At 42.1% G+C, this 72,089-nt stretch overlaps 1 non-coding gene and 5 pseudogenes across 1 annotated transcript; 4 read left to right on the forward strand and 2 right to left on the reverse strand.

Moving 5' to 3' along the window:
* Nucleotides 6,409-7,352, reverse strand: LOC102174412 (annotated as a pseudogene).
* Nucleotides 19,831-20,774, forward strand: LOC106501739 (annotated as a pseudogene).
* Nucleotides 20,927-35,237, reverse strand: LOC102178001 (annotated as a pseudogene).
* TRNAE-UUC lies at nt 31,915-31,987 on the forward strand. The gene has a single exon. It is a non-coding gene; the product is annotated as a tRNA-Glu (tRNA).
* On the forward strand, nt 35,256-42,393 carry LOC102186614 (annotated as a pseudogene).
* On the forward strand, nt 42,684-54,477 carry LOC108637595 (annotated as a pseudogene).

A 72,089-nucleotide genomic window follows, 5' to 3' on the forward strand; every position in this document is an offset into this window, starting at 1 on the left:
CAAGATGGTGGAGGAGTAGGTGGACGTGGAATATATCTCTCTCCACAGATACATCAGGAATACACCTTCAGACACAGAGGTGCATGCAGAACACCAGCTGAGAGCGGACAGGACCTGACCAACAGAAAAGAATATATAGACCCACGCAAAACTCGAGATCAAGCCTTGAAACTTTGGAGGAGGAGCATTGACTCCAAGACCCTAGACTACCAGAGAATTAACCCTAGGGTGTATCAAATAGTGAGAACTCACACAAAGGAAACCACTGGAATACAAGACCCAGCATCACCCAACCACCAATAACAGCCTGTGCAGGACACCTCATCTAAACAACAAACAAAACAAAAATACAAACCCAATCATCGGCAGACAGGATTACTACCTTACTGAGCCTTGCCCATCAGAGGAAAAACAAACAAATGAACAAACAAGAACTCGGCACAAATCTCACCCTATAAGAAGCTTACACAAACCACTGGACCAACTGGAGAGGGCAGAAACCAAAAGGAAAAAAGAATTCAGCCTTGAAGCATGGGAAAAGGAGACCTCAAATACAATAAGTTAAAAAAATAAGAAAAGGCAGAGAAATGCTACACAAATGAAGGAATAAACTAGAAACACAGAAGTCCAGATAAATGAAGAGGAAATCTTTTTCACACTGCCTGAAAAAGAATTCAGAATAATGATAGTAAACATGATCAAAAACCTTGAAAGCAAAATGGAGAAAATGCAAGAATCAATTAACAAAGACCTAGAAGAACTAAAGAGTAAACATTCAGAGAAACAACACAATTACTGAAATTAGAAAGTCCTCTAGAAGGGATCAATAGTAGAATATCTTAAGCAGAATGAATCAGTGAGCTGGAAGATAAAATGGTGGCAATAACTTCTGAAGAGCAGAATGAAGTAAAAAGAATGAAAAGAACTGAGGATGGTCTCAGAGACATCTGGGACAATATCAAACACACCAACGTTCGAATTACAGGGGTCCCAGGAGTAGAAGAGAAAAAGGAAGGGTATAAGGAAATTTTTGAAGAGATTATAGTTGAAAATTTCCCCAACACGGAAAAGGAAATAGTCAATCAAGTCCAAGAGGCACAAAGAGCCCCACACAGGATAAATCCAAGGAGAAACACACCAAGACACATACATAATCAAACTAACAAAAACTAGACAGAAAGAAAGAATATTAGAAGCAGCAAGGGAGAAGCAAAAAGTAACAAACAAGGGAAGCCCCATACACTTAACAGCTGATCTTTCAGCAGAAGCTCTGCAGGCCAAAAGGGAATGGCAGGATATATTTAAAGTACTGAAAAGAAAAATCTACAACCAAGATTACTGTACCTGGCAAGGGTCTCATTTAAAATTGATGGAGAAATAAAGATTTTCAGACAAGCAAAAGTTAATAGAATTCAGTACCACCAAACCAGCTTTACAATAAATGTTAAAAGGACTTATATAGTCAAAAAATACAAGAGAAGTAAAGAGATCTACAAAATTAACCCCAAACAATTAAGAAAATGGCATAAGAACATATATATCAATAACTACTTTAAAAGTAACTGGATTAAATGCCCCAACCACAACACACAGACTGGCTGGTGGATACAAAAACAAGGCCCATATATATGCTGTCTACAAGAAACCCACCTCAGACCTCAAGACACATATAGACTGAAAGTGAGAGGATAGAAAAATATATTCCATGCAAATGGGAAGCAAAAGAAAACTGGAGTAGCTATTCTCATATCAGACAAAATAGACCTTAAAATAAAGACTATAAGAGATAAGGAAGGACACTACATAATGATCAAGGGATCAATCTAAGAGGAAGACATAACAATTGTAAATATCTATGCACCCAACATAGGAATACGTCAATACATAAGACAAACACTAACAGACATAAAAGGAGAAACTGACAGTAACGCAATAATAGTAGGAGACTTTAACGCCCCACTCACACCATGGACAGATCATCAAAACAGAAAATTAATAGGGAAACACAAGTCTTAAATAATACATTAGATGAGATGGATCTCATTGATATCTTCAGGAGATTCCATCCAAATGCAGAAGAATAAACCTTCTTCTCAAGTGCACATGGAACATTCTCCAGGATAGACCACATCTAGGGTCACAAATCAAACCTAAGTAAATTTAAGAAAACTGAAATCATATCAAGCATCTTCTCCAACCACAAAGCTATGAGACTAGATATCAATTACAAAAATAAAAACTGTAAGAAACACAAACACATGGAGATTAAGCAACACATTTCTAAATAACCAACAGCTTACTGAAATCAGAAGGGAAATCAAAAAATTTCTAGAAACAAATGACAATGAAAACACTACAACTCAAAATTTATGGGATGCAGCAAAAGCAGTCCTAAGAGGGAAGTTTATAGCAATACAATCCGACCTCAAGAAACAAGAAAAACATCAAGTAGACAGCCTAATATTACACCTAAAACAACTGGAAAAAGAAGAACAAAAAAAAATTAATATAAGGAAAGAAACCATAAAGATCAGAGCAGAAATAAGTGAAAAAGAAATGAAAGAAACAATAGTAAAGATTAATAAAACTAAAAGCTGGTTCTTTGAGAAGGTAAACAAAATTGACAAACCTTTAGTCAGACTCATCAAGAGAAAAAGAGAGAAGAATCAAATCAACAAAATTAGAAATGAAAAAGGAGTGGTTACAACAGACAATGCAGAAATACAAAGGATTATGTGAGACTATTATGAACAACTCTATGGTAATAAAATGGATAATCTGGAAGAAATGGACAGATTCTAAAAAAATTAAGTCTTCCAAGACTGAACCAGGAAGAAATAGAAATTATGAACAACCCAATTACAAGCACTGAAATTGAAGCTGTGATCAAAAATCTCCCCAAAAAACAAAAGCCCAGAACCAGATGACTTCATAGGAGAATTCTATCAAACATTTAGAGAAGAGCTACTGCCTATCCTTCTAAAACTCTTTCAAAAAATTGCAGAGGAAGGAACACTTCCAAACTCATTCTACGAGGCCACCATCACCCTGATACTAAAACCAGACAAAGACAACACTAAAAAAGAAAACTACAGGCCAATATCACTGATGAACATAGATGCAAAAACCCTCAACAAAATTTTAGCAAACAGAATTCAGCAACACATCCAAAAGCTCATACACCATGATCAAGTTGGGTTTATTCCAGGAATGCAAGGATTCTTCAATATACAGAAATCAATCAATGTGATATACCATATCAACAAATTGAAAGAAAAAAACCATATGATCATCTCAATAGATGCAGAAAAAGCCTTTGACAAAACTCAGAACCCATTTATGACTAAAACTCTTCAAAAAATGGGCATAGAAGGAACCTACCTCAACACAGTAAAGGCCATATATGATAAGCCTACAGCAAACATTATTCTCAATGGTGAAAAACTGAAAGCATTCCCCCTAAGATCAGGAACAAGACAAGAGCATCCACTTTCACCACTATTATTCAACATAGTTCTGGAAGTCCTAACTACAGCAATCAGAGAAGAAAAAGAAATAAAAGGAATCCAGATTGGAAAAGAAGAAGTAAAGCTCTCACTGTTTGCAGATGACATGATACTGTGCACAGAAAACCCTAAAGATACTATCAGAAAATTACTAGAGCTAATCAGTGAATTTAGCAAAGTTGCAGGATACAGAAATCACTTGCATTTCTATATACTAACAATAAAAAATCAGAAAAAGAAATTAAGGAATCAATCCCATTCACCATTGCAACAAAAAGAATTATATATCTTGGAATAAACTCACCTAAGGAGACAAAAGAACTGTACACAGAAAATTATGACACTGATGAAAGAAATCAAAGATGACATAAACAGTTGGAGAGATATTCCATGTTCCATGTAGGAAGAATCAATATTGGGAAAATGACTATACTACCAAATGCAATCTACAGATTCAATGTGATCCCTATCAAATTACCAATGGCATTTTTCACAGATCTAAAACAAAAAAAGTTCACAATTTATGTGGAAACATTTCCTTCTCCAGAGGATATTCCTAACCCAGGGATCGAACCTGGGTCTCCTGCATTGCAAGCAGACGCTTTAAAGTCTGAGCCACCAGGGAAGTCTCATATGGAAACATAAAAGACACCAAATAGGCAAAGCAGTCTTGAGAAAGAAGAATGGAACTGAAGAAATCAACCTTCCTGACTTCAGATTACACTACAAAGCTACAGTCATCAAGACTGCATGGTACTGGCACAAAAACAGAAATATAGACCAAGGGAACATAGAAAGTCCAGAAATAAACCCATGCACCCATGGGTACCTTATTTTTGACAAAGGAGACAAGAATATACAATGGGGCAAAGATAACCTCTTCAATAAAAGGTGCTGGGAAAACTGGACAGCTACATGTAAAAGAATGAAATTAGAACACTTCCTAACACCATACACAAAGATAAACTCAAAATGAATTAAAGGCCTAAATGGAAGACCAGAAACTATAAAATCCTTAGAGAAAAACATAAGCAGAATTCTCAATGACATAAATCAAAGCAAGATCCTCTATGACCCACCTCCTAGAGTAATGGAAATAAAAACAAAAGTAAACAAGTGGGACGTGATTAAATTTTAAAACTTTTGCACAGTAAAGGAAACTACAAGCAAGGTAAAAAGACAACCCTCCGAATGGGAGAAAATGACAGCTAATGAAATAACTGACAAAGGATTAATTTCCAAAATATACAAGCAGCTCATACAACTCAATACCAGAAAAACAAACAACCCAATCAAAAAGTTGGGAAAAAACCTACACAGACATTTCTCCAAAGAAGACATACAGATGGCTAACAAACACTTGAAAAAATGCTCACCATTGCTCATTATTAGAGAAATGAAAATCAAAACCACAATGAGATATCACCTCACACCAGTCAGAACGGCCATCATCAAAAAGTCTACAAACAATAAATTCTGGAGAGGGTGTGGAGAAAAGGGAACACTCCTGTTAGTGGGAATGTAAACTGATATAGCCACTATGGAAGATGGTATGGAGATTTCTTTAAAACCTAGGAATAACACCACCACATCACCCAGCAATCCTACTCCTAGGCATATACCCTGAAGAAACGAGGGTTGAAAAAGACACATGTATTCCACTGTTCATTGCAGCACTATTTACAATAGCTAGAATATGGAAGCAACCTAGATGTCCATCAACACATGAATTGATAAAGATGTTGAGGTACATATACACAATGGAATGGTACTCAGCCATAAAAAGGAACACATGTGAGTCAGTTCTGATGAGGTGGGTGAGCCTAGAACCTATTATACCGAGTGAACTGAGTCAGAAAGAGAAAGATAAATATCGCATTACAATGCACATATATGGAATCTAGGAAAATGGTTCTGAAGAAATTATTTACAGGCCTGCAATGGAGAAACAGACATAGAGAATAGACTTACGGACATGGGGAGAGGGGAGGAGAGAGCGAGATGTATGGAAAGAGCAACATGGAAACTTACATTACCATATGTAAAATAGATAGGCAATTAGAATTTGCTGTATGGCTCAGGAAACTCAAACAGGGGCTCTGTATCAACCTAGAGGGGTGGAATGGGGAGAGAGATGGGAGGGAGGTTCAAAAGGGAGGGGATACATATATATACCTACGGCTGATTCACATTGAGGTTTGACAGAAAACAAAAAAATTCTGTAAAGCAATTATCCTTCAATAAAAATATAAATTAAAAAGAGAAATGTAATTTTATTAAACGCAAGAACAAACAAAAAGGCAATAAGAAACCAATACTCAGATCTTTGGAACTATTTTCATAAAAGTTAATTTTTTTAAATATAAAACCTGATGCATTTTCATAAATGAAAGGACAAGGTGAAATATAATTTTAAAAAACTAAATATATAATATTTATATACATTATATCACTAACACAGTCTATTTCCATAAGTCAAAATATTTATACTAACACTATATTCTCAGACACCAAAATATAGTTCTACATACTATAACGGTAGATCTATCTCATGTCTGTCTTAAGTTTTTCCATCTGTAGTTGTTTGGGTTTCATGAGTGTCTCATGAATGACATGCGTGTGCGCATATGCTAACATATGCATGTAAACATACATGTTCTTGTAAGAGTGTGGGTGAACATGCTTATTAAGAAGAATTTCTGTAATATGAACTCCATGTTCATGAGTGATTTTCTTTAACCTATTACTCCTAGGTCTTATTTTTTTTTAAGATTTTGCTTTGTAGACTTAACAGTTGGAGAAACTACCATAAGAAATTAGAAAATTGGAAATAAACAGTTAAAGATCTTTCTCAGATGAATCCAAAGTGGATGGACAGTGCCTTACTGTACATTCAAGGTTTTTAAAGTATGAATCCTATAGAAGACTTTGCCTTCCCCACAGCCGTCTTAAAGGCACTCTTGACCTCCTTGCTCCTCAGGCTGTGGACCAGTGGGTTCAGCATGGGGATGACCGTGGCGTGGAACACGGACGCCACTCTGTCTGAGCCCAGGGAGTGGCTGGAGCTGGGCTGTAAGTACGCGAAGATGCCGGTCCCGTAGAAGCCGGCGACAGCGGGGAGGTGGGAAGCGCAGGTGGAGAAGGCCTCCTGGCGTCCCTGAGAAGAGCGCAGCCTCAGGATGGCGATAAATATGAACAGGTAGGAGATGGAGATGACGAGGACAGAAAAAAGAGCGCTGAAACCCACCGCAAAGAAAATAACCCTCTCACTGGCGTAGCTGTCTGAGCACGAGCGAGCCCGCAGGGGAGGAGCGTCTCAAAAGAAGCGTTGGCCACGCTGGCCCCACAGAAGGAGAGCCTGAGAGCGTCCCGGGTGTGCACGGAGGCGGTCAGGAGGCCGCAGCGGCGGCAGCCTGTGAGCACACGCGCGCACGCCCTGGTCGGCACGGCGGTGGCGCAGTGCAGGGCTTTGCACACGGCTGCACGGCGGTCATAAGCCATGGCGGCCGAGAGGAAACTTTCTGCGGTGATAAAGGCTACGACGAAGAAGAACTGGGCTGCACACGCCTCGTAGGAAATGGTTTTGTCTCCTGTGAGGAGTCCAGCCGTCACTTTGGGAGTGACAGCTGAGGAGTAACCAAAGTCCACCAGCGAGAGCTGGCTGAGAAAGAAGCACATGGGCGTGTGGAGACGAGAGTCCAGCAGGATCGGCTCGGTCATCCCCAGGTTCCCAACCAGGGTGAGGAGGTAGATGAGAGAGAAAGTGGTGAGGAGCAGGATCTGCACTTCCGGGTCATCGGATAACCCCGCCAGGACGAACTCAGTCACCTCCGTCGTGCTTTCCATGGAGATCAGCTGGGAACTGTGTGGCTGCTCGGTAGCAATGGGAAAATAGAATAAAAATAATAAATGAAAGGAAGGCTCCATTGAAATCAATTAGCATGATCACTGTGCTTTATTTCAGTATTAAAATAACTTGTTTCCAGGACTGTTTAGATTTAAAGCCTGACCGCAGCAGCTAAAATTATAAGTTATTTAAAGGTCATAGAGTAGCCCAGTTAAGAGGATTTGGAGATCATGCATCCCAACCTCCTAACTTCATTTGTCACTTAGTTGTGTCCAACTCTTTGTGACCCCATGAACATTAGCCCACCAGGCTCCTCTGTCCATGGGATTCTCCAGGCAAGAATACTGGAGTGGGTTGCCATTTCCTTCTCCATCTTAACTTTATAGAAGACTGAATTAAGGTAAAGACAAGAAAAGAAAGAATTTATGCTATTTCATCACGTTGGTTGCTAACTAGAACAGCTCTGGCTCCCAATTCAAAGTTTCCAAAACAAAAACAAAAATTATTCTTTAAACTAAACTTAGTAAAATAAATATGAAATTGGATTAATTTTACTTCAACTCACTTTTTATGGCTTTCCATTGTGTCAAGAACAGTGTAGCATAGCCTAAAATGTTCTCACTATACTGTACAGTAAATATGGTATAGAATTTACCCCATAGTGGAAAACAGTAGAAATTCGTGCCCAAGGAATAAAGACATCTATAAAACTACAGTTTTTAACTTTTACCAAATTTATGCAGCTTTTAACTTCTGCGTTCAAATATTCCTGATCTGGACTCATGTTATAGCCATATTAAAAGATGCAGCTTCCAGCATCACCAAGTACAGAACTGATGAATTTCTTTTCTGGTGGCATGCAACATCACTTGGCTGTCAATTACCCCCATCAATTTTTCCCAGCAGCCAACTAGGTTGGTAACGCAAATTCAAACTATGTAAGTTGTTAGATATTATAATTCAAACAGCAGGTTTGATCTATCTGTATTGGAGAGGTGGATGACCTACGATATGACTTGCCAATAAGGGTGAAATCAAAGGACTGATAACATCATTCATGACATTTGTTTTCCCTACAAACTCCTTCTACTATTTAATTTTAAATATGGTGGTCTGGGATAGACTCATTCACAAAAATGAGAGTTTTTAGCAAATGCCTGAATGGAGTAGGGGAGCAAGCCTTGAGTATACTTGGGGGAAGGGCACAGCCCAGGCAGTGAAAATGAAAATGTTAGTCACTCAGTCCTGTCCCTGTCTTTGCAACCCCATGGACTGCAGTCTGTTAGGCTCCTCTGTCCCTGGAATTCTCCAGGCAAGAGTCCTGGAGTGGGTGCCATCCCTTTTCCAGGGGATTTTCCCAACCCAGGGATCAAACCCAGGTCTCCTGCATTGCAGGCAGATTCTTGACCCTCTGAGCCACAAAGGAAGCCTGTAACCCAGGCAGAGGAAACAGAAAAATACGTGGCTCTGGGATCTAAACATGCCAAGACTGTTCCAGGAACGGCAAGACAATCAATAAGGCTGCAGTTGGAAGGTGAAAGAAGTGCAGCAGTGTGAAGCTAAAGTCCCTTCACACACTACTTTGTTAAACTTTTATTCTGAAAGAGATTGGAAAGCATCATAGGATTTGAACCCAACATGACCTAATCTGAATTCTTTGAACAGAATCACTCTGGTAGGTCTGTAGGTACTTGTATTTAGCAAGATAAAGATGAAAGTTGCAAAAGAAATTATAGGCTATTATATTATTCCAGGTAAGAGAAGATGATGGCTTAGCCAAGGTCGTAGTGAGAGAGATAATAAAAAGTTGTTCAATTTTGGATATATTTCAAAAGTAGAGCTGACTGGATTTACTGATACATTGCATATTGACAGTAGAGAGAGGGATCAGTGCTGACTCCTGTTTTTGAATAGTGATACAAAGAATGGTGGGAAAGGAGCAATTACTTGGGACAAAGAGAAAAGGAAATCATCATTAAGTTTGAGATTCCTTTTGGCCATCCAAGTAAAAGTATTACATCAACAGCTCTGATACAGAAGTCTTGAGCTCAGAAGAGATGGCCAGATACCTCAGTTCAGTTCAGTTCAGTTCAGTTCAGTCAGTCAGTTGTGTCCGACTCTTTGTGACCCCATGGACTGCAGCACGTCAGGCTTCCCTGTCCACCACCAACTCCCAGAGTCTGCTCAAGCTCATATACATTGAGTCGGTGATGCCATCCAATAATCTCACCCTCTGTCATCCCCTCCTCCTCCTAGAGAGAGGATGTCTCAAATTAATTTTAACTTTCTTAGGCTTCCCTGGAGAAAGCAATGGCAACCCACTCCAGTACTCTTGCCTGGAAAATCCCATGGATGGAGCCTGGTAGGCTGCAGTTCATGGGGTCACGAAGTCAGACACGACTGAGCAACTTCACTTTCACTTTTCACTTTCACTTTTCACTTTCATGCATTGGAGAAGGAAATGGCAACCCACTCCAGTGTTCTTGCCTGGAAAATCCCAGGGACAGGGGAGCCTGGTGGGCTGCCATCTATGGGGTTGCACAGAGTCAGACACGACTGAAGCGACTTAGCAGCAGTAGCAGCAGGCTTCCCTAGTGGCTCAGTTGGTAAAGAATCCACCTGCAATGCAGGAAATCTCCTGCAATGCCAAAGACCTGGGTTTGATCCCTGGGTCAGGAAAATCCCCTGGAGAAGGAAATGGCAACCCAACTCCAGTATTCTTGCCTGGGAAATCCCTTGGACAGAGGAACCTGGTGGGCTACAAACCACAGTGTCACAAGAGTCAGACACAACTTAGCAGCTAAACCACCACCATGAAATCTCTTGGAAATTTCTGATGGCTCAGCATACATATGTAATATTAAATCCAACACATTAAAACACCAAAGGGCGCTTCCCTGGTGAGTCAGTGGTAAAAAAAAAAAAAAAAAAAAAAACTGCCTGTCAATGCAGGAGACACGAGTTTAATCCCTGATCCAGAAAGATCCCACATGTTGCTGAGCAGCTAAGCCCAAGTACCCCAACTGCAGAGCCTGTGCTCTAGAACTTAGGAGCCACAGTACCGAGCCCACATGCCACAGTACTGAAGCCAGAGCCCCCTAGAGCACACGCTCTGCAGCAAGAGACACCTTCTCAACAAGATGCCCTTGAACTGCAACTGGAGTAGCCCCTGCTCCTGCAGTAGAACTGCAGCTGGAGAAAGCCACACAGCAATGAAGACTCAGCACAGCCAAAGATAAATAGATACATAAAAGTTCTTAAAAGTATCAAAGAAAGCATTTAGACAGACTAATATTAGATTGCTTTAAGGTCTAAAAAATAAAGAGATTTAGTAACAAAGGAATATGGGAGAGGAGGTTACTGCCTCCTGAGATAGATAGCTGACCTGTCCCAGGACACAGAGAGATTTTGGTTACACAAGGGAAGTAGAGAACTTTTGAAGGAAAAGTTAAGTGTGTGTCGGGTTATGCTGATGGCTGACTGTAAATTCCAGAGTGGAATGACATCAGAAGTTGGGCAGGAGTGGAGCTGGGATCAGTAAAGGAGAGATACAGAGGTGTGTGGGCATGATTTCGTAGGAGCTGAGGGCTGGTATGGCAACCCTGAGCTTCGTGCTGAGTGACGGCAATGAATGTAACAATGAGGTGAGTCCTCCGGCCTCAAGGTGAAAATAGGGGTTGGAAGGTGATTAAACAGGCGAGGGTCATGACCGGAGCACGAAGATTTCTGGGCAAAGGTCACTCCTGCAGTTAGTGGTATGAGAGTCATTTACACAGAACAGGATGACTAGGATATCCTGTTGATTCCTTAAATACTGTTCACTTAAGTAATAGTGTAGATACAAATTTCCCAAATCCTGGAAACAAAATTTGTTCTAGGAATCAATATAAAATTCCCCACCCAGTTTCTCCTCCACCTGGAAAGTCTTAGGTTTTAGTACAACAATCTCCTGGAGGAAAAATAAAGCTAAAGCTTGTTAGTCAAGATAACTACTATGATCACATTCCCTAAAAGGGAAAATTGAGATTGGAACAGTTTAAATAACTTGTTCAAAGTCAAGCAAGCTTATACTCAGCCAAGCAGAGACTCACAGTCTTCCTATGCTTTTTCAGTGTCCCATGATAAATATACTTTGTAAATATATAGATATAAATATATTAAATATACAACATAAATATATAGAAGTTCTAATAGGACCTCTATAGTGTTTAGGCAAAAACTTTCAATTGTATAAAACAGATAAAAGAAATATTCAAAGAACTTAAGCCCCAGCTCTGAATAAATCAAGGATAAATGGCTTCCTTAATACATTTTCCTGACTATATCTATTTATGCAAATTTATGCATGCAGGAGATTTCATCCAGTTGATTTGTAGGCTTACCTGACTGCCTGAACAATACAACATGCAAATCCAGCACCTTCATACGTGAGTTGACCTCAAATCAGAAACTCAGCTAATGAAAGCAAGTAAACAGTCTGTTGTGATGCTTTTCTTTAGTGTTTGACCAAAAGGTTTAAAGTTCCCTAGCTGCAGGAAGAAATTGGAGGGAAAAAAGTGGTTTTCCAGCCTTGGAAGCAGTGAACAAGAGTTCTACTCCCGGGTCTGGTCCTCACTCTTCCTAAATAAGTCACTTAACCTCTTTGAGCTTCCGTATCTTTATCTATAAAATAGAAATAATAAAAAGGCAGTCCCAACAACATCTTGCCTGAAGACTACTGCTATGATAAGAAAATCCCTACAATACTTCATACTTGGTAAGGGGTGGTCATCACAATCACAGTCATTATCAGTGTTATTTAAGATTGTTTTTCCCTGGACATTGTTACTGCTCTTAGCAATACCACAATTGGGGGGAAGGTCATTGTTGCTACTGGACAACTATTAACAAATCAAAAGAAAAATAAATGGCCAAAGTAACTCTGATTCTTGGGCTGCACTTTCTAATATGAGGACAATTAGAATGATGTGGGAACCAGGAGGGAGTTGTGTAGACATGGAATTCTCAGAGGACAAATACCCTATGAGGGCTACAAACCTCATTATCTCACCTAACTAGGGAACAGGTGATTGACCTGTCTGCGGGGATCCAGCTCTGCCTGTTGAGGGAGATCGTGAGCGTGTGTTCACTATTTGCAATAATTCTCTTTGTTGTTGTTTATCAGTTGCAAAGCCGTGTCTGACACTTTATGACCCCATGGCTGCAGAATGCCAGGCTTTCCGGAGTTTGCTCAGACTCATGTCTATTGAGTCGGTGATGCCATCCAACCATCTCATCCTCTGGCATCCCCTTCTCCTCCTGCCCTCAATTTCTTCTGATGTTGCACTAATTCAACCACAGCATGACCTCCAGAGCTGCAATTTGACATAAATACTGGGGGACAGAGACACAGGCTCTGTCATTAAACAAGACATAGTGGACCCATGGACTTAACAGTTCACTTAATTCACCTTAAATGTTTGTACAATGAGAAGAAATATCAGCTCATTAATCCCAGATGGATATAAACTATAACTGTGAGACATGGGACTCTATACCCATGCAAAATTAAACCATTCTTGCATAGGCTTAAGCAATGCTTAAGCTTAGTGAAGAAGATAGGCAGCAAACAAGGAAATAACCTAAGCCTATGAATATATATAGAAAAACATATATTTATTTAGCTATATATATATATATATATATATATATATATATAAGCATCTGAATGCAGAGTTCCAAAGAATAGCAAGAAGAGATAAGAAAGCCTTCTTCAGCGATCAATGCAAAGAAATAGAGGAAAACAACAGAATGGGAAAGACTAGAGATCTCTTCAAGAAAATTAGAGATACCAAGGGAACATCTCATGCAAAGATGGGCTCGATAAAGGACAGAAATGGTATGGACCTAACAGAAGCTGAAGATATTAAGAAGAGGTGGCAAGAATACATGGAAGAACTGTACAAAAAAGATCTTCATGACCCAGATAATCATGATGATGTGATCACTAATCTAGAGCCAGACATCTTGGAATGTGAAGTCAAGTGGGCATTAGAAAGCATCACTACGAACAAAGCTAGTGGAGGTGATGGATTTCCAGTTGAGCTGTTTCAAATCCTGAAAGATGATGCTGTGAAAGTCCTGCACTCAATATGCCATCAAATTTGGAAAACTGAGCAGTGGCCACAGGACTGGAAAAGGTCAGTTTTCAATCCAATCCCAAAGAAAGGCAATGCCAAAGAATGCTCAAACTACCTCACAATTGCACTCATCTCACATGCTAGTAAAGTAATGCTCAAAATTCTCCAAGCCAGGCTTCAGCAATACGTGAACCATGAACTTCCTGATGTTCAAGCTGATTTTAGAAAAGGCAGAGGAACCAGAGATCAAATTGCCAACATCCGCTGGATCATCAAAAAAGCCAGAGAGTTCCAGAAAAACATCTATTTCTGCTTTATTGACTATGCCAAAGCCTTTGACTGTGTGGATCACAATAAACTCTGGAAAATTCTGAAAGAGATGGGAATACCAGACCACCTGACCTGCCTCTTGAGAAACCTATCTGCAGGTCAGGAAGCAACAGTCAGAACTGGACCTGGAACAACAGACTGGTTCCAAATAGGAAAAGGAGTACGTCAAGGCTGTATATTGTCACCCTGCTTATTTAACTTCTGTGCAGAGTACATCATGAGAAATGCTGGACTGGAAGAAACACAAGCTGGAATCAAGATTGCCGGGAGAAATATCAATAACCGCAGATATGCAGATGACACCACCCTTATGGCAGAAAGTGAAGAGGAGCTAAAAAGCCTCTTGATAAAAGTGAAAGAGGAGAGTGAAAAAGTTGGCTGAAAGCTCAACATTCAGAAAACGCAGATCATGGCATCTGGTCCCATCACTTCATGGGAAATAGATGGGGAAACAGTGGAAACAGTGTCAGACTTTATTTTGGGGGGCTCCAAAATCACTGCAGATGGTGACTGCAGCCATGAAATTAAAAGACGCTTACTCCTGGGAAGAAAAGTTATGACCAACCTTGATAGCATATTCAAAAGCAGAGACGTTACTTTGCCGCCTAAGGTCCGTCTAGTCAAGGCTATGGTTTTTCCTGTGGTCATGTATGGATGTGAGAGTTGGGCTGTGAAGAAGACTGAGCACTGAAGAATTGATGCTTTTGAACTGTGGTGTTGGAGACTCTTGAGAGTCCCTTGGACTGCAAGGAGATCCAACCAGTCCATTCTGAAGGAGATCAACCCTGAGATTTCTTTGGAAGGAATGATGCTAAAGCTGAAGCTCCAGTACTTTGGCCACCTCATGCGAAGAGTTGACTCATTGGAAAAGACTCTGATGCTGGGAGCGATTGAGGGCAGGAGAAGAAGGGGACGACCCAGGATGAGATGGCTGGATGGCATCACGGACTCGATGGACGTGAGTCTGAGGGAACTCCAGGAGATGGTGATAAACAAGGAGGCCTGGCGTGCTGCGATTCATGGGGTTGCAAAGAGTCGGACACGACTGAGCGACTGAACTGAACTGAACTGATAATTTTGTGTATGTGCATATATATGTAACATTATGTATAAGATAAACAAGTAGTTGTACATGGAAAAATAAGAGAGACAAGAAGAAATCTGACTGGACAGAATGTTTTCTAAGGGTAAGTTAACACATCACCCAGGCCTAAAAATGACAAAGAACCAGTGTGGGAAAAATCATCCCATAGAAAGCAAAAAACACGGGATCACAGCTCCAAATTTCAAGTAAATTGCTAGAATCTAAAAGAAGGCGATGTGGCTTCAGCATAGGTCGCAAGGCCCCTTCCTCAGCACTTTACATTTTCACATCCTCCCAGAATAAAACCCTAATAAGAGAAAATAAAAACACCCATTCCCTAAATCAAAACTGTCATCAGGATTATTGGTCTGCATCACTGTACTGTAATAGATGGGTTAAAAGGAAAGCACTAATATCATCCTGCCAGAAGCAATGAACTTTGGGATTCACAAATAGCTTGAAATTGGAAACTATTTGTTCTCACTAACTTGGGAATCTGTATCATTGGGAGAAAAGCCATCACTATGCATTAAAGAATATCCATCATGTCAAAAAATTATAGCAAGTGGTTTTAATGATGGTATTAGTGCTCTCTACTGTGTGAGCCGGGCATGAATGGGAAATCTCTCCGCTGCTAAGTCGCTTCAGTAGTGTCCGACTCTGTGCGACCCCATAGACAGCAGCCCACCAGGCTCCGCTGTCCCTGGGATTCTCCAGGCAAGAACACTGGAGTGGGTTGCCATTTCCTTCTCCAATGCATGAAAGTGAAAAGTGAAAGTGAAAGTCATGTCTGACCCTCAGCGATCCCATGGACTGCAGCCTTCCAGGCTCCTCTGTCCATGGGATTTTCCAGGCAAGAGCACTGGAGTGGGATGCCATTGCCTTCTCCGGGAAATCTCTCTACCTCCTGCTAAATACAGCTCTGAACCTAAAACTATTCTTTAAAACATCTATAAAAAAATTAAGCTATTGGTACATTACTAAAAGGGCTTCCCTGTTGGCTCAGTGGTAAAGAATTCAACTGCAAAGCAGAAGAAGCAAATTCAATCCTGGGTCAGGAAAACCCCGTCAAGAAGGAAATGGCAACCCACTCCAGTGTTTTTGCCTGGGAAATTTCATAGATAGAGGAGCCTAGCCGGCTACAGTCCATGGGGTTGCAAGAGTCAGACGCAGCTTAGCAACTTAACAACACATTGGTAAAAATCAAGTTACATCATTACATCTAGGGCACATATTGGACATAAACATGGGAGTATAGAGACACTGCCTACAACATTAAACAAGCAAAATGAATCCCAAACTTACTCCAACCCCTCATTCCTTAAATCTTTACACCACTGTTAAGAATTATCCATTCATTCAACTATTTCTTGATGCCAAGTGAGTATCAGCCACAGTCTGGAGTCTAGGAAGACATATTCATTCAAAACTCCAATATTAGTCTTACTAGTCTACTGTGCCTAAGTTGAGTGGAGAAGAGAAACATGAAAGAAACACATGAATAAGAATATAGTTATAAATAGAAAAGGGTCTCCATACGACTGTGAATAGTAAAAATCTACTGTGAATTGAATGGTCAGAACATTTTCTCAGGAGAATCAACATCTCAGCCAATGCCTGAAGCATAATTAAAAGCAGTGTGGCAAACATTGCCCAAGAGAAGAGAAAAGCTATGGTGAGGCCCCGAGTTGTCAAAGAAGTTGGCAGAATCTAAGGAAGGCAGAGTGACTGTTCCTTGGCAGGTTCTTTTCGTTGTTTTTTCCAGGACAAAATATGTATATGAAATTTTCTAATTTTGGTGTCAGGGTAATGCTGGAATGAGACAGAGATTAAGAATTATGTTGGAAGTATTTATTTCTCTTCAATTTTCTGGAGTCGTTAGAGAAAGTAGGCATTTAACTCTACTTAAATGTTTGGTAGAATTCATCTGTAAGGCTGTCTGGTCCTGGACTTCTGTCTGATGGGAATTTCTTTCTTTCAATTCATTCAATTTCATTACTAGTGATCCGTCTTTTCAGATTTTCTATTTCTTCTTGATTCAGTCTTGGCATATTGTATGTTTCTTGGAATTTTTCACTTCCTCCAGGCTGATGAATTGTTTGACATATAATTGTTGGTAGGAATCTTTTGTGGATCCTTGGGTCTTGTGTGTTGTCTGTTGTGACGTTCTCTCATTTCTGATTTCATTTATTTGGGCACTTTATTTTTCTTAATGAGTCCTGCTAATGCTTATCAATTTTGTTTTTCTTTTCAAAGAACCAGCTTTTATTTTCATTGATATTCTGTTATTTTTTAGTCTTTATTTACTCTTGCTCTGGTCTTATTTCCTCCCTTCTACTAATCTGGGCTTTATTTGTTCTTCTTTCTCCAGTTCCTTTAGGTATAAACTTAGATTATCTTTCTGAGATTTTTCTTTGTTTCCTGAGATAGGCCTGTATTGTTATAAATTTTCCTCTTAGAACTGCTTTTGCTGAATCCTGTTGATTTTAGAACATTGTGTTTCCATTTCCATTTCTCTCAAGGTATTTTTTTATGTCCTGTCTAGTTTTTTTGTTGGTTCACTGGTTATTTAGAAACACATTGCTTATCTTCTATGTGTTAATGTTTTTTTCTGGTTTCGTTCACGGCCACAATGGCATGACACTAGAAGCTACTTACAAGAAGAGGCTATGAGGGGAAATAGGTCAGAGATAGGGTTGACCACAAAGAAGTTTAGGAAAATGTATAATGAGTAATTGTGGGCACGACTTAGCAAATCAACAGCAACAGCAACAACAATTGTGGTAGTGGCTACATGACTCTACATTTGACCAAAGTCTTAAAACCATAAACTAAAAAGTATGCACATTACTGTTTGTAAGTTATTCGTCAATTTTAAATGGGGGCTATAACAAGAAATATAACAAGTAATACCAGCAAATGTATTGATCCTCAAAATATCCAGCATATTCCCATAGGAAGTCAAATTGCTTCCTCCTTGGAAAGTGGGATGCTGAGCTGTAGATGGCCTCATGCTCTCCCAGGAGGTCATCCCTGGAGAGACAGATGTCTCTGTAATTCCCTGCTGGTTCCCACGCATTTGTCTCTGAAATCCCATCATGACTCCGGTCAACATCATTTCGGGGGTGCAAACTGCATGCTGAGCCCCTGTTACCACCATCTGCATGTTAATAAGTGAGGGTTGTTAGTCTGGCAGGTCTTCAGCTGACCTAGGGATTGGTTGTGAGCCTTCAGTCATCAGAGAAAATACCCCAAGGTAAAAATTATACTAAACAACCTTAAAATAATAACCTCTTAGTATTTTATAGACCTTCCTTTATTTGCCATTTACAGAGGCAATTTTGTGAATTATGTGGGAGAAGTAATTTAACTGTATTTATTTTACAAATAGGGAGGACATATGTGGCTCTTCCAAGGGCACAGAAAGAATGTATGGTAGATTCAGAACCTGACCACATACTAGTGTTCTTTCCCTCATCTTCCCTCCCTTAGAGACCTTGGAACATTTCTACCACTGCCTGAGAGATGACTTCTCTAACAGCATTTATGCATTATTTCACGGCTAAATTTCTGACTTCAAACTTACTATTCAGGATTAACTGTCCTATTTTGTCAAGGAGTAAGGTAAGTATCTATAGTCCATATATACATTTAAATTTAAAATATTTAAAACAAAAAGCTTGCCACCAAAATAGATCTACAAGCTAAAGGTAACCCACAAACTATGAGCTTTCAACCCTCTACATCTGTGATTCAACTATTGGATAAACAGTAATAAGAAAAAAGAAGAAAAGGAGACCATTTAAACTTAAGCTGATATACAAGTTAAAAAAACATCAAGCAAAAGAATAGCTCACATGGACAGACCAGAGCGGACAATTATACAGCAGAGCATGAACAGAGGCTGATATATTGGAAAGCACCAAAACATTGAAAGGACCTAAGTGGTGTGTGAGCAAAAAGCAAAATGAAGAGGAGGTTACAAGGCCTCAAAACTCATCCTCATCTGGAGCCTTGCACACCATCATCCACCTTTCGCAAACCAGCATAGAAAACCACTATTCATGTTTAATAGTAATAGTATCTTCTTCAGACTGTGCTGAACACTCAGCTTTTTGCTCATTGCTTTTTATGTATTATCTAACTTAATTCTCAAAATAACACCTTGAGTTAGGTCTCCTTACTATCTTAATTTTTCAGTTGGAGAACAACTAGTTCAGAAATGCCAGTTGATGACCAAAGACTCAGGCTGTTAACTGAGGGCTCTTCTCAGAGTCCCAGCTCCCCACCCACTGCTAAGCCTTCCTTTGAGAACGGCCTCTGCTGGTGGTACCTGCCCCTACTCCTCCAGTTACCCCGCTGCATACCCTATGCGTGTAAGTCTCAGTTAATTCTCTGTGCGACCTCTGAGTTTGGACCAATGAAGACAATAAGTAATTTAAACAGAGCTAAATTCAGTTTAATTTAAATTTAGTAAAGACACATCAAACTTGAGAAATGCTTCATCTGAGAACAGAATTTGACTTGCCAATGAGTATTTGCGGAAATACAAATTACTCATCCTCTGTGTCTACAGCCAGTCTTGGCATATAAACACAACAAAGAAGTGTATGAATTTAATAGGCTAGGAAAATAACTGTCAGAGTTATTAATTCCAAAATGATCATGTTTTGACATATTCAAAATAATTAAAAACTGGAGAGATGATTCATTATGATCCCTCATTCAATACTTTAGAATTCTAGATGAATAATACACTAAATTTCGCTCTTAAGTCCACGCTTTAGAAGTGGAGAATCTTGAAGCACGTATCATTTCTGTAACAAAAAAGTGTTCATAAGATATAAACATTTCAGTTTCGCTGTTACTGCAATCTTAACTAAACTTGACGCTCTATTCCTTTGTCTCCCTTCGCTCTGGACATCCGATTCTTAAGTAACCCGGATGCAGAACATGACAGAAGTGGCACGGTTCATTCTCCTAGGACCAAGCAGCACCAAGAGTCTGCACGTCCCCCTCTCTATAACATTCGCTCTCATTTACTTGGTCGACGTGGTTGGAAACATGGGCACCATCCTGCTGGTGCTGCTGGACTCGCATCTCCACTCGCCCTTGTACTTTTTCCTCAGGAACCTGTCTCTGGCGGATGTTGGCTACTCTACAGCTGTCATCCCCACAGTCCTGGCTGGATTCCTGGAAGGCGAGGGGCCATCTCCTACGACGCCTGTGCTGCTCAGATGTTCTTCTTTGCAGCCCTTGCCACTATGGAAGACTTCCTCTTGGCAGCAATGGCCTATGACCGCTACGCAGCAGTGTGCACGCCCCTCCATTTCACCGCAACTATGAAGACAAGCGTGTGTGCTGGTCTGTCCGCAGGCCCCTGTGTCTGTGGCGTCCTGAATGCCTCCATCCATGTTGGAATCCCCTTCAGTCTCTCTTTCTGTAGGGCCAATGTGGCCCACCACTTTTTCTGTGATGTTCCAGCAGTCATGGTTCTCTCTTGCTCAGATAGGCATGTTGGTGAGATGGTTCTTTTTTATGTAGGCAGTTTCAACATCTTCTTTGCTCTCCTGGTTATCTTAATATCCTACATATTCATATTTATCACCGTTCTGGAGATGCACTCCTCTGCAGGATACCAGAAGGCTTTATCCACCTGTGCCTCCCACCTTGCAGCAGTCTCCATCCTCTATGGTGCGGTCATCACGATGTACTTACAGCCCAGCTCCAGTCATTCCATGGACACTGACAAAATTGCATCTGTGTTCTATACTATGATCATCCCCATGCTGAACCCTTTGGTCTATAGTCTGAGCAACAAGGAGGTCAAGAGTGCTTTCAAGAAGATGATTGCGAGGGCAAGATTGTCTCTAAGATTGTCATTTTAACATTTTAGAATACATAATGATCCAGTTTACTCTGCTCAGATTTTTCCCATGCACTGAGTCACATGCAGAAATTAAGTCCTGGATAACACCCTTATTTTTTTCTAAAGTATATTGTCTAGAATAAGGAAACGTTGTGTTCAGAAATGTAACAACTAAATGAAGATGGCCAAAGAGAAGCATAAAATATTTTGGTTCTGCTTGTCAAAGGGCTTGTTCAGGACCTTTCCATGTCCCACATGCGCTCCAGCATACAGGTAAAGCCGGAAAACAAGCAGCCCGTGGACAGACGTACATGCCCGTACCCTGTAGACCCACATACACGCAGGAGAAGAAAATGGCAGGAGACAGATGGCGAGGGCTTGTTTTTATTAAAAATAATGTGAATAGTGACTTAGTGGATTAAAATATCAATTTATATCTAATATTACTTTCTTTAGCTGAATATCTGTTCTAAAAGTCTTAGTCTGAGAAAAAATAATAAACTTTTGATGAAACTATGTACTTATTTTGTTGGTGTAGTTTACTGACAGATTTATAAACATACCATCTTAAGTGAATTAATAATTGTCTTGATTGAGTCATTTTATTAAGCTGAATTTTCACATCACAGTTTTCAAAAGGATACAATAGCCACAGTACAAGAAAAATGGAGGGAAAATAATACAATAATTTTTAAATTTTTTCATCCATGACTACCAACATTCACCTTTTTTAAAAAATGCACTGAGATAGCAATAACATTGTATATTTTTCTGTTTGCAGTTGCTTTAAAATAAGCTAATGCTGCTTACTAATTCCCTTTAAGTGGTTTATAGCATTATCTAAGTTTCATATCATTGTTGTTACTGTTTAGTCGCTAGGTCATGTCCAGCTCTTGCAACCCCATGGACTATATGGCCCACCAGGCTCCTCCGTCCATGGGATTTCCCAGGCAAGAATACTAGAGTTGGTTGCCATTTCCTTCTGGAGGGGCTCTTCCTGACCCAGGGATTGCACCCATATCTCGTGCACTGGCAGATGGGTTCTTTACCACTGGAACCACCAGGGAAATCCCAAGTCTCGTGTGTACAATGTTATATTTCCACTTCTGTATACAGTACAGTGCATTCATCCCTAAAAGTCTAGTTTCTACTCATCACCATACAGTTTACTTCCTTTAACCACTTCACCCAGCCCCTAGCCCTCTTCACCTCTAAAAGCCACTATTCTATTGTTTTATTTGTGTATTTGCTTTTATTTGGTTTGGTTTGTTCAGCTATAAAGAGAATTAAAACTTGCCATTTACTATAACATCGATAGGCCTAGAGGGTATTATGCCAAGTAAAATAAGTCAGAGAAAGAAAGACAAATGCTGCACATTTTCAATTACAAGTGGAATAAAACAATAAAACAAATAAATGAATGTAACAAAACTGAAACAGACTCACAAATGCGAGACCAAACTATTGGTTACTAGTGTGGAGAAGCCAAGGAAAAGGGGCAAGGGAGAGGAAGGAGATTAAGAAGCTGAACTAGGATATAACACAGAGCGCACGGAACAGAGCCCATATTTTATAACTTTAGATTGAGTATGATCTGGAGACCAACTGAATCACTGTTGTGTACCCCAAACTAATATAATATTGCAAATCAACTGTACTTCAATGTAAAAAAAGAAAATGAATAAAATAGAGTATTAACAGCCAAGCCATGCGTTGGACCCAAGACAACCCTTGAATCTACATTGCGTGGTTCCTAAGACTGTGACCTGCATTGCTGTTCAGCTCTCAGTCGTGTCTGACTGCAACACACCAGGCTTCCCTGTCCTTCACCGTCTCCCAGAGCTTGCTCAAACTCATGTCCATTGAGTCGGTGATGCCATCCAACCATCTCATCCTCTGTCGTCCCCTTCTCCCCCTGCCCATAATCTTTCCCAGCATCAGGGTCTTTTCAAATGAGTCAGCTCTCCGCATCAGGTGGCCAATGTATTGGAGCTTCAGCATCAGTCCTTCCAATGAATATTCAGGGTTAATTGGCTTTAAGTATATTTAGATCAAATTTAATTGAACAAAATTTTCAACTTCACCTTGTCAAGGGTTCACACTGAAGTAAAAGATACGTGCACAGAACATGTGTAGAGGAACTGGATCAACGAGGGCATGTCCATCAGCAGAGGCGACTCTGAGAGGACAGCGTAGCATTGTGCGTGGAGGACAGGCTCTGGGGTGAGGCACACACCAGGCTTCCATTATCTCCCCTAAGCCATTGTGAAAGAGAAAGTGAAAGTGAAGTCGCTCAGTCCTGCCCAGCTCTTTGCGACCCCATGGACTGTAGCCTACCAGGCTCCTCGGTCCATGGGATTCTCCAGGCAAGAATAGTGGACTGGGCTTCCATGCCCTCTCCAGAGAATCTTCCTGATCCAGGGATCGAACCCATGTCTCTTATATCTCCTGCATTGGCAGTCTGGTTCTTTAGAACTAGAGCCACCTAGAGCTTTCATTTGGACTAGGCATATGGAGAAGGAAACGGCAACCCACTCCAGTGTTCTTGCCTGGAGAATCCCAGGGACGGGGCAGCCTGGTAGGCTGCCGTCTACGGGGTCACACAGAGGCGGACATGACTGAAGTGACTTAGCAGTAGCAGTATATCCAAATCCACTAGAGAAAGAAATTGCAGCCCACTCCAGTATGCTTGCTGGAGAATCCTATGGACAGAGGAGAACTGGAGGGTTTTAGTCCATGGGGTAGCCAAGAGTCGGACACGACTGAGCAAATAAACAGCAAACAGCATGTCCAAACCCATAGCGTGTAGAACACACAGAGAGAACCAAGCTATAGAGTTTGGATGATTATTTTATCTTTTTAAAAATTATGATGGCAACATGTTGATTTAACAAAAATGACTCAGTCAAGACAGAAATACTGATTAAGATATGATATTTATGTATCTCTCAGCAAAATGTGCTGAAAGAGTAGATACTTTCATTTAAAAGACTATAATTTTTCCTTCTATTCAGAATATTAAAACAGTTATTTCACAAAAGAAATAACTGCTATTAGACACAATTTTATACTGAATATCTCAACTAACAATTTAAATTATTTTTATCAAAAACTAGCCATGCTCCATTTACCTCTGACAAATTTCCCATTTCAGTGTGTACGTGCCCATAATAGTGACAAATCAAATATAGCAGTACATAATTAGTACATTACCACACAATGAATCAAATATCAGAAGTAAGTTTTGACAAACAGGTCCCAAATTTTCTAATGCTTTTCCTTAGCTATCTTCATTCAGATATTGACTTTCTGAATATGTTTTCTTTTTACCAAAATCAGACTTTTGAAAAGATAAGGATGTCATCTCAGGAATTTAAATGCAGTGTGGTGCTTAAAAAAAGTAACTCATTGCATGGGGAAAATCTGAGAGGAATTAATAAAGGTTACTGTGCTTACTGGGCTTCCCAGGTGACACTAGTGATAAAGAACCCACCTGCCAATGCAAGAAACAGAGATGTGAGTTCCATCTCTGGGTTAGGAAGATCCCGTCTTAGGAAATGGCAACCCACTCCAGTATTCTTGCCTGGAAAATTCTGTGGGCAGAGGAGCCTGGTGGGCTGCAGCCCATGGGACCACAAAGAGCTGGACATGACTGAGCAACTGAGCACATACTGAACACACTGCAGTGTTAGAATCCGTAGAAAATGTTGCCTTCTCAGTGACTGTCTTGAACGCATCCTTGACCTCCATGCTCCCCAGACAATACCCCACGGAGGTCAGCACGGGGATGAGCACAGAGCAGAACACAGACGCCACTTTGTCTGGGTCCGTGGAGTGCCTGGAGCTGGGCTGTAAGTCCGTGAAGATGACGGTCCTGTAGAAGATGGAGGCAGAAGTGGGGTGGGAAGCGCAGGTGGACAAAGCCTTTTGATGCCCCTGAGCTGAGTGCATCTTCAAGATATTTACAAATAAATAGATAGGAAATCAATATAATCAGAAGAGCAAAAGAGACCTTAAAGCTCATGATGGAAACAAGAACCACTTCATTAATGTGCTTATCAGACCTAGAGAGAGCCAGGACAGCTGGAACATCACAGCCTGATGGGCTACGTGGGACTTGCATAAAGAAGGACCGATTATGTCCCCAGCATGGAAAGAGGCATTCAGAAACCTACAAACATGGGATCCCATGGACAGATGTGCACACACATGTGTTGTCGTGGCGGTGGTGTTATTCAAGGGCTTGCCTACTGCTGAGTAGCGGTCATAAACCGCTGAGGCCAGAAGGCAAGGTTCCACACTTGCAAAGGCTACAGAGAAGAACATTTGAGCAGCATGGGCGTTGTAGGAGATGATCTTGTCTCCAGTGAGTAATCCAGCCTTTACTATGGGAGTGGCAGCTGAGGAGGAAGCAAAGTTCGCCAGAGACAGGTTACAAGAAAAAGTGCCCAGGATTGCGCAGACGAGAGTCCAAGAGAGGCAATGTGACCATTCCCAGGTTTCCAATCACACTGATGAGGTAAATGAGAGCAAGCATGATAAACAGGAGGCTCTGCAGCTCTGGGACACTCTTAGTCAAAGGAGGAGGGTCTGTGTCACTTCCATCTTGGTCTCCATCGATGCTGTTTGGGAATTATGAGAGGTACTGCAGCAGTGAGAAATAAAGGGGGAAAGTGACACACAAAAAAGAAATTGCAATGAAATTTAAATGCATTATCATTAACAATTTCTACTTTCAAATTATCCTGATCTAATATTCAGAACTCTACATGTAAATGTGTGTGTGAGTATGTGTGTGCTGCTGGTTGTGTGTGTGTGTGTGTACAATGCGTAGTACTATTATTTTATTTTGCTATTAAAGGAGTTAGAGATTTGAGAGATTATATGATATTCTACAATTTTATTGCTAGTCTAAAAGATTCGAGACTGAAGCCTAATTTTCAAATAATCAAAATCCAGGAAGTTTTAGTCACCTCACTGTCAACACATATAAAAGTACCAATAAATATAAGGATGGTAAAAGGTTAAATTGCTGTTAGATCTTGCTAATTTATTTATTTCCTTTTGTTCTCTGTGTAGTTTAAAGAATAATCCCTTCACACATCCTTTTTTTAACTTTAATAAGAGACCAACTGTTAATGAACAAGAAAAAAATATCACTACCTGCTCAATCAGAGCACCATCTGTCTTATTTTTTATTCATCTTCTTTAGGGAAGCAACAGGAGGGTTCATAAGCACCACTAAATTTCTCACCAGTGGAAATTTTGATATTAAGACTCCAATCTCAAATCACTATCTTGGAAAAAAGGTTCAAAACATCATTGCTATGCTCAAAAAACTCATAGCATGTATAGGCTTCCCATTGTTTTTGCATGAATTACACTTTTCACTAATGGTGTTTATGGAATAATTCTCACTCCTTGAAGAGAAGGGACAGTCAGTCCTGAATAGTGAGTGTGAAATCAGAAATTCAGCCATGAAATAATGCCTAAATAATGATAAAGAAGCTGAACTGTAGGTAGTGGTCAAAAAATTCCAAGTACTTTAAGACAGTGAAAGATCAAGGATGAAACACTAACAAGGACCCAGGAACCAGGACTAACAGGGCCCCAAGAACCCAGATTCAAGTCCCAAATCCACCATTAATTCTTGCTGTGTTCTTGAAGGTATCACTTTCTCCTAGTCTGTAAAATAAACACTGTGAAATTACTCCTCCCGTAGCTAACAGAATTGTGTCTGTAAATAGCAAGTAAGGGAAGGTGTACTGAAAACCTCAGTAGAGAGGGTTACCATTTTAAAGTCATTCAACATAAATTTTATGTTGAGGTTATTTCCTTGGCAATAACGTCGGCTCATAGCAATTCCTCGGGTAGGAGGAAGACCAGTGCGCAAGGACAATGATTAACATTCGGTGAGTGTACGCTGACCAAGGAGCTTGGCATGCAGTCAAGTCCCTCTAAATTGAGGTTGCTTGGAGTGTTGTTGGTATTTCAGAGGCTGGTGTAAGGGAACCAGGAGTGAATTGTAGAGACATGGAGCTCTCCGGGGGTGCCCCCATGGGACCATCTACTGCTCCTCACCCCACTTCCCAGAGAAGAAGTAACTGAACACCCTGTGGGGACCTTATTGCATATGAGCATGCATGCATATTTTGGTATTACTTGCCGTTCTTTTTTTTTCTTTAAATGCATAATTGCAAAACTGCAAAATCCACAAATTTGTGTGTATTATTCCAATAATTTAAATATGTATAGCCATCTAACCATTTACAGAACACTTCTACCATGTAAATGAAACCCACGGTTCTTTGCAGTCCACTCCTCCTAGCCACTGCCCCTGGAAACTACGTACTTGTTTTCTGTGTATAATTTTTTAGCAGTACCCCATTCTTTTGACATTACAGATTGTTTGTTACTCAGTTGAGGAGGGTTATGTTGGTTTAGTGTTTGGTGATTATGAATAAAGCTGATCTACACATATAAAAGGCCCTATGGACGGAGGAGCCTGGTGGGCTGCAGTCCATGGGGTCACGGAGAGTCGGACATGACTGAGCAACTTCGCTTTCGCTTTTCATTTTTATGCATTGGAGAAGGAAATGGCAGCCCACTCCAGTGTTCTTGTCTGGAGAATCCCGGGGACGGGGGAGCCTGGAGAGCTGCCGTCTCTGGGGTCGCACAGAGTCGGACACGACAAGCGACTTAGCAGCAGCAGCAGCAGCAACACACATACCCTAAAGAGTTTTTCTGCAAATATAAGTTTTTATTTCATTTAAGTAAATATCTGTGAGAAAGATAGCTCAGCCATACAGTAAATATATGCTTAATTGAAAAAGAACGTCAAACAGTTTTCTGAATTTGTTCAACCAGCTGGTTCTCACCTGCAATGCATTCCACTGGTTTCATATCTTTCCCAGGGCTCGATGTTTTATTGTGTTTTAAAATTTAATTCTTGTCTCATATCTTTTCTTGCGCTTTCACAAAGATGTCTCAAAGAAATCTCAGAAAATCCTCTTTAAAATCCACATTTGCCTTACCACCACAGCTCTGTCTTAGGAATTTTTTTTCAACAAAGGAATTAGATCCACGATTTCATCTGTCCTTTTGCCTCTGATCTCACACTCCACCAAAAGACAGCACACTGATTTTAGTGCAGCAAAGCTAGTGGTCACGCATTTGTTGTATGCATGGAGATGGTGTCACCCTAAATTTTAATAATTTACTTAACTCCTCCAAACTCCAGTTTCTCATCTGTAAAGAGGGAGATAATAGCACATAAACGTCAAAGGATTGTTAGGAAGATCATGAGATGACATCTATACCAAGGAGGGTGCAATTTCCAGGAATATCAGGTGTTCCCTAAGGTTAAATATTACTCTTTTCTTATTCTCAAAAATCGGTATAGGAATTTTCACAGATATATTGGTGCTCAAACATCTGATTAGCTTTCCCTCACATGTGACTGCTCCATTGCAACTCAGCAGAGATATTTACTAATTGTAGAAAATGGACTTTGGAAAACTGCGTCATGTCAGGGTGGGTGAAAGCGTATGTATGATACACTAGCTGTCTCTTCTCCTGACGGACTGAGGAGGCTCAACTTTCTAGCTCAGTTTGCTGCTGTGGGTGATGACGCTTCCATTAACAGACGTCTTTCAGCGACCACGTTCAGAAGCGCTCTTTCTCACAAAGCAAACTGTGATGGACATAGCGGCGTACTGAGAAGCAGATCTGTGAGAGGCTGAATAGCGTCTCCAAAGAAGTGAGTCCCCAATATCTTGGACCTTTCTATGGCTGCTGTTATGGACTGAATCATGTCCGTCCTCCCCAAATTTAACATAGTGAAGATATAGCCCTTAATGTGACGGTTTCGGAGACACAGATGACAAAGAGGTAGTGAAATTATATAAGGTCATAACAACTGGGCCCTAATCCAATAGAACTTCTGCCTTATAAGCAGAGGGAAAAGTATCAGAGTTCTCTTTCTCTACCTGTGGGGGCGCAGTGAAAAGACTGGCATCTGCAAGCCACAGAGCGATTCCTCACCAGGAACTGAATTGCCCAGCACTTTGATCTTGCAGTTCCCAGCCTCCAGTAATGTAAGAAAAGCAGAGTCTGTTGTTAAGTCACCCAGTCTGTGGCACGCAGTTACAGAAGTCCACGCTGACTAATACAGTTATCTTCTGTGACAAACGCTTTGCAGTTGTGATTAAGTTAACAGCATTGATGTGGGAAATTAACCCAGATTATTCGGTGGGTCCTAAATGCAATAGCCAGTGTTCTTTAAAGAGATAAGGCAGGAAAACGGCAGATTAAGGAATTCCACAGAAACGCCAAGAGCAAGCAGAAATCTCCAGAATCAAATTTTCGTCATAACTCTGAAAAATGTTCAAAGGTTTCGAGCAATTAACAAACACTAAATCATAAAAATCATGACTTAACCATGGAGTTTCAGTCAGTTCACTCACTCAGTCATGTCCAGCTCTTTGCAACCCCATGAACTGCAGCACGCCAGGCTTCCCTGTCCATCACCAACTCCCAGAGCTTGCTCAAACTCATGTCCATCTAGTTGGTGATGCCATCCAACCAGTCTCATCCTCTGTCGTCCCCTTCTCCTCCCACTTTCAATCTTGCCCAGCATCAGGGTCTTTTCCAATGAGTCAGCTCTTCGCATCTGGTGGCCAAAGTATTGGAGTTTCAGCTTCAACATCAGTTCTTTCAATGAACATTCAGGACTGATCTCCTTTAGGATGGATTGGTTGGATCTCCCTTGGATCTCCAAGGGACTCTCAAGAGTCTTCTCCAACACCACAGTTCAAAAACATCAATTCTTCGGTGCTCAGCTTTCTTTATAGTCCAACTCTCACATCCATACATGACCACAGGAAAAACCATAGCTTTGACTAGGTACACCTTTGTCGGCAAAGTAATGTCTCTGCTTTTTTAATATGCTGTCTAGGTTGGTCATAGCTTTTCTTCCAAGAAGCAAGCGTCTTTTAATTTCATGACTGCGGTCACCATCTGCAGTGATTTTGGAGCCCCAGAAAATTAAATTTCTATATGTCAAACCCATAACTGACCTCACGCCAAAGGAACAGAGGCTTCTGAAACCTCATATAACAAAGTATACACTCTTAAAAAATAGTGTAGAAAACTCTCTGTGAAAGGATTACAACCCACAGCAAGCAGCAACAACAACATAACAACCCTGGGAGGAGAAAGATTCTGATCTTTGGAGTTAGCACACTATAATATTCTAAAAGTCCAGTTTTCAACCAAAAACTAAAAGACATTTAAAAAACACGAAAGTATGTTGCATTTACATAAAAATAGAAATTAACAGAAGCACAGACGTTGGACTTACTAGTGAAAGATTTTAAATCAATTGTCTTAAATATCCTTAAAGAATTTAATTAAATATAGAATAAAAGTTTAAATGAATATTGAGAATGCTTTTCCAACAAATAGAGAATATCAACAAGACATTATAAATGGAACCAATAGATTTGGAGTTGAAAAGTATAGTAAATGACAGTTAAATGTAGTCCTACAATAAATGTAGGATATGGATGTGTTAGTAATCTTGACTGCTATAATCATTTCACTATATGTAGAATAAATCTTTGTGTCTTATACTTTACATTTATTTAATTTTTACTTTTAAATTAAATTAAAAATAAGTACAAAGATCAAACTTTTTAGATGCTACAGAAAATATCTAGCTAAGATCACTATAATAAAATACCAAAGATTATACAATAAACACTTAGCTCTTGCACTTCAAAAAGCTGAGAAGTCCAAGATCGAGTAGCTGGTCAACTTATATCTGATAAGAACATCCTTTTAGTCTTGCAGATGGCTAACTTCTTGCTATATCCTCACATGGTGAAGAGAGAGAGCTCTCAATGTCTCTTCTTTCTTTTTAAGCGCATTTCAGTTCAGTTCAGTTCAGTTGCTCAGTCGTGTCTGACTCTTTGTGACCCCATGAATTGCAGCACGCCAGGCCTCCCTGTCCATCACCAACTCCCGCAGTTCACTCAGACTCATGTCCATCAAGTCAGTGATGCCATCCAGCCATCTCATCCTCTGTCATCCCCTTCTCCTCCTGCCCCCAATCTCTCCCAGCATCAGAGTCTTTTCCAATGAGTCAACTCTTCGCATGAGGTGGCCAAAGTACTGGAGTTTCAGCTTTAGCATCATTCCTTCCAAAGAAATCCCAGGGCTGATCTCCTTGATTATTTTTTATTTTTATTTTTTTGTTGTTTTTTTGTTTGTTTGTTTGTTTTTTATCTCCTTTAGAATGGACTGGTTGGATCTCCTTGCAGTCCAAGGTACTCTCAAGAGTCTTCTCCAACACCACAGTTCAAAAGCATCAGTTCTTCAGCACTCAGCCTTCTTCACAGTCCAACTCTCACATCCATACATGACCACTGGAAAAACCATAGCCTTGACTAGACGGACCTTAGTTGGCAAAGTAATGTCTCTGCTTTTGAATATGCTGTCTAAATAAAGGCGTTTAGTCCCCAGCTTATTAACTCCCCACCTTCATGATCAAATCTAACTGCCGATGCCTCTCAGTGCTGCATCTCCAGATGCCATGGCACTGCGTATTAGGGCTTCAGCATGAGAACTGAGAGGAGGCACAAAAATTCATCCATTGCAGAGGGAGACACAGCAGAGTAATAACAGTAATTGTCTTAAATCAGTTTTATTATTTCAAAAAAAATTGAAGTGATTATTCAGTGGCCTGATAGCTTTTAAAAAAATAAGGCAAAATAAATATCAATCTAGATTTCTATAGCCAGATAAATTACTATTTGAATGTGATGGCAAAATCAAACATTATCAGAGATAGAAAAGTCAAAAGTCAACATACTATCCACAGGTGCAGAAGTTCAGTGTAAGTGCTTCAGCAGGAGGTAAGAGGTCAGTTCATCAGACTGGGGAATTTGGAAGAGGAGTAGAGCCTAATGTGTTCTTTCTTTTTCTTCATTCTTATCTGCAGCAAAGGCATCTTTTGATCTTCTATCCTGCTTTATTTATGTAGAAAAAGTAATGGGATAGGAACTGCCCAACAAAGGAGAGACCACTAATCCTAGGATAAATAGTAGGTTAGATTTTCCATAAGCAGACCCAGAGTCAAGGATTTTATTTCAGGAAATTCCCTGAGGGTCCAGCGGTTAGGATTCTGCACTTTCACTGCTGAGGTCCCAGGTTCAACCCCTGGTTGGGGAACTAAGATCCCGAAAGCTGAGTGATGTGGCTAAAAAAAGGAGAGGGGGGATTTCATTTCAAATAGTTGTATTTTAGAGTTAACAGAAGAAAGCACGATTGGGTAGCAAGCAAGTGAATCAGGAACAGAAACTTGGCCAATACAGGCATCTTGAGCGAGTGTGTTACCTGTGTGGACAACTAGGGCTCAGTTACACCAGGGGTCACTCAAAGACTGTATAGACATGCCTCAGAGATTTACTACCTGAAAGATGAAGAATCCGAGGGATTTATCACTCTGCCTCTATCTGCCAACTACTGATGACTGCCACCAGAGAAATTATATGGTCCATACATAGGCTGACCATATTCTAGCATCAAAAAATAAGCCCTCATTGTAAGAGCTGGTACTCTACACAGACAAACTGATTGCCATGGGTTTGTAGACAGGGTACCACTAGCCTATACAAGAGGGTAGTTCCAGATCTGAAGAAGCCCATTTTCCCAGAGACCTAAACCAAAATTTTAAATTATCAGTATTAAAGTTGATTTAATTCCCATCTTTCTTATCCCTGTGCCATATCTGTGTGTTCACTGCAAACCCATAAAAGAAATCAAGATATTGTTTGTCAGTCTCCTAACACTTGCAGTAGTGTAATCTTTGGCTAGAATATTTTAAAAAAAGGAAAGGTGAAAAAGGAAAATGTTTTGTCCATTAAAACAAAATAAAATTTTAGTAGAGACTCTGATGCCGGGAAAGATTGAGGCAGGAGGAGAAGGAGACGACAGAGGAAGAGATGGTTGGATGGTATAACTGACTCAATAGACATGAGTTTGAGCAAGCTCCAGGAGCCAGCGATGGACAGGGAAGCCTGGTGTGCTGCAGTCCATGGGGTCACAAACAGTTGGACACAACTGAGCAGAGGAACCAGAGACCAAATTGCCAACATCCGCTGGATCATGGAAAAAGCAAGAGAGTTCCAGAAAAACATATATTTCTGCTTTTTTGACTATGCCAAAGCCTTTGACTGTGTGGAACACAATAAACTATGGAAAATTCTGAGAGAGATGGGAATACCAGACCACCTGACCTGCCTCATGAGAAACCTGTATGCAGGTCAGGAAGCAACAGTTAGAACTGGACATGGAACAACAGACTGGTTCCAAATAGGAAAAGGAGTACGTCAAGGCTGTATATTGTCACCCTGCTTATTTAACTTCTATGCAGAGTACATCATGAGAAATGCTGGGCTGGAAGGAGCACAAGCTGGAATCAAGATTGCCAGGAGAAATACCAATAACCTCAGATATGCAGATGACACCACCCTTATGGCAGAAAGTGAAGAGGAACTAAAAAGCCTCTTGATGAAAGTGAAAGAAGAAGAGAGTGAAAAAGTTGGCTTAAAGCTCAACATTCAGAAAATGAAGATCTTGGCATCTGGTCCCATCACTTCATGGGAAATAGTGGAAACAGTGTCAGACTTTATTTTTCTGGGCTCCAAAATCACTGCAGTCCATGGGGTCGCTAGGAGTCGGACATGACTGAGCGACTTCACTTTCACTCTTCACTTTCATGCATTGGAGAAGGAAATGGCAACCCACTCCAGTGTTATTGCCTGGAGAACCCCAGGGATGGGGGAGCCTGGTGGGCTGCCGTCTCTGGGGTCACACAGAGTCGGACACGACTGGAGCGACTTAGCAGCATCAGCAGCAGAGTAGTTACCAGAAAATGCACGCCCTCTCAAAGACTTAATGTACAAATTAATTGACTTAAAACATTTGTCTTGCTCTTGAACAATCTGCGAGGTTAAAGTCAACACCACAGACACGAATTTTCAACCCTCAGTATCTGCAATCCAGCTAAAAGTTGACAGTAATGACTCTAAGAATGAGTCTAAGATAGGAGTCAGTCAACACAAGCTAAAATGGGTATCAAACTAAAAAAACTACTTAAACAAAGAAGTCTTGCAGATCCCTGGGTTCTTGCATAGAGTAGTTGAGAAAGCCAATAATACAAGACAGGAATACAGACTGGGGAACACTGTAAAATGAATAAATAAAAGAAAGGTCCAAGTGTATGAAAAAAGTAGAAATCAAAAATAAAACTACAATACTTAAAAACCCATCCACGCCTTAAAGCCCTGCATGTTGTCACCAACATTTTCTAAACCAATAGGCTCCATCATTCTAGCTTAATTATAAGATTATAGATGGCACTCGTCAAGACGGCACTGAACACCCACATTGTGTGAACTGCTTGTCATGATTATTCTATTCAGCTCTCACAAGAACTCTGAAGTAGTTTCCAATATCACCTTCATTTTATTGATAGATGAAAGGAGCTTCAGGAAACTTAGTTTAGGACACAGGTCTCCCAGGCAGTCAATGGTAGGGTTTATACGGGAATGCGTGTGCCTGTCTCCTCAGAACCCGATATCTTACACGCAATCCCATGCCTTCTCTTTAGACCTGATTTTGCTGGGTGTATTTGTCTCTAATGCCCCATGTATCTTACTGCATCTATACACATATTTGTGACTCACTCTACTGTGTCATCCCAAGCATAAAACTTGGTAGAATGGATACCATAATCAAATGTAAATTGAATGAAATTAAAACCAATTCAAATTCATTAATGTCGTTTACTTTGGAAACCATTCTGCTGACTCTAAAGCATTGCTCTGTCTCTTAATAGCCATGTAAACTTGAATAAATTACTCAATCTCTCTGTTGCCATGTTACTTATATATAAATAGTCATAACAACTGTCAATTTAATAAGAATAATGAGAGTATTAAATAAATACATGTGAGCACTATAAAAGCATAAGCTCTTGGGCTGCTAATTCACTTCAGTCATGTCTGACTCTTTGCAACCCTATGGACCGTGGCCCACCAGGCTCCCCATTAAAGGAATTCTCTGGGCAAGAATACTGGAGTGGTTGCCATGCTCTTCTCCAGGGCATCTTCTGCCCCCAGAGACCCAACCCGCATTTCTTATCTCTTCTGCACTGGTAGGCAGGTTCTTTCCCACCTCTTGGAAGACTCAAAAACCTGATTTAGAGATCAATCCATTCCAGGTATATAAGCTTCCAAGCTCATTGTCCCTTCCTGTAACTCATATTTTTCATCTAGGAAATTTACATGTTGGAAAGGTGTCCATGAAGAATCTTCTCTGTGAATTCTATTCTAATAATATAATGCTTGTGCGTTTCTATTTCTGTGCAGCTCTTCTTTCTGCATTACTCTCTCCCTTATTTTCATTACGAGAGCATCTTGTGATTCTTAAATCCATGAAGAACAGCACAGAGGTAACCGATTTCATCCTGCTTGGACTCACAGATGACCCGCAGCTGCAGGCTCCTCTCTTTGCAATCTTCAGCTTCGTCTACCTCACCACTCTGATTGGGAACCTGGGGGTGATCATGTTGATCCTGCTGGATTCTAGCCTCCACACACCTGTGTATTTTTCCTCTGTAACCTGCCTCTGGTGGACTTTTGTTACTCCTCCACTGTCACTCCAAAAGTGACGGCTGGGCTCCCGAAAGCAGACAGAGGCGTCTCCCACCATGTGTGTGCCGCTCAGATGTCCTTTCCACAGTCTTTCCACTGCGGAAAGTTATCTCTTAGCCTCAATGGCCTGTGACCGCCACGCAGCAGTGTGCAAGCCCCTGCATCACACCACCTGCTGCTGCTGCTGCTAAGCCACTTCAGTCGTGTCCGACTCCGTACGACCCCATGGACGGCAGCCCACCAGGCTCCCCCGTCCCTGGGATTCTCCAGGCAAGAACACTGGAGTGGGTTGCCATCTCCTTCTCCAACGCATGAAAGTGAAAAGTGAAAGTGAAGTCGCTCAGTCGTGTCCGACTCTTAGCAACCCCATGGACTGCAGCCCACCAGGCTCCTCCACCCATGGGATTTTCCAGGCAAGAGGACTGGAGTGGGCTGCCATCGCCTTCTCCGATTACACCACCTCCATAACAACAAAGAGGTGTGCTTGTCTCGTCGTCGGCTCTTACGCGTGTGGTGTTCTGAATGCCTCTGTCGACACTGGAGACATGTTCAGTCTCTCTTTCTGTGGGTCCAAGGTAGTCCATCACTTTTTCTGTGATGTTCCAGCAGGCATGACTCTCTCTTGCTCTGAGAAACACATCAGTGAAATGATTCTTGTTCTTGTCTCGTTTGCACTTTTCATAATCTTGATTTCCTACCTGTTCATACTTAGGACAATTTTGAAGGTGCACTCACAAGAGGGATACCAGAAGGCTCTGTCTACCTGCGCTTCTCACCTCAATACTGTCTCCATATTTTATGGGACCATCATCGTCATGTACATACAGCCCAGCTCCAGCCACTCCATGGACACAGACAAAATCACATCTGTGTTCTATACGATCATACCCATGCTGAACCTTGTGGTCTACAGCCTGAGGAACAGAGAAGTCAAGAGTGCATTTAACAAAGCTGCTGAGAAGGCGAAAGTTCCTCTAGATTTTCTCTTGACATAGAAGCTACTAAAGCTCTTTTACCCCTTTTGAATCTGCCCCATGCAGTGACTCAAACGACAATGGCCACTTGGGATGGTAGGATATAGATTTTGTCTCATATTTTTTCTCTCTTTAGTTGAGGAATGGACTAGGCTGAGAAGGCTGAGCGCAGAAGAACTGATGCTTTTGAACTGTGGTGCTGAGAAGACTCTGGAGAGTCCCTTAGACTGCAAGGAGATCCAACCAGCCCATTCTGAAGGAGATCAGCCCTGGGTGTTCTTTGGAAGGAATGATGCTAAAGCTGAGGCCACCTCAGGCAAAAAGTTGACTCATTGGAAGACTCTGATGCTGGGAAGGATTGGGGGCAGGAGGAGAAGGGGACGACAGAGGATGAGATGGCTGGATGGCATCACTGACTCAATGGACGCGAGTCTGAGTGAACTCCGGGAGTTGGTGATGGACAGGGAGGCCTGGCGTGCTGCGATTCATGGGGTCGCAAAGAGTCAGACCAACTGAGAGACTGAACTGAACTGAACTGAACTTAGTTGAGGAATAGTTCCAACCACTTAAAACGCAGACAAAATATAATAATAGCTTTTAATGAAGTATGTTCTTTTGTTGGCATATTTTATCTAGAGCTAAATAATTATAGCAGCTTAATAAACCAATGCTTCAGCCATTACTGAGTGATTTGAAAAGAAAAAGCACATTCATGTGAAATTTACCAAAGGTAAATAGCCCTATTATAATAAAAGGATGCACATGATTCCCTCATTTTTACCTTAATCATTTTTTTACCTTTTTTTTTTAATTGGAAGTTAATTACTTTACAATCTTGTATTGGTTTTGCCATACATCCTTAATCTTATGGGCACTAACTCTTCACATTTTGTTTTTAAAATTTCACTGAAAATACTACTACTACTACTACCCATTTTTTGTCAAAAAATGTTTTGAAATTGTTAATGCCACTCTGTCATTTATGTTCTAGTCAGCTATCTCATATCTCATCAATATTCAGTTCATTCACTCTGCTTCATTCACACTGATCTCTATCGAATCTGGGCCACTCCAAACTTGCCCTTGTCTCAGCTTCTTTGCACTGATGCTTCCACTGCATGGAACATACTTCCACTCATTTCACATTCCTAGTTAAATTTTACCCACCCGGGAGATCGCAGAGGCTTGCCATGAGTTACTTTATAAAATGGTCACTTCCCGCCCACGGACTTTTTTTTCCGAAGCCTGCTCTCTCGTCTCCATAGTCACTAGCATCATGCAGCTCTTATATTTATTTACTCACCTGTTCTTCTCTTTTTCTCAACTTGAATGGAAAATCTCTTGAGCAGTAGCTTAACCTGGTTATTGCACTGGAATTAAAGCTTTGAAACTTGATTTTAAAATTATTTTATTGAGCATGATGACAACTCCAGAAATTCCAAATTATATTTTTTTAAAAAGCAAGCTGCAAAAACTTTAAGGGGAGAATGCACCAGTATCTACTTGACAATGACCCCAATTTCGTGCACCCACTAACATTTAATAATCCCAGTTCTTTTGAAATTCTTCAAACTGCTTGCTCACTAGCAGCCAACCAATCACTGACAAATGTACCTGAAGACCTCTCCCAATTCTAAAAACCGTATCTTAATAAAACGCTTGTATTCATACATTGACTTGTATTTATTCATTTTACTCCACAAGCTGTGTGGCACGGCCAAAAAACCCCATGGATTTATTTCTGACAGTTCTGGAGGCCAAATGTCAAAGGTCAGTTTCATTGGGGTGAATTATGCTATGTCTGCAGAGGTTCCAGGGAAGAACCTGTCCTCCTACGTTGCATCTCCAAGTACTTGCAAGCATGCCTTGACATGTATCTGTATCGATGCCATCCCTGCCTTTGTAGTCACACTAGGTTTCTCCCCTTCAACTCAGTTCAGTCGCTCAGTCCTGTCCGACTCTTTGCAACCCCATGAATCGCAGCACGCCAGGCCTCCCTGTCCATCACCAACTCCCGGAGTTCACTCAGACTCACATCCATCCAGTCAGTGATGCCATCCAGCCACCTAATCCTCTGTCGTCCCCTTCTCCTCCTGCCCCCAATCCCTCCCAGTATCAGAGTCTTTTCCAATGAGTCAACTCTTCGCATGAGGTGGCCAAAGTACTGGAGTTTCAGCTTCAGCATCATTCCTTCCAAAGAAATCCCAGGGCTGATCTCCTTCAGAATGGCCTAATTGGATCTCCTTGCAGTCCAAGGGACTCTCCAGAGTCTTCTCCAACACCACAGTTCAAAAGCATCAGTTCTTCAGCACTCAGCCTTCTTCACAGTCCAACTCTCACATCCATACATGACCACAGGAAAAACCATAGCCTTGACTACACGGACCTTAGGCGGCAAAGTAATGTCTCTGCTTTTGAATATACTATCTAGGTTGGTCATAACTTTTCTTCCAAGGAGTAAGTGTCTTTTAATTTCATGGCTGCAGTCACCATCTGCAATGATTTTGGAGCCCCAAAAACTAAAGTCTGACACTGTTTCCACTGTTTCCCCATCTATTTCCCATGAAGTGATGGGACCAGATGCCATGATCTTCGTTTTCTGAATGTTGAGCTTTAAGCCAACATTTTCACTCTCCTCTTTCACTTTCATCAAGAGGCTTTTTAGTTCCTCTTCACTTTCTGCCATAAGGGTGGTGTCATCTGCATATCTGAGGTTATTGATATTTCTCCCGACAATCTTGATTCCAGCTTGTGTTTCTTCCAGCCCAGCGTTTCTCATGATGTACTCTGCACAGAAGTTAAATAAGCAGGGTGACAATATACAGCCTTGACGTACTCCTTTTCCTATTTGGAACCTGTCTGTTGTTCCATGTCCAGTTCTAACTGTTGCTTCCTGACCTGCATACAGGTTTCTCAAGAGGCAGGTCAGGTGGTCTGGTATTCCCATCTCTTTCAGAATTTTCCACTGTTGATTGTGATCCACACAGTCAAAGGCTTTGGCATAGTCAATAAAGCAGAAATGGATGTTTTTCTGGAACTCTCTTGCATTTTCGATGATCCTGCAGATGTTGGCAATTTGATCTCTGGTTCCTCTATCTTTTCGAAAACCAGCTTGAACATCAGGGAGTTCACAGTTCACGTATTGCTGAAGCCTGGCTTGGAGAATTTTGAGCATTACTTTACTAGCATGTGAAATGAGTGCAATTGTTCAATAGTTTGAGCATTCTTTGGCATTGCCTTTCTTTGGGATTGGAATGAAAACTGACCTTTTCCAGTCCTGTGGCCACTGCTCAGTTTTCCACATTTGATGGCATCTTGAGTGCAGCACTTTCACAGCATCATCTTTCAGGATTTGAAACAGCTCAACTGGAATTCCATCACCTCCACTAGCTTTGTTCATAGTGATGCTTTCTAATGCCCACTTGACTTCACATTCCAGGATGTCTGGCTCTAGATTAGAGATCACATCATCATGATTATCTGGGTCATAAAGATCTTTTTTGTACAGTTTTTCTGTGTATTCTTGCCACCTCTTCTTAATATCTTCAGCTTCTGTTAGGCCCATACAATTTCTGTCCTTTATCGAGCCCATCTTTACATGAACTGTTCCCTTGGTATCTCTAATTTTCTTGAAGAGATCTCTAGTCTTTCCCATTCTGTTCTTTTCCTCTATTTCTTTGCATTGATCGCTGAAGAAGGCTTTCTTATCTTTTCTTGCTATTCTTTGGAACGCTGCATTCAGATACTTATATCTTTCCTTTTTCCTTTGCTTTTCACCTCTCTTCTTTTCACAGGTATTTGTAAGGCCTCCCCAGACAGCCATTTTGCTTTTTTGCATGTCTTTTCCGTGGGGATGGTCTTGATCCCTGTCTCCTGTACAATGTCACAAACCTCATTCCATAGTTCATCAGGCACTCTATCTATCAGAGCTAGGCCCTTAAATCTATTTCTCACTTCCACTGTATAATCATAAGGGATTTGATTTAGGTCATACCTGAATGGTCTAGCGGTTTTCCCTACTTTCTTCAATGTGAGTCTGAATTTGGTAATAAGGAGTTCATGATCTGAGCCACAGTCAGCTCCTGGTCTTGTTTTTGTTGACTGTATAGAGCTTCTCCATCTTTGGCTGCAAAGAATATAATCAATCTGATTTCAGTGTTGATCATCTGGTGATGTCCATGTGTAGAGTCTTCTCTTGTGTTTTGGAAGAGGGTGTTTGCTATGACCAGTGCATTTTCTTGGCAAAACTCTATTAGTCTTTGCCCTGCTTCATTCTGCATTCCAAGGCCAGATTTGCCTGTTACTCCAGGTGTTTCTTGACTTCCTACTTTTGCATTCTAGTCCCCTATAATGAAAAGGACATCTTTTTCGGGTGTTAGTTCTAAAAGGTCTGGTAGGTCTTCATAAAACCGTTCAACTTCAGCTTCTTCAGCATCACAGGTTGGGGCATAGACTTGGATTACTGTGATATTGAATGGTGTGGAGACGAACAAAGATCATTCTGTCATTTTTGAGCTTGCATCCAAGTACTGCATTTCGGATTCTTTCATTGACTATGTTGGCTACTCCATTTCTTCTGAGGGATTCCTGCCCGCATTAGTAGATATAATGGTCATCTGAATGAAATTCACCCATTCCAGTCCATTTTAGTTCACTGATTCCTAGAATGCCGACGTTCACTGTTGCCATGTCTTGTTTGACCACTTCCAATTTGCCTTGATTCATGGACCTGACATTCCAGGTTCCTATGCAAAGAGTTGGATACGACTGAGCGACTGAACTGAATTGAACTGATGCAATATTGCTCTTTACAGCATCAGACCTTGCTTCTATCACCAGTCACATCCACAGCTGGGTATTGTTTTTGCTTTGGCTCCATCCCTTCATTCTTTCTGGAGTTATTTCTCCACTGATCTCCAGCATATTGGGCACCTAATGACCTGGGGAGTTCCTCTTTCAGTATCCTATCATTTTGCCTTTTCATACTGTTCATGGGGTTCTCAAGGCAAGAATACTGAAGTGGCTTGCCATTCCCTTCTCCAGTGGACCACATTCTGTCAGACCTCTCCACCATGACCCGCCCGTCTTGGGTTGCCTCACGGGCATGACTTGGTTTCATTGAGTTAGACAAGGCTGTGGTCCTAGTGTGATTAGATTGACTAGTTTTCTGTGAGTATGGTTTCAGTGTGTCTGTCCTCTGATGCCCTCTTGCAACATCTACCATCTTACTTGGGTTTCTCTTACCTTGGGCGTGGGGTATCTCTTCACGGCTGCTCCAACAAAGCGCAGCTGCTGCTCCTTACCTTGGATGAAGGGTATCTCCTTACTGCCGCCCTTCCTGACCTTCAAGGTGGGATAGCTCCTCTAGGCCTTCCTGTGGCCACGCAGCCACTGCTCCTCGGGTTGCTCCTCCCGGCCGCCGGCCCTGGCCTCGGGCGCGGGGTGGCTCCTCCCGGCCGCCCCTGACCTCGGACTTTGGTAGCTCCTCTCGGCTGTTCCTGTGCCTTCACAGCCTGGCACTCTCGACCGCTGCCCCTGACCTCGGACATAGGGTAGCTCCTCTCGGCTGCGCTTAGTGCTCCGGATCGCCGCCGCCCGCGCTGACACTTCCCCAATCAGACCCTCCAGCCCGACCCCAGCCGCCCCAGTGGCCCAGTTTTCGCGGCACCTGGACCTGTCCCGGCTCCGAGGCCCCACCCCCTATGCCAGGCTTGGTTCCCCCATCCCCTGCCCCGGCCCATTCTCGCTGCCTCTCCAAGTGGGCCCAACTAGGTTCTCGGCCTTTCTTGGTCAGGTGCAGCCCCGACGCCCTGGCCTCGCGCAGCGCAGGCCTGGAGCCCGGCAGGGGGCGACGAAAGCCAGGGCCAAGCCGGTGGGGTCGGGTGAGGCTCACTCCCCCGGCCTCGGGCGGCAGCAGCAGGCCTTAGGCTGCGGCTTCTCCTGAGACTCGTGCAGGAGGGAGCCAAAGAGGGAGTAATAAAAAAAAAAAAATAGAAAGAAAGAAAAAGAAACCGCGGCTGTATGGATCAAATGATTGTACTCTTTTTTGAGATTTTTTTGATGTGGACAGTTTTTAAAGTTTTTATTGAATTTGTTACAATATTCCTTCTGTGTTACGTTTCGATTTTCTGGCTGAGAGGCAGGCGGACTCCTAGCTCCCAGAGCAGAGATTGAAATCACACCTCTTGCGCTGGAAAGTGATATCGCAATCACTGGCCTGTCAGGGACGTCCCAATGGTTGTTCTCGTGAGTCTCTCTTGAGAAACAGCTAGAAATGAACATGAAATAAAACCAAAATACAAATCTTGAAACCAGTTTAGTAATTGTAATGCACTGCTGGGAGGGAATGCAAAATGTTAATACAACCTTAGAAAACAGCTTGACAGTTTCCACTCAATTAAATGTACACTTATTGTCTACCCGGACACTAGTGGTAAAAAATCCACCTGCCAATGCAGGAGACACAAGGTTTGATCCCTATGTCAGAAAGAGCCTGTGAAGTAGGAAATGGCAATCCACTCCAGTATTCTTGCCTGGAAAGTCCCATGGGCAGAGAATCCTGGTGGGATACAGTCCATGGAGCCATAAAGAGTCGGATATGACTGACCAACCTAGCACATTATCTAACCAACAAATCTAACTCACATATATTTACCCCAATGAAATTAACACCTATGCACATACAAAAAAAGCTAGTCAAATGTTTAGATGCTTTTTCTTTTTTAATTTCCAGACACTAGAACCAACCCAAATGCCACTTCAAATGAGAAAGGAGTAACAATCCTCAGTTTCCATATAATAGAATATCATCTAGCAATAAGAAATATTTCTTGATTGATATATTATGGGTTGAATTGTGTGCCTAAAATTTATATGTTGAAGACCTAATCCCCAGGACCTCAGAAATTGATCTTGTTGAAAATGGGTCATTAGAGATATAATTAGTTAAGATAAGGTCATAGCAAAGCAAAGTGTGCTCCGAGATCAGTGTGACTGGTATGCTTACCAGGAGAGACAATCTGGACACACACACATATAGACTGATACAGCACACAGAGAACAGAGACTCACACACACAGAGAACACAGAGACTCACACACACAGAGAACACATGTGAAAACGAAGATGGGGGTCAGGATGAGGCAGCAGAAGTCAAGGAACACCAAATGCTACCCAGTCACCAAGAGAAAAACATAAAAGCATCTTTTCCCTTTCAGCCTTCAGAAGGAACAACAGAACCAACTCTGCTGGAACCTCAGTTTCAGATTTCTAGGCTCCAGAAATGTGACGCAAGCAATTTCTGTTACTCGTGCCATCCAGGTTCTGGTACTTCTTTAATGACATCTTTAGGGAATTCATGGGCTTCCCTCATAGCTCACTCAGTAAAGAATCTGCCTGCAATGCAGGAGACCAGGGTTCGATTCCTGGGTCGGGAAGATCCCCTGGAGACACAAATGGCAACCCACTCCAGTATTCTTGCCTGGAGAATCCCATGGACAGAAGAGCCTGGTGGGCTACAGTCCATGAGATTGCAAAGAGTTGGACACGATGTAGCAACTAAAAGAAAAAGAGAGGAAATTCATACAGGCAACCATATGGATATGGATACAATATGGATAAGTCTCAAACACACCATGCTAACTGAACAAAGCCACAGTCAAAGTCAACCTACACTAAGGTTCTGTTTCAATGACATGACATTCTTGCAGAGGCAAAACCATATGGAGAGAAAACAGAGGTCACCACAGACACTGGGTAGAAACAGGGGCGTGTTTAGATGATGGGCCTCTTCTATATCATGGTTATGTCAGTGGTTGCATGATCTTATAAACTGACCAAGCTGAGAATCTGTGCACATTGCTGTTTATGAATTATAATTTAATCTAAAAGTAGGAGAAAAGCAAACAGCAAGTAATACGAAAGCATGTGTGCACTTTCAGCCTATCCAGCTAGATCCCCACAGGTGATGTAATTGGTTTCCTGATAGGAAAGAGGGATGAGAGCTGTAGATATCCTCTTTGGGGGACAGGATATCCTCTTTGGCAGTCCCCAAAGAGCTCCACATCTCTGTAACTTTCTCCTGATTCCTAGGAATTAGCCTCTAAAACCCCAACATGACTCAACGTGGTATCATTTTAGAGGGACTGGACCGTGTGCTGAGACCCTCTGGTCAGCACACATTCATTTGAGTGTTAATAGCTGTTAGTATACACAGCTCTTTTTCTCCTACCCCTAAATCCTGACCTTAAGATTTGCTATGCGTCTCCAATCATGGCCAGGAAAACATTTCAAAACGAAAATATACTGATAGACCTTTAAATGATCACTCCTCAGTGAGATGCTTTATAGAGCTTCCCAAGTTTGCTACTTACAGACACTAATCCTTGAATGATGTGAGAGGTCATTGTATTCTGTTTTGCAGATAAGAAGATAAGAGACTCCTCCAAGGGTACTCAAGGAGTGCCTGGCAGTTTTAGGTTCCCGGCTCCAAGTCATGTTTTCCCCTCATGCCTACTTGCCTTAGAGCCTTGGAAATTTTTGACCATTAACCGATAGAAAACATGTCTAAGAGTATGTGTGCATCATTCCACAGCTGAATTTCTGATTTCAGACTCACTGTTCAAGATTGGCTGTCCCTTCTTTTCCAACAAGGTAAGTTTTTATATTCCATATACACTTTTAGTAACAAGGGTAATTCATGCAAAAGCAATGGGACAGCTATACCTACTGTGAGTTATTTAAGAACAGAAATAGATTTTTTGGATATTTTCCAAAGCAGTGACATTACAAATTTCAAAATATACTTCTGAAACATTATCATGCTGCTCTCCTCAAAGAGATTAGTGGGGGGAAAAAAGCGGATAGGTAATGCTCTGATCAGTGCAGTTCAGTCACTCAGTCATGTCCGACTCTTTGCGATCCCAAGGACTGCAGCATGCCAGGCCTCCCTGTCCATCACCAAGTCCCGGAGTTTACTCAAACTCTGTCCATTGAGTCAGTGATGCCATCCAACCACCTCATCTTCTGCTGTCCCCTTCTCCTCCCTCCTTCAATCTTTCCCAGCATCAGGGTATTTTCCAAGGAGTTAGTTCTTCGCATCAGGAGGCCAAAATATTGGAGCCTCAGCTTCAGCATCAGTCCTTCCAATGAATATTCAGGACTGATTTCCTTTAGGATGGACTGGTTGGATATCCTTGAAGTCCAAGGGACTCTCAAGAGTCTTCTCCAGCACCACAGTTCAAAAACAACCATTCTTCAGCACTCAGCTTTCTCTATGGTCCAACTCTCATATCCATACATGACTACTGGAAAAGCCATAGATTTGACTAGATGAACATCTGTTGGAAAAGTAATGTCTCTCCTTTTTAATGTGCTGTCTAGGTTGGTCATAGCTTTTCTTCCAAGGAGCAAGTGTCTTAATTTCATGGCTGCAGTCACCATTTGCAATGGTTTTGGAGCCCAAGAAAATAAAGTCTCTTTCCACTGTTTCCCCATCTAGTGCCCATGAAGTGATGGGACCAGGTGCCATGATCTTCGTTTTTTAAATGTTGAGTTTTAAGCCAGCTTTTTCACTCTCCTCTTTCACTTTCATCAAGAGGCTTTTAAGTTCCTCTTCACTTTCTGCCATAAGGGTGGTGTCATCTGCATATCTGAGGTTATTGATATTTCTCCTAGCAATCTTGATTCCAGCTTGTGTTTCTTCCAGTCCAGCGTTTCTCATGATATACTCTGCATATAAGTTAAATAAGCAGGGTGACAATATACAGCCTTGACATACTCTTTTTCCTATTTGGAACCAGTCTGTTGTTCCCTGTCCAGTTCTAACTGTTGCTTCCTGACCTGCATACACATTTCTCAAGAGGCAGGTTAGGTGGTCTGGTATTCCCATCTCTTTCAGAATTTTCCACAGTTTATTGTGATCCACACAGTCAAAGGCTTCGGCATAGTCAATAAAGCAGAAATAGATGTTTTTCTGGAACTCTCTTGCTTTTTCCATGATCCAGTGGATGTTGGCAATTTGATCTCTGGTTCCTCTTCCTCTTCTAAAACCAGCTTGAACATCAGGAGGTTAGGGTACAAAATGGAAACAGTGATAGATTTCATTTTCTTGGACTCCAAAATCACTGCAGATGGTGACTGCAGCCATGAAATTAAAAAATGCTTGCCCCTTGGAAGAAAAGTTATGACAAACCAAGATAGCGTCTTAAAAAGCAGAGACATCACTTTGCTAACAAAGATTCATATAATCAAAGCTATGGTTTTTCCAGTAGTCAGGTACATAAGTGAGACTTGGACCATAAAGAAGGCTGAGCACCGAAGAATTGATGTTTTTGAATTGTGGTTCTAGAGAAGACTCCTGAGTCCCTTGGACAGCAAGGAGATCAAACCAGTCAGTCCTAAAGGAAATATTCAGGAAATCCTGAATATTCATTGGAAGGACTGATGTTGAAGCTGAAGCTCCAATGCTTTGGTCACCTGATGCGAAGAGCTGACTCATTTGAAAAGAGCCTGATGCTGGAAAGACTGACAACAGGAGGAGAAGGGGATAACAGAGGACGAGATGGTTGGATGGCATCACTGACTCAATGGACAAGAGTTTGAGCAAACTCCGGGAGATCATGAAGGGCAGGGTAGCCTGGCGTGCTGCAGTTCGTGGGGTCGCAAAGAGTCGGGCAGGACCTAGCTACTGAACACCAACATCTAATGTCATCTTTAGCACTCGCATATGCATATGTGCTAAGCCACCTCAGTTGTGTCCAGTTCTTTGTGACCTTATGGACTGTACCCCGCCAGGCTCCTCTGCCTGATTCTCCAGGCAGGAATGCTGGAGAGGGTTGCCATGCCCTCCTCCAGGGAATCTTCCCAACCCAGGGATCAAGCCTGCGTCTCTTATGTCTCCTGCATTGGTAGATAGGTTCTTTATCTCTAGTGCCACCTGGGAAGCCCCTACTCTCATATGAGGGATTTCAATATTATTGCTCTTCTTTTTGTAGGCGATATACTGATTTTTGGAGAGGCTGAATAACTTGACCAAGGTCACCCTGCAACAGATGATGGAACTAGGATTGGAAGGGAGACCATACTACTGCAGAGCCCAGATTTATAAAAACTGTACCTGACAGCGCTGATAAAACAGAGAGAACTCTGCCTGGGTGTTAGGGACAGAGAGAACTGTGCAGTGGAAAGAATGAATCTGTCTTCTTAGTTCTAAAAAGTAAGAATAAAGGTTTCCCAGCATATTCCCAGTCCAGCCGTGTAGTGGTAAAACAAATGGGTATTTTGTTTAAAAGAACTGAGGAGAAGACAGATTTCCAGGTTTTTATGAAAGAGATAGAGAAAGCTTGCATAAGGTTCTGACACCACATAAGCCAGAGATTTTAAGCAAGTTTTAACCTGCATTGCCTAACTTGTCTGTGAGGCTTCCCTGATGGCTCAGCAGTAAAGAATCTGTCTGCCATGCAGGAGCCGCAGGAGACCCTCTTTTGAAACCTGGGTGGAGCAGATCCCCTGGAGAAGGCGTGGCCAACGCACTCCAGTATTCCTACCTGGAGAATCCCAAGGGCAGAGGAGACTGGTGGACTACAGCCCACGGGGTCACAAAGAGTCGGACACGGCTGAAGTGATCTAGCACGCACACACGCAACTTGGCTGGGGCGCTGCTGACTTGCTGGCTAGTTGCTCCTCCTTCTAAGTTTCCATCCTGCCTTGCATTCATAAACACTCTCAGCTAAAATGCATACAAACATTATCCTCTGCTTCTCCCAGTCAGGTTCAGGTTAACGAAGGACCAATCTGGGACCCGGAGCCTCATGAGATATCCACTCACTTGATACCAAATGTTTCCCCGGAGATTGATTGTGTGACAAGGTCGTTTTCTCTGCCTTGATATTTGGAAGAGCACAAACCCAAGTTATGTTCCACCATACAGAGCTCTGAGGGTAGGGAAGGAGCTTCTCAGCATGAAGCCTTTCTGGATGGGGACTTCTAGTCAACAGCCTGAGTAGGAAGCTCGTCCTTACTGTCTGCCTCATACCTTCATCTGTCGAGCCTAGGACAAAAGTAAGTATCAAGAAATCACATCATCACAGCTGATTAGAACGGGAAGGACCTCTAGAAGTTTCAGCTGTTTTAATTCTTGCAAATGAGGATGGGAAAGGCCCAGAGAGTTTAAAGTTAGAGCTAGGCATCATCTCACTCCCAGTTCACCACTCTTTCCACTCTGCTGTGCCAGCCTCCAGCGTCCATATTTCCGTGCTCATTATAATCAGGTGTCTTAAATAAATGGTGGAGTGATGGTTAGACTCAAAAAGGGTGACTGCATCCCCTAATTTTTGTTTGTTTGTTTGTTTAGAATATACTGCAGGACTAGGTAGAAACATCACAGCTCTCTTTCTGAATATCAGGGCTTGTAGGAAACTTTCAACATCTGTTTGTGATCTCAAATATAAAGCCATTTTCCTTAGAAACATCAAAGTTTGGACATTCAATATTATTGACTGAGTGCCCTGCAGTAACCAAGAAAATGCGTGATACACTACAGAAAGCAACTTGTCTCAAACTGTCTGATTTTAAAATGTTAGTACCTTTGTGGTTTCTAAAGAAATTTTATGTCTATTGTCACATCAGAGCAGGATAACAGCTTACAAGAGAGATAAAGAACGTTTTTCATCTTGTGAAATAAAAAGATCTGGCCAGTGGCAGGCCTACACCCAGCTGGTTATTGATAGAACTAGGATTAGAATTGGTCTTGTGTTTGTGGTACAGTCCTATCCACACTCCCACACCTCTGGATTTCTGGATCAAAAGGAGATATTTTATGTCCATTTGTAACTGTAAGTAGTATAAATAATGTATTTGGTCAATGCAAATGTATTTGGCCATTCTTATCACATTCAGTTCAGTTCAGTCGCTCAGTCATGTCCGACTCTTTGCGACCCCATGAATCGCAGCATGCCAGGCCTCCCTGTCCATCACCAACTCCCTGAGCTCACCCAAACTCATGTGCATCAAGTCAGTGATGCCATCTAGCCATCTCATCCTCTGTTGCCCCCTTCTCCTCCTTCCCCCAGTCCCTCCCAGCATCAGGGTCTTTTCCAATGAGTCAACTCTTCGCATGAGATGGCCAAAGCATTGGAGTTTCAGCCTCAGCATCAGTCCTTCCAATGAATATCCATTAGTGGAATACAGAAATTAACTTTTTTTTTTTTTTCAAAAACAGATTTAATCAGATTTGCATGTTTATGAATTTGGGGCAAGTCTGGCAACTCTAGTAAGCACAGACATAAGAACTGATGAATAAGCCTCAGGAGAAAGTAACTCATGGTGAGCAGGGCATTCTGGCATACGCCGGTTACTCTCCTGATCATTTCACTGGACTTATACACACTTTTATTATATCACTTATCACGTTGGGGAGGTAATTTGTGGATCTGGTTGTCTCTACCTCTTTAAAAAATCAGGAGGCGTGTTCTTCGTCTCATGACACTTGCTCCTGGCACAGAGCTGGTTTATGTGCAAAGCCAACTGGGAAGAGAAGCAGAGAGCAGACTGGCGCTGAACACAGTCCACGCACTGGCGTCCTGTTAGCAGGGCTCCATATGCCATTCAACCTCCACTTCTCAGATCGCTAAAATAAGCACTTTGGGTATTACAAGAATTGGGTGTTCCACAGACAATCAGACTGAGATTCACAGAGTGTAAGTAAAATTCCCATAGCCACATCCTATCCAAGTTACTAATTAGTGGCTGCTGCTGCTGAGTCACTTCAGTCTTGTCCAACTCTGTGCGACCCCATAGATGGCGGCCCACCAGGCTCTGCCGTCCCTGGGATTCTCCAGGCAAGAACACTGGAGTGTGTTGCCATTTCCTTCTCCAATGCGTGAAAGTGAAAAGTGGAAGGGAAGCTGCTCAGTCGTGTTCGACTCTTGGCGACCCCATGGACTGCAGCCCACCAGGCTCTTCCGTCCATAGGATTTTCCAGGCAACAGCACTGGGGGGGTGGGGGGGGGGCCATCGCCTTCTCCGTGATTAGTGGCGCTCATTGAAAAACGCAGTCTTCGAAGCTGTGGTTTTGCTCGCTCCTTTTTGGAACGCGGTTGATTTTCAGGCTGTGTTAGTTTAAGGTGTACAGCAAAGTGATTCCGCTTTTCACATATGATGCAGGTGTGTATTCTTTTTCAGATTCTTTCACATTATAGGTATTGAAAGATACAGAATATATTTCCCTGTGGTACACAGTAGGTCCCTGATGTTTATCCGGTTTATGTATAGAGTATGTGTCTGTTAATCCCAAGCTCTTAATTTATCACCCCTTTCCCTTTTGGTAACCAGAAGTTCATCTTCTTTGTCTGTGAGTCTGTTCCTGTTTTGTAAACAAGTTCATTTCTGTCATTTTTCTAAGATTCCACATAGAAGTGATATCATATCATATTTATCTTTCTCTGACTTACTTCACTTAGTAATGGTAATCTCTAACCCCATCCATGTTGCTGCAAATGGTGTTATTTCGTTCTTCCTTAGGGCTGAGTAATATTCTATTGTTCATGTGTACTACATTCTCTTTAATCACTGATCAGTCCACAGACATTTGGGGCTGTTTTAAGTGGTGCTGCTGTGAACACTGAGGTGCACGCATCCTTGCAAGTGAGTGGGTTTTCCTCCTTTGGCTGTACAGCCAGGAGTGGGACTGCACGCTCGTGTGGTGACTCTATTTTCAGTTTTCTGAGGAACCCCCAGAGTGGCCCCACGTACAGCCCACCAACACTGAAGGAGGGATGCCTGGAAAAAGCATATTCTTGTCATAGTTGATCTAATAGTCACTTTAGACTCTTCTAAATAGTTGTATTATCTATAATCTGACACATTTTTTTCTCTTTTAGGTCTCAATCCTAGTTTGCATGTCTACCAATTACTTTCGTACGTCACTCTTAATTGAGATTTGATTTAGTAATACTTATATACCCAGGTTTCCCTGGTGGCTCAGAAGTTAAAGCGTCTGCCTGGGATGCGGGAGACCCGGGTTCGATCCCTGGGTCGGGAAGAGCCCCTAGAGAAGGAAATGGCACCCCACTCCAGTACTCTTGCCTGGAGAATCCCATGGAGGGAGGAGCCTGGTGGGCTACAGTCCATGGGGTCACAAAGAGTCTGACACGACTGAGTGACTTCACTTCACTTCATATACGTATAAGTGTCTATTTATACAGTGGTGTTTGCCAGTTCGTCCCTTATCCGTGATGCTTCTTCTGCCTGCCAGTAATAGTAGCAGTGACATCTTAAACTTTTGGAGCACTTGCTATGCAATGAACGCTGTTTTAAATGTTCTACATGATCTAAGTTATCCTACTCATCTACCTTAAAAGTTGAAAACTGAATTTCCCACTTGGAAGATGAAGAAACTGAAATATAAGAAGATTAATGAACTTGACCTACTGTTTCGAGAAGGATGCTTAATATTACAGATTTTAGATCATGCTGCCTGGATTCCAATCCCAGTTCTACCATTGAATATGCTACTTGAGCAAGTAATTTACCCCTTTAAATTTTGGTTCCATTTGAAGCAAAATGGAGGTGATAATAGTACCTGCCTAACAGAATTGCAATGGCACCCCACCCTAGTACTCTTGCCTGGAGAATCCAATGGACAGAGGAGCCTGGTGGGCTGCAGTCCATGGGGTCGCGAAGAGCCAGACACGACTGAGCGATTTCACTTTCACTTTTCACTTTCATGCATTGAAGAAGGAAATGGCAACCCACTCCAGTATTCTTGCCTGGAGAATCCCAGGGATGGAGGAGCCCGGTGGGCTGCCGTCTATGGGGCCTGCGCAGAATTGGACATGACTGAAGCGGCTTAGCAGCAGCAGCAGCAACAGAATTGCTAACTGAAGTAAATGAGTTAATACATGTGGCCAGCTTATAACAGTTTCCTGACCCAAAGTAAATGTTATGTGTTTGCTATTATAATAACTAAATATATTATTATTATTTCTTTAGATTCCAAGCCACAACCGAGGAGTCCTGATCTCCAGAAATGCTTCCTGAGTCCTTGTGTTGGGCAAACCAAACATCCTTTCTAATTCCAAAGGCCATGGGTGTCCCTCCACTTCAGAAATATATTATGACTAATGTTTCTTTTGGATGTAGGTCTCTCCCACTAAGGAATCCTTAAAGACAGGGGCTATATCACGTCCTCCCCTGAATATTTAATAATAGTTAATCCAGGAGGAACGAACGGGACCTAGTATCCCAGAGTCAGAAGTGTCTCTGGGTCAAGACAGCCTCTCATACTGTAACTACAGCAGCTACAATAAGCTATCCGCTGAGTTACCACTGGAGGTGAGAGCAACCAGATATACTACGTGAAATGGCAGGAGGTCTGTGGTCTGGTTGACGGTACAGAGTTTCTAGGTGAGGACAAAAATCCTTCCATCTCCCCTATTCGCTTCACCCATAAATAAGGCAAAGGTGTAGATGACAGCGGAGGACAGAAACTGAGGGCCACTCAGCTGAGGGCCCCATGAACTAGAAAGAAAAAGAAGGTTGGAATCACTGTACATCTCCAGTGAGGTGAATGAGGGTTCCCTCAGAGACGGAGGAGGCAATTGAGGAGGGCTTGTCAGCGTTATACACCAATGACTGACAAATGTTTCCTGTATCTTACTTTCTGTTGATTTAAGCCTTTGATGTATACCTTAGGCAAGTGTGGCTTGTAAGAGATGGAAATAAAAAGAGTCCTACATGGTTTAAAAGAGGGGGGTATAACTTACAGCAAGCAAGCAAGCTGAAATGTGACCCAGAGTCATAACGTGATCCGCTTTTCACAGCCACAGTCAGTAAGGGCATTCTAGCATTTTCCATACCACTTCTAGATGAACGATCTCACTCAACCCACCACTTCCCATCTGGTTCAGCTTCTCACCCATGAGCTCGTTCCCTCCATAAGAAGCTCACACATGAACTAGAGACCCCATTTACAGTTTACTTCCCATGAAGATGACCAAATAGGCATCATCTTGTATCTGTTAGCTTGCCATAGACACCACTCACGTTGACCGCCCCAGCTGATGGAGAGCCTTTCAGAGGCCGACTGAATTCCTTCTTGTGGGGTTAGCAGATGCTCTAAAGATGCAGGTCCCCGTTCACAACCTTCACTCTCACCCACCTCGCTGCTCTGGTTGGGAACCTCGGGGTGACCGTGTTGGTTCTGCTGGACCCTCGACTTCGCACGCCATGTACTTTTTCCTCGGTAACCCTCCCTAGTGGATTGTGTTTACACCTCCTCTGTTACTCCTAAAGTAATGGCGGGGATTCTCACAGGGGATAAGATTCTATCCTACGATGCATGTGCTACCCAGATGTTCTTCTTTGCAGGCCTTTGCCACTGTTGAAAGTTTTCTCCTGGCCTCGATGGCTTTGACCGCCAGGCGGCCGTGTGCAAACCCCTGCATTACACCACCACATGACTAGAGCCGTGTGCGCCTTGCTGGCACCAGCTCCTGTGTTTGTGGACTCTTACAATCTTCCGTCCACGTTAGCCCTCACTTTCCACCTCTCCTTCTGGCCGTTCCAATTGGTGAATCACTTTTTCTGTGACATTCCCCCACTGCTGGCTCTCTCTTGCTCTGATATCTACACAAATGAGATTGTGCTCTTCGCACTGGCAGCGGTGCAACACCTTCTTTGCTCTTCTGGTTATCCTGGCCTCCTACCTCTTCATTTTTATTGCTATCCTGAGGATGCGCTCTTCTCAAGGACGCCAGAAGGCCTTCTCCCACCTGTGCTTCCCACCTCACCACTGTCTCCATCTTCTATGGGACCGTCATCTTCATGTACTTACAGGCCCAGCTCCAGCCACTCCCTGGGCACAGACAAAGTGGTGTCCGTGTTCCACGCCGTGGTCATCCCCAGGCTGAACCCACTGGTCTACAGCCTGAGGAACAAGGAGGTCAAGAGTGCCTTTAAAAGGGTGGTTGGAAAAGCAGGCTTCGCTAGGCTTAGCTTACTAATTAGAAATCACGTGCAAACCATGTGAATCTTCTATTGGGCTTCAGTGGCCAAGAATGTTGTTCGAAGGTTAATTCTTTTCTTGTCTTTTATTTCTTTGAGCTGTTCCTTCCCAGACAAAACTGATTCTATTCACTCTTCATGACTGTAACTGGGTGGAAGAAGGTTCCGGATGTCCCCCGCCAGAAATATAACATTGCTTCTCTCTTAAGATAAAGATTATAATCCTTGATACTATAGGATCCCACATTACATCAGTCTGTTGGTTTAAGGCGCTTTGCAGGTAAATCTCATAGGTGTTTGGACAGTAGAGTCCATTTTCATTTTCTAAAATTAAGAGAACCCTAAGAATCTTCCACATAGCCCAGGGGCATGTTTCTTAGACATTTATACTCCTAAGAGTTACCTATGGAAAGACTGCTGGAAATAATAGAATTAAGGGATCTAATCCAGATAATATAACTTAGCATATTTCTGGTAGAGCTCAGAAATCTTTAGAATTATGCCCTGCTCCCATGGGTGGAGGAGCCTGGTGGGCTGCAGTCCATGGGGGGTCGCTAAGAGTCCGGACATGACTGAGGGACTTTACTTTCACTTTTCACTTTCGTGCATTGGAAAAGGAAATGACAACCTGGCTCCAGTGTTCTTCCCTGGAGAATCCCAGGGATGCGGAGCCTGGTGGGCTGCCGTCTATGGGTTGCACAGAGTCGGACACGACTGAAGCGACTTAGCAGCAGCAGCAGCATCCACACATACATAGATCCTGAACTTAGTGAGAAGGCCAGTTGTAAATCTGGATAATGAGGGATAGTATATAAGGCTAGATCTATTTTATCCTTGAATCTCAGAGAGAAAAACATGCTTCAAAAGGCTGGAAATATATCCATACTATTCCTTACCTGAGTTCTAATAGATAAAATTCATGTAAGAGTCTGGCTAGGGAGAACTGCCTGCATTATTAACAAGCTTCCCTGCATTTCAGATGAAGGTTGGGGTGCAGATCACACTTTGAAAACTGTTTTCCCTGGAACAGTGGTTCAAAAGCATCATTACCAAGCCAGCAGCATCAGCATGACCTGGAATTTTTTAGAAATGCCAATTACAGGAACCCTCATCCCAGACCGACAGAACTGAAACTCCAGGAGTACAACCAAGCTATCTGTGTTTTTTAACAAGCCCTCCTGGTGATTCTGAAGCAGGCTCAGGTTTGAAAACCAATGCATTCAAGCAACCAAGAAACATTTAGCCTACGGCTGCAGTCCATGCAGTCTCTAATAAGAGTCGGACATGACTGAGTAACTTCATTTTCACTTTTCACTTTCATGCATTGGAGAAGGAAATGGCAACCCACTCCAGTGTTCTTGCCTGGAGAATCCCAGGGAGGGCGGAGCCTGGTGAGCTGCCGTCTATGGGGTCGCACAGAGTCAGACACGACTGAAGCGACTTAGCAGCAGCTGCAGCAGTGGTTCTCAAATTCAGCTGCACATTACAATAACCTAGGGGAGATTTTTTAAGTACTATTGGCTGGATCCCACTTCCAGAGAGTATGATATAATAATATGATTTAGCAAAATTTGATCTGGGATAAGACCTGCACACCAGGAGATTGTAAGATGCAGTCACTTCCCTGGAGCCTGATATATAGAAAAGATTAGGAGCAGAAAAGACGTACTATTCATTTAGAACCAGTACCTTTCCAAGTATTGCATATGCTGTCTCATTAAGGTCTCACACTAACTCTGAGAGAGTCGACCAGGTAGGAGGAGGAATGGCGTCTCAGATACGGGTGTGTGGGTAATAGGTACTCAGTTGCTCAGTCGTGTCTGACTCTGCAATGCCAGGGACTGCAGCCCACCAGGCTCCTCTGTCCATTGGATTCTGCAGGCAAGAATACTGGAGTGGGTTGCCATTTCCTCCCCCAAAGGGTCTCCCCGACCCAGAGACTGAACCGGCATCTCTGGCATCTCCTACATTGGAGGCAGATTCTTACCACTCAGCCACCTGGGAGGATGTGGGTAGATGGAGGCAAAGTGAGAATTTTAAGTCTGTGGAATCCCAAAGCAAATCCTTTCCACCTTAGTTCAGCTAACAATTGTTTGATACTAGGGCAGACTGTAGGACACATAAAGTGTATGAAGACAAAAAAATCTTTTTATCAAAGAACACTAGTCTTCTCAGTATAACAAAACTATCTTTTTTTATTGAAGTATAGTTGATTTGCAATGCTGTGACAATTTCTTCTGTACGGCAAAGTGATTTAGATAGCATAATTATCTTTGTTAAGTAAGGCATTAGAAGGACGGAAAGAGAAAGTCAGAATATTATTAATTTAGCATCTTTCTTGAATCTGTTTAAATCTCCTTCCTTGTTGATATTCTGAAGACTGCCTGAATCCCCATCACTTGATCACAGGTCTAAGTGGAGGGCATTAAACAACATGGTTTTTGAGGTCATCAGAGCAATATAAAGGGGACTGAAGCCCGTGCGCCCTGTCCACGTGTTGCTATGTTCTTACAGTAAAGCCCTTGTTAACTGAGAAGGCGTGTCGCCCCTGTTTTCTAGAAGTTTTGAACCGCATAATTCGAAGCTTCACTTGGATAAAAAGGTAAGCTAGTATCCTGGGCTTTTGTTTGCTGGAAGATTTCTGATTACCCAGAGGGATGGTACGGGGAGGGAGGAGGGAGGGGGGTTCAGGATGGGGAACACATGTATACCTGTGGCGGACTCATGTTGATGTGTGGCAAAACCAGTACAATATTGTAAAGTAATCAGCCTCCAATTAAAATAAATAAATCATATACTTTTTTAAAGGTAAGCTAGAAACTGTGCACGCTCCGGCGAACATCCTTGTTTAGGAGGACTGAAGACCGCAGACCTCACAACATGGTGTGCCCACCGCATCGATTCCCGCAGGCGCCGTTGCCTCGCCGAGAGGACACAGGCAGGAGCAGCGGAAGACAGAGGCGTGGCCGGATGCCTCCGCACCTGGCCTCCGAAGTCGCAATGCGTCGGTGTGCAGCGTTAGTCGCGCTAGGGCGGCACGCACAGCGGACAAGCTCAGACAGCAACCTGAGCACGCTGACCCTTCAGTGTGGGCCACAATGGGATGCTGCGACGGTGCATCCATCTCCAGCCAAACACGCTACTGTAGCTTTCTAAATATGAGCAATGAACATATATTAATACGATTGAAAGCTTCTGTCTGGAGTATTTCTGAGAACAGAGGTTGCTGTAGACTGAATATCTGTGTGTCACCAAAATGCCTATGTTACATCCTAATGCCCAGAGCAGTAGGAGGCAGGGTCTGAGGAGAGGCAGCTCCGGTGTCTGGGGAGCCTCCACGGATGGGCTCAGTGCTCCCCTGAAAGGGGCCCAGCGAGCTCTTTTGTTCCTTGCGCCCTGTGTGGACACAGCAAAGAGTCGTCAGTCCATAAACCGGTGCCTTGATCCTGGACCTCCAAGCCTCCAGAACTGTGAGAAATACATCTTCCTTGTTAATAAGCCACCCAGTCTGTGGTATTTTGAAGCATAGACAAACCAAGATGGAAGCCTTAGCTGCAGCAGAATGAGATCAAACCTTCCCCAAACTATGATGATTTTGATTCTAATAAGACATTGAACTCGGGATAATCAACGAGGGGAAAGGCTTTTAGGCAGACTGCAGAGGAATTAAATAATTTCCTTATTCTTCATTCAGAGGAGTTCGATCAAGCTAAAATGGAATTTATTCTAGTTTTAAAATTCTCTCTGAAGCTGGCATCTAATGGGAATTTTACACTCCTGAGACTGGGATGGACTCATACATCAGCCCTCTCATTCTCTACCAGGCTTGGGTTCTTATGAGTAATCAAATGTTTATTCAATGAAAAAAATGATAAATGGATGGGTGAGGATACGTGTGCCTGTATGATAGCGTGTGTTAGTAAATGAGCGAGTAAGTGAACTGAGGTTGAATAAACGAGTCAGCACAAGGCTGGGTACCTAATGGCCAGTTACAGGATTCCAGCTCTGCTCTTTCTGTGCCCAAAGAGAGGGCATCTCTCAGATCATCCCATGGAGTTGTCTCTTCCATCATCCCACAGAGGTACAAACCACGCTCCTTTTCACTAACTAATCCCAGCTGGAGTGGGATATGGTTTAATCACTTTGCTGACCAAGATTCATCTAGTCAAAGCTATGGTCTCCAGTAGTCATGTATGGATGTGAGAGTTGGACCATAATGAGCACTGAAGAATCGATGCTTTTGAACTGTGGTGTTGGTGAAGACTCTTGAGAATCCCTTGGACAGAAAGATCAAATGAGTCCATCCTAAAGGAGATCAGTCCTGAATAGTCATTGGAAGGACTGATGTTGAGGCTAAAGCTCCAATAGTTCGTCCACCTAATGCGAAGACCCAACTCATTGGAAAAGACCCTGGTGCTGGGAAAGATTGAAGGCGGGAGGAGAAGGGGGTGGCAGAGGATGAGATGGTTGGATGGCATCAGTGACTCAATGGACATGAGTTAGAGTAAGCTCTGGGAATTGGTGATGGACAGGGAGGCCTGGCGTGCTGCAGTCCATGGTGTCGCAGATTCAGACACGACCGAGCAAATGAACTTAACTGACCTGAACTGAATGTACATTGTTGGTGGGAATATAAATTGATGCAACATTATTGACAACAGGATGGAAGTTTCCTCAAAAAATTAAAATCAGAACTGCCATGTGATCCAGCAATCTCATTTCTGGGTATAAATCCAAAGGAAATGAAGTCAGTATACTGACGAGGTGTCTGCGCTCCAATGCTTATTGTTGCATTAGTCTCAACAGCCAAAAATGGGAACAATCAAAGCGTCTGTTGATGCACACACAATAGTATATTATTCAGTCTTTTAAAAGAAGAGGAAATCCTTTCATCTGTGACAACATAGATAATCCAGGAGGATATTATGCTAAGTCAAGTAACCCATACAAAGACGAATATCATATGATCACACTTGCATGGGAAGGCTTTTTTAAAAATCCAAACTCCAGATAACAGAGTGTTGATCACCAGAGACCGAGATGTGGGGGGAAAGAAACAATTTTTTTAAAAGAAGAGAGAGTGTAGAATTGGGGTTGTCAGTAGGTAGGGGGAGGGGACCAGGGAAAGCTTATTGTTTAGCGGATACACAGTTTTGGTTTTGCAAAACAGAAAGAGTTCTCAAGATGGGTGGAGGTATGGTTACACAATACGCATGTACTTAATTAACACTGCGGAGCCGAACACTTAGAATGGTTGAGATAGTAAGTATTATGTGTATTCCACCACAATATAAATGAATAAAGTGAGTTTGCTGCTAAGTCGCTTCAGTCGTGTCTGACTCTGTGCAACCCCATAGACGGCAGCCCACCAGGCTCCCCCATCCCTGGGATTCTCCAAGCAAGAACGCTGAAGTGGGTTGCCAGTGAGTTTACTCTTATAAATTTAAATAATAAAATATGTACATTTTTAAAATTAATTATATCTCAATTTAATTTTAATTATGTGCATTTTCTTAAAAGAAGGAAAATATACTCTAAGATCAAAGGGTGGAAGCCAGGAGACCAACTGTAAAAAAAGATGCAGAAATTCAAGCAATAGATGACGATGCACTGGGGCCAGCCTGCAGAGATGATATAGGAGCAGCAGTCACATTTTGAATCACGGGGAGTCTGGAGCTAAAACGTGGAGCAGGTCGGACATGCAGGGGTGAAAGAAAGCAATGACTCTTAGAAAGAATTGTCGTTTCCCTCACAAAGGCAGAAGTGGAAGAGGAGCAGGTGAGTGAGAAAAATCAGGGGCTAACTTAGAGACGTCAAGTTAAAGTTTGACGTAGAGAAGAGACAACATATGGGCTTTCCAAAGTTCGCGAGGCAGGTTTGAGACAAAGCCGCAATTCTGTGAACTGTGAGCAAGCACCAGCATTCACACCAACACTCTTGCTTTTCGTCCTTCCTGAAGGGCCCTGGCTCCTCTCAGTCTGCTTGCCTCACCCTCAGTATCTTCCAGAACCTTAATGTCAGTGGGGCCCACAGCTCAATGCTTGGACCTCTGTCCTCTGCTCTGTCGCCTAGATTTCACCCACGTTCATGACTCACAGTGTATCCAGAGGCCTTCCAGTGAATGTCTGATTTGTAAATACTACACATTCTGGGCAATCTTTATATGAATCACTGATCACAGACAGGTTCCACAGTACCAAACAAGACAATTTGAACCTTATAATAGTCAATTTGAACATAACTAATTGCTTTTATAAAACATAATCAATTTTTAAGAGCATAATTATGTTGTTTTTAAAGTATTATGGATATTGTAATACATCTAGCATATTGAAAAAAGTGTGATTTTATGAGTAATAAGAAGAAAGTGTTTTTAATTTAACCTCTCTAAGCCCTTGATTCATGTATGAGTCATCTATGTTATTCCTCAAAGGAAGAATCTCTTGATTGACCATCATAACAAACAGCATTCAAGTCCATATGTTGGATTTTAAAAATATGTATCTAACACAGAAAAATCTCTGATAATCCTGACTTAAATGGAAGGTTTGCAAAGAGCTACAGAATTAGATGGAGAGGTTGAAAAGTGGAAATTCTGTTAGCAGAATCAGGGTGGAAATTGTACATGAAATTAAAGAGAGGCCTCTAAGGAGAAGCCATGGCGCAACTTGGTTGAATGAGAATTAAAATGATAGCTACCATCACAGAAATGAGTAGGAACGGGGCAGGGTTCAGCAGAGAGAAATATGAACAGGACTGACAGGGGAAATGAGAAAGCCGAAAGTGGCGGATGGACAGCAATTCTTCGATGTGTTCGGTGTCTTTTGAGAGAAGTACAAACTGTAGAATTTTGAGGTTAGAGGGGCTTCTCTTGAGGTCCAGTGGCTAAGACTGCAGGCTTGCAATGCAGGGAGCCTGGGTCTGATCCTCATCAGGGAACAGGATCCCACATGCAGCAACTAAAGACCCTGCGTACCACAACTGAGCCCTGGAACAGCCAAATAAATAAGTGAGTATATTTTCTAGAAATCAAAAGGACCGTGAATGCCATCTAGCCCAACCATTTACAACATAGACGAGGAAACTCAAATTTTACAGTTTCACGGTTTCCCTGAGATAATTCAGCATCTGAGCGGCAAAGCCATTCCTAGAATTCGCACCTCCAGCATTCTCTGCAAGTGTCGTTTTAATGCTCTCTGTGCCTGACATGAGCATTTCCCACTGTGTGGATTTACCAAAGCACAACCCCACAGGTCCCTGCCGGGTATGGGCAGGAAGGGGGCCCCATCCTGTGGGCTCCAGCAGCAGCCACCTGTGACTATCAGGTGAAAAGCTGCCCACCCACTTTGTCACAGTTGATCAACCCAAGAAAACGTTCCCAAATATTATTTAGCTGGATTTGTTGTATGAAAGGCCACTGGGGAAATTTCTCCTCTTTGGGACCCATGATTTTCCCTCATCCATTAGGGCACTAAGTTCTCTGGTTAAATCAGGTGAGAATGGTGTCTTAGTAAAGATGAGAGTGCAGGACATTGGTCTTCCTGAGCAGGACTGGCTTCGGATAACCGCTTAGTACCCCTGCTTTTGTGCTATTCTTCTTTATCTTGCCCTGTTCCAAAGATGGCTTTCCAAAACCTGATGCTTCTCCTGAACACCATCAGACGCCTTCCCATCTATACCTAAATATTTCTAGGACATCACCTATAGGTCACTTTCCATTTCTAGGGAATTGCATACATCTGGAGCCCATGTATTCCTGTTTTACTTTATAATTAAAGACAGGATGCATAGGGTCAGAAAGCATTCCAAGAGAGCTCTCTTAATCATCTATGGCAAAAACTCTTAGCATTTCAGAAAAAAAAAAAAGTTTGCTTGTATGAACATTTTGGTGGCTGATGAAATTAAGTGAATTTCAAAAAGGTAAGGAAACATCTTCAGAAACTTTTAAAGAGTAATTAGCTATCCTTTTTCCTAATCGACCTTAATTTACTGTGTATAATAATTTAGAGCAAGGGCAGACAAACTAGATGTGCAGGTCACATTTAGTCTTATTTTTTTTTATTTGGTATGGCCCTTGAGCTAAGCATGCGTATTATCCTTAAAGAGAAAAGAATGTAAAAAAGAAATGAAGGAGATGAGAGAGATAGGCATCAAAATAAAGACTGAGAAGAAAGAAGTGAGGAATGAAGAGGGAGGAAGAAAAGAATTTTAAAATAATAATAATTAAAAAAACCTACTGTGACCTGCAGTGCCTAAACTGCCTACTATCCGGTCCTTTATCTAAATGTTTGCCAGTTTCCTTTAGAGAGTAAAGATAGTTTGCTAGTACATGCAAGAAGAGCTGAAGCAGTCAAATTATGTAATGGATTGGATAAATACCCATACTTCCCAGATGCAGAAAACAAGGCTTAGATTGTGACTTGTCCAACCCCATATAACCAGAAATAGTGAAACCAAGGTTCAGACTCAGGTCTGTGTTTTCTGGACCCAAAATGCATAAACTTGAATCTTGATTCCACTGTGGGCTGGCTGTTTAATCTCAGACCAGTTAATCTGTCTTTTCTGTGCAGGTCTGTCTTGAATAAGTTGCAAAGCATTTGGTGTAGAATAAGAAATGGAGTTAAAGGACCAAAGAGTATGAGTAGACTCTGTCTTCTAATAACCAATCTTGTTGGATTGAGGTCTCACTTTTGCATTTAACTGTGCCATCTCCTGGGCTTCCCAGGAGGCACTAGTGGGAAAGAACCCGCCTGGCAGTGCAGGAGACACAAGAGATGCAGGCTCGACCCCTGGGTGGGGAAGACCCCCTGGAGGAGGGCATGGCCACCCGCTCCAGCGTTCTTGCCTGGAGAACCGCAAGGACAGAGGAGCCTGGGGGGCTGCAGTCCCTGGGGCCGCACAGAGTCAGACGTCACTGGGTATGCACGCAAGACATCTTCTAATTCCTTTGTGACTTTGCTCCCTAAGAATGTAACTTCTGGGTGGTCTGAAACAAATTTCAGTATATGGTAACTTAGGGAGTTCATGGCAAAATGAGTATTACTCCATTATTCCATACCGTGGTCATTTCAAAAAACAATCGAGTGAACATTTACTGAATGCTTATAGGGACTGGCACTGTATCAAGTGCCTTTCGTTTATTTTCACTTTATCATCACAGAAACCCTATTGGGCAAGTACACTTGTGATCACATCCATTTAAACATAAATGAGGAAATCGAGGTGTAGAGGTTTTTATCTCTGTCCAATATTACTTTGAATCCAAGAAGTCTACTGGCAGAAAGCAGGCTCTTCACCCCTCTGCTATGCCGCCTTGCCTTTATCACGTTTTGAAGACTCATATGTTCATGAGTATTTTCTGTTTTATTGAAATATCTCCCGATCCCACACTTATTTTTGAATTGATATAATTTGAAATATTATATATTTCTGACATATGATAATAATATACTACAATTTAGTATTTAATGTAAACCTCACTCTTGTTCTTTCTTTGGACGTCTATTTATTTTCACTTGGTTTTTCTTCCAAATAAATTTTAAAATCACATCATGAAGCACATGTACCTGCCCACACACAAAAACACGTAAATACATCCTACTTCTCTTGAGGTTCTATCAGATTCACACCAACTATATACATTACTTTGAAGATAGATATTTTAAAGCATAGAGTTTTCCCATCCCCCCCCAATAAAAGCTTTAGTGATTGATTTTTCTTTAATTTTGGAAAAATATTTTTCATACAATTGGAAAAATACATTTTGCTTGTATTAAGTACTATTAAGAATATGAAAAAAAACAGCTATGGTTTTTCCAGTAGTCATGTATGGATGTGAGAGTTGGACTATAAGGAAAGCTGAGCACAGAAGAATTGATGCTTTTGAACTGTGGTGTTGGAGAAGACTCTTGAGAGTCCCCTGGACTGCAAGGAGATCCAACCAGTCCATCCTAAAGGAGATCAGTCCTGGGTGTCCATTGGAAGGACTGATGCTCAAGCTGAAACTCCAATACTTTGGCCACCTGATTGCGAAGAGCTGATTCATTTGAAAAGACCCTGATGCTGGGAAAGATTGAAGGTGGAGGGGACGACAGAGGATGAGATGGCTGGGTGTCATCACCGACTCAATGGACATGGGTTTGGATGGACTCTGGGAGCTGATGATGGACAGGCAGGCCTGGCGTGCTGCGGTTCATGGTATCACAAAGAGTCGGACCTGACTGAGTGACTGAACTGAACTGAACTGAAGAATATGAAAAGAATGAACTTTCCTCCAATTATCCACATCTAAATAATAACATGATTTTTACTGAATCACTCTTTATACAGTTTGAGGAAATTAATATAATTTTGCCTTTCTCTTTTCTTTTACCCATTTTTTATATTTTTATCACTTGAAATTTTAGATCTAGATTGCAATTAAAATTGTTTTTCTTGATGAATTTTTTATAGAATATTTGAAACAATTATTTAGACACATGTGTTTTACTGTCTTAATTCTCTTGACATATTTTTAATTCCCCATAATTAATTTTTAATTATTTATCAAACTAGATTTTTTTTGAGTTACTGAGTTACTGTTTCCAGCATAGATGTAAACAATAGAATTCCACAGCATTTGCAAATCTGAGAAAAATTCTTTTTTACTTTATATGCAAGAATAATGAGGGCTTCCTGGAAGACCCAGTGGTAAAGAACCTGTCTGCCAATGCAGGATACGCAGGAGACGTGGGTTCAATTCCTGAATCGGGAAGATCCCTTAGAGAAGGAAATGGCAACCTACTCCAGTATTCTTGCCTGAAAACTCCCGTGTACAGAGGAGCCTGGCAGGCTCTAGTCCATGGGGTCTCAAAAGGGCCGAACACGACTTGAGACTGAACAGAAAAAAATCTGAAAGCATTTTGAAGGCAGAATCCCTTTCTTTTTAATTTTTAATTTCTTTTTTACCTTTTAATTTTAATTTTACAATGTTGTGTTGGTTTCTGCCACACACACATGACTCAGTCCTAATTATACATCTACCCCCTCCCTCTTGAGCCTCCCCCCATCCCACCCCTCTAGATCATCACAGAGCACCAGGCTGGGTTCCCTGTGTCACACAGCAACTTCCCACCAACTCTGAATTTCACACATGGGACTCTGTATGTCAATGCTGGTTTCTCAAGATTCCCCTTCTTTCCTCTAAGTATCTTTAGTCAATCGGATGAGGCCCACCCACATTAAGAGTAGGTTGCTTTACATATAGTCTACTGATTTAGTTTTATTGTACTTCATTTTTTTCCCTTGTATTTTAACATTTTGTCATGAAAATTTTCAAACAAGTAGCAACATTGTTAGAATTTTACCTTGTCACCCACATTCTCAGCACCTAGATTCTGCTGTTAACATTTGATTATACTGGCCTTATTACATAACTACAAATCCATTAACATGTCTTATTATTTGTGATGTGCTTCAAAGTAAATCAAAGATATCAGTACACTTCCCCCAAATCCTTCTGAGGCATATCATTAATATTAGAGTTTAATATTTGCTGACATTTTTCTTTTGATGTAAAATTTGCAATGAAATGCACCATCTTAAAAGTACATTCGCTGCATTAAACAAACATATACAAGTATAAGCCACCAAGACACAGAATACAGGTAGTTCCCTGACTCCCCTTTCTAGTGAGTCCCTCCTCCAAGTCCCAGTGGTAACCCCTGTTCTAATTTTTTTGCGCAGTAGATTAGCTTTATATATTTTGGCATCGTGTCAGTGAAATGACATGATATGTACTCTTTTGTGCAAACCTCATAACATCTGCGAGCTCTGTCCACGGCCTCTCACGTATCAGTCACTTGCCCTTTTGTGTTGCTGGACCCATGGTTCACCATCATGTACTTATCTGTGTTTCTCTTGACAGACACTATGGCTCTTTCTAGTTATTGGCTATATGAGGAAACCCATTGTAAACATCTTGAGTCTTTTTTGTGAACATATTTTTTGTTTATATTGGGTAAACATCTCTGTGTGGAGCTGCTGGTAATAGAGTGGGTGTATGTTTCATTCTAGAAGAAGCTGTCGGACTTTTTCCCAGGGTGGTTGTGTCATTTACCCCATCATGGACAGCCCGGCTCCAGGCGCTGTATCCCTTCTTCCACAGATGGCTGATGTCAGCCTCTCTGATGGCCTACTGATTTAAATGTGAATTATATCTTAAAACAAACACACACACATTAAAAAAAAACCTTAATGCAGCAACTCCACTGGCATTTGACCAAACTGCTGGGCACTGTGGCCTAGCCAAGTTCACATGTAAAATGACCATCACAATCCATCCCTTGTCAACTCAGCACCCCTACTCATCTCCTTAAACCATACCTGATCTCCAAGTAAAGATAGTAAAAAGCATACTTCTGCCTAATCTGATACAATTATACTGCATATAACCAAAAATACACAAACGGTTTCCACATGAGGGGGATGCAAAGTCTTTGGGTGATGGTCATCTTTCTCCTTGGTAGTCTGTGTGTTAAATGCTATGCTGTAAAGTTAGCGATACTACACACCATGGTGCAAAGCCAATACGTTTTGTTACACGGCAAAGGGTTAAGAGACGGAAGGACAAACACACCAACGTATGGAGTAAAAAATAAAGAAGAGATATGCATGATAATTACAGCTCTCATTTCTGTAACTGGCCATGTACTCAAAATTGATATCTATAAAGCACTTCTTCCAATACCCATCCATATTCCCTTTGTCCTTAGAAAGTACCACAATATTTGGCAGTATTGGATGGGGGAGGTTGGCAGTATCAGGGGCTTCCCTGACAGCTCAGTTGGTAAAGAGTCTGCCTGCAGCGTAGGAGACCCTGGTTCCATTCCTGAGTCTGGAAGATCCACTGCAGAAGGGATAGGCGACCCACTCCAATATTCTTGGTCTTCCCTGGTGGCTCGGCTGGTAAAGAATCCGCTGCAATGCGGGAAACTTGGGTTCAATCTCTGCATTGGGAAGATCCCCTGAAGAAGGGAAAGGCTACCCGCTCCAGCATTCTGGCCTGGAGAATTCCATGGACTGTATTCCATGGGGTTGCAAAGAGTTGGACACGACTGAGCGACTCTCATTTACATTTCCTTCTTTATGAGGACCCAGCCTGCCCTTAATTCAAGGAGTTCTGGGTCTATAAACTAGCTCAAGTCTGAGAATTGATTCTCTGTTTTATGATTTAAGTTAAGACTTTTGATCATTTGACCTAAAGCTCTTCCACTTAATAGACTCCCCATCTGTTTTACTTTCAGGAGCACTATGATCAGCTAGCCAAGGTCATTCACAGAAGTCTGAGTCATAACATCCTGACTGCTGCTTTGACTTCGTGTGCATTAGGACGACCATATCACCTTACCTTTGGCAATTAAATACCGCACTTGGACCTTGCCACCAAGAATCCAATTATCCCCATTACATTTAAGCTTCTCAAGCCAGTGGCAGAAGATCCCACTGTAATTTCTGAGAAGAGCAGTCACAGAACTCTTCAGAGACTCTGAAATTCTGCTTGTGAATTTGTTCCCCATGGTTATAGTGAGAAGTGTGTCCTCTGGACCCTCCTGGGGTGGGTGAGCAGGTCTTAAATCCTCCAAGTTCTAAAGTGTGTGAATTGCTCTCTCAATGTGCTACCAAGGCACTCTGGTATTTCTGCCTTCTCTGGTGTAAGCCACCCTGTGGCCCATGTTCCAGCCAAAAAAGCAAACAGTTAAAGTCCTTTATAACACTCGAAGCTGCAAAATTAATTTCAAAATCTGTGCCTAGGGTTGCTGTTGTCCAGTTGCTGAGTTGTGTCCAGCTCTTCGAGACCTCGTGGACTGCAGCACACCAGGGCTTCCCAGGCAGCTAGGTGGTAAAGAGTCTGGCTGCCAATACAGGAGACACAAGAGACATGCGTTCTATCCCTGGGTCAGGAAGATCCCCTGGAGTAGGAAATGGCAATACACTCCAGTATTCTTGCTTGAAAAATTCCATGGACAGAGGAGCCTGGGCTACAGTCCATGGGGTCGGAAAGTCAGACACAAGTGAGCAACTGAGCATGCATGACTGGAATATATTGGACATGGGAGTAAACAGTGATCAAAATAAGCTCGGAAATTTAGGCTTAAATAGGTTATTGCAAAGATACATGTGCCATGCTTTGCCTTTATTCCAAAAATGATAGAAAACAAATTAAGCAGAGCAGTATCATAATTTGATTCTTAGTGGGCTCATCTCAATAAATTCAGCCCAATTCAGCTTTGTGTTCTTTCATCATTAATCCACATATTTAATATGCATTTCCACGCATATTCCTCACTTTTGTTTCTGTAAAATGGTGGGGATGGGGGGCATTGTGATTCTCTTGTAATTTTGTGCAACTCCTCCTCAGTCAGACTCTGCACTTCACCTTTCAGGGCCTATGGGGACTGGAGTCTAGTTTTAGGTCCAGAAGTAAAAAGGGTAATGGGTGTGGGTCCTGTGGAGAATTACCAGGGTTTTGTAAGGCAAATACCACAAGAAAGGCTATTATAGGCAAAGTAGGATTGATCTCTCTTGCACTGTTCCCTTGATATTTCCAGTTTTCTTGAAGAGCTCTCTAGTCTTTCCCATTCTATTGTTTTCCTCTATTTCTTTGCATTGTTCATTTTAAAAAGGCCTTCTTATCTCTCCCTGAAATTCTCTGGAACTCTACATTCAGCTGGGTGTATCTTTCCCCTTTCCCCTTCTATTCCTCACCTATTTGTAATGTCTTCTCTGGCACCACTCTGCCTTCTTGCCTTTCTCTTTATTCGGGATGGTTTTGGTCACTCCCTCCTGTGACGGTTTTGAATGGTGGTACTGGAGAAAATTTGAGTCCCTTGGACAGCAAGGAAATCAAACCTGTCCATCCCAAAGGAAATCAGCCCTGACTATTCACTGGAAGGATGGATGTTGAAGCTGAAGCTCCAGTACTTTGGCCACCTGATGCAAAGAGCTGACTCATTGGAAAAGACCCTGATTTGGGGAAAGATTGAAGGCAGGAGGAGAAGAGAGCACCAGAGGATACAATGATTAGACAGCATTACTGACTCAACAGACATGAATCTCAGCAAACTCCTAGAGAGAGGGGTCACAAAGGGTTGGACATAATTTAGCGACTGAACAACAACAAGAATGATCTCAGATGGGAGTGAAGCAGCTGCTGCTTCTAGCAAAGAAGACTCATCCGAATCAGGAATTCTTTGTCCCCGGTTTTTGGACTATCTCATTGGTGCCCCTTGCAATTTTCAGGATCCCATTCTTTTACAATCAATGCCCTTAGTTAACAGAAGAAGCCCTGTGAGCTTAGGAATTGAATTTGCATTGTGAATCAGCCACTCAGAGGATGAAATTCTGGGTTGGGTTTTCAGCTCTGCAACTATAGGGTGGTTAAGTCATCCCGCAATCTACAGGGGATTGGGTTCAAGACTCCCTACAGATAGCAAGATTTGTGGGTGCTGAAGCTCCTTATATAAAATGGCATTGGTTCAGTTTAGTCACTCAGCTGTGTCCGACTCTGCGACCCCATAGATCACAGCACACCAGGCCTCCCTGTCCATCACCAACTCCCGGAGTTCACCCAAACTCATGTCCATTGAGTCGGTGATGCCATCCAGCCATCTCATCCTCTGTTGTCCCCTTCTCCTCCCGCTGTCAATCTTTCCCAGCATTAGGGTCTTTTCAAATGAGTCAGCTCTCCACATCAGGTGGCCAAAGTATTGGAGTTTCAGCTTCAATATCAGTCCTTCCAATGAACACCCAGGACTGATCTCCTTTAGGATGGACTAGTTGGATCTCCTTGAAGTCCAAGGGACTCTCAAGAGTCTTCTCCAGCACCACAGTTCAAAAGCATCAATTCTTCTGTGCTCAGCTTTCTTTATAGTCCAACTCTCACATCTATACATGACCACTAGAAAAACCATAGCCTTGACTAGATGGACCTTTGTTGGCAAAGTAATGTCTCTGCTTTTTAATATATATTTTATATGTTATTTCATCTCTAGGCTACTTATAATACTTACTACTTATAAATGCTATGCAAATTGTTGCCATCATGTAACAAATTCAAGTTTTGTCTTTTGAAACTTTCTGGAATATTTTTGATAAGTGGCTTGTTGTCACTGCAGATGTGAAACCAATGAATATGAAGGGCTTACTATGTACTAGCCTCTTTCAGGGCAGACATAGAAGTTTCCAGGTCATTTACTCAGTAGTTGAGCTGAGAACGTGAATCCTCCAGCTCATCCTTTTCTTTCTTACTTACTCTTGTGCAAATAGAAGCAACCCACCAATCTCATTACGTTTGTCACTTTGACAAAAGCATTTGAAAGTATCATATGAATGCTCACCCCACCTCTCTCCTGCTATAAGCATCTGATCATTGTGCCCAGTGTCACATTCTGCGTCTCTCTATTCCCGTTACCTACCATGCCCTCTCAGGGCTCTGCTACTGGAAATAGAGGTATTAGTATCTTTAAATCTAATCATAAGAGACCGCCATTTCCACAAAACCCAAAACCAATTCAGAAAACTCACTCTTAAGATTTCTTCCATTTAGAAACAGTTATTGCTATCAAAGGGCTTCCCAGGTGGTGGTAGCGGTAAAGAACCCACCAGCCAACACAGGAGACGCAAGAGACAAGGATTTCATCCCTGAGTTGGGAAGGCCCCCTGGAGCAGGAAATGGCAACCCACTCCGGTATTCTTGCCTGGAGAATCCAATGGACAGAGGAGCCTGGTGGGCTACAGTCCACAGGATCACAAGAAATCAGACACGACTGAAGTGACTTGGCACGCACTCATGTGTTGCTGTCAGAAGCTGTATCAGTCAGGGTTCTCCAGGAAACAGAACCAAGAGGATTTATTTAGAGAGAGAAAAAAAAAAAAAAAAAGAAAGAACATTTGATGTTAAGGATTTTCCTGTTTTAGTTGAAGAATCTGGCAAGTTCAAACTGTGCAGGGTGAGCCAGCAGGCTGGAGACTCAGAGAGGAACTGATTCTGCAGCTTGAGTGCAAAGGCAGGCTGGAGGCAGAATTTCTTCTTCTTCAGGAAACCTCAATCTTTCTTCTTCTCCTTAAAGTTTTCAACTGATTAGATAAGGCCCACCTACATCACTGAGGGTAATTTGCTTTACTAAAGTCTAATTTTCTTGTAATTGTAAATCTCTTTTGTTAAAAATACTTTCACAGTAACATGTAGACTGGTATTTGACAAAATATTTGGGTGCTGTGGCCAGGCAAGTTAACACATCACAACCCAGGAAATAAGAAGAGATCTGATATAACTTTAAATCTCAATTGTGTTAATGTTTCTATCTCAGAAAAACTGTGATGAAATGCTTTTGACAATATTTTATTCTGTCAGATACTCATCATACAAGTATTGCTTCAAAACATGCAGTCATCTTCTGAGCCTTAGAAATAAGTACGTGCATGCTCAGTCATGTCTGACTCTGCAACCCTAGGGACTGTAGCCATCCGGGCTCTTCTGTTCATGGGATTTTTCAGGCAAGAATACTGGAGTGCTTGCCTTGCCCTCCTCCGGGGGATCGTCCCAACCCAGGGATCAATCTTTCATATCAGATCTTTTCTTATTTCCTGGGTTGTGAT

The sequence above is a fragment of the Capra hircus genome, chromosome 15, assembly GCF_001704415.2.
Source record: "Capra hircus breed San Clemente chromosome 15, ASM170441v1, whole genome shotgun sequence".
Taxonomy (NCBI): Eukaryota; Metazoa; Chordata; class Mammalia; order Artiodactyla; family Bovidae; genus Capra; species Capra hircus.